The sequence below is a fragment of the Natator depressus genome, chromosome 24, assembly GCF_965152275.1.
Source record: "Natator depressus isolate rNatDep1 chromosome 24, rNatDep2.hap1, whole genome shotgun sequence".
Lineage (NCBI taxonomy): Eukaryota > Metazoa > Chordata > Testudines > Cheloniidae > Natator > Natator depressus.
The window spans coordinates 15,816,975-15,885,761 of record NC_134257.1 but is presented as its reverse complement, the minus strand read 5'-3'; the positions used below and the strand labels follow the sequence as shown (position 1 = coordinate 15,885,761).

At 56.3% G+C, this 68,787-nt stretch overlaps 4 protein-coding genes, 1 long non-coding RNA gene and 1 pseudogene across 5 annotated transcripts; 2 read left to right on the top strand and 4 right to left on the bottom strand.

Annotated features, from left to right (window-relative positions):
* The first annotated feature begins 13,551 nt into the window (after positions 1-13,551).
* LOC141977291 (free fatty acid receptor 2-like) lies at positions 13,552-14,569 on the top strand (annotated as a pseudogene).
* Positions 14,570-20,425: 5,856 nt separating this feature from the next.
* LOC141977115 (uncharacterized) lies at positions 20,426-53,633 on the top strand. The gene is made up of 3 exons (XR_012636173.1): positions 20,426-20,491; positions 51,569-51,627; positions 53,141-53,633. It is a non-coding gene; the product is annotated as an uncharacterized LOC141977115 (long non-coding RNA).
* On the bottom strand, positions 25,654-26,682 carry LOC141977113 (free fatty acid receptor 2-like). The gene has a single exon (XM_074938431.1). It carries the CDS (start codon positions 26,680-26,682, stop codon positions 25,654-25,656), a length of 1,029 nt encoding a protein of 342 aa, XP_074794532.1.
* Positions 33,498-35,531, bottom strand: LOC141977468 (free fatty acid receptor 3-like). The gene is made up of 3 exons (XM_074938988.1): positions 34,581-35,531; positions 34,047-34,142; positions 33,498-33,632 (listed from the first exon to the last, which is right to left on the bottom strand). The coding sequence occupies exons 1-3, from the start codon at positions 35,529-35,531 to the stop codon at positions 33,498-33,500; spliced, it is 1,182 nt and encodes a 393-aa protein (XP_074795089.1).
* LOC141976964 (free fatty acid receptor 2-like) lies at positions 42,384-43,410 on the bottom strand. Its single transcript, XM_074938140.1, has one exon. It carries the CDS (start codon positions 43,408-43,410, stop codon positions 42,424-42,426), a length of 987 nt encoding a protein of 328 aa, XP_074794241.1. The 3' UTR covers positions 42,384-42,423.
* LOC141977112 (B-cell receptor CD22-like) lies at positions 46,739-62,018 on the bottom strand. The gene is made up of 13 exons (XM_074938430.1): positions 61,839-62,018; positions 60,990-61,397; positions 58,958-59,248; positions 58,274-58,540; positions 56,460-56,723; positions 54,451-54,714; positions 52,521-52,784; positions 52,090-52,353; positions 51,821-51,920; positions 51,541-51,604; positions 50,566-50,705; positions 50,261-50,354; positions 46,739-48,669 (listed from the first exon to the last, which is right to left on the bottom strand). The coding sequence occupies exons 1-13, from the start codon at positions 61,954-61,956 to the stop codon at positions 48,499-48,501; spliced, it is 2,709 nt and encodes a 902-aa protein (XP_074794531.1). The 5' UTR covers positions 61,957-62,018; the 3' UTR covers positions 46,739-48,498.
* Positions 62,019-68,787: the final 6,769 nt, after the last annotated feature.

The following is a 68,787-nucleotide window of genomic DNA, read 5'->3' as shown; positions in this document are numbered from 1 at the left end:
ACCCCCAATGCAAGGAGCTTGGGGATGGGGAGTGGGACTTGCATGCAACATCTGCCCCCCCCCCCAACACACACACAAACACACTGCACTGGGCTCACCCCATCCCTCCACAGCTCTGCCGATGCACCCACGTAAGCGAACGATGGGAAGCTCGCTCTGGGCCAGCCCTGCGGCTTGTGGAGGAATCACCCCGACACAGAAGCGAGCGTCTGTCAGTCTTGCTATCGACCCTTAGCCCGCCAGATGGTCCTGGAGATTCAGGGCTTATGTGCCGAAGCACAGGGTAGAAATCCCCAGCTGCAGACTATGACGAAGCGGGACTGTTCTTAATGTTTCCTCTGAATAGTGTGGGGGTGCCTCAGTTTCCCCTATGCAGTTCTTAAGTATCTAGGGGGTGGGATAAGGGTGTATGATCATTGCAGAGCTCTAGATGGCAGGTGTGTGCAGGGGTCTGGACACACAGAATGGCCGACACCCTGTTTCCTGGCAACTGATGGCCTGGGCCCTTCCCCCCTGCAAGGTGAGAGCTAAAGGGTTGGAGAACAAAGGAATCCGGTGACCTCCTGGCCTGGGAAAGGGACAAAGCCCAGAGGAGGAGGGGCTGGAGGGAGTTTCAGTTTGGGGCTGGCTGGGGACATGGAGTGAAGTGCAGACGTGGTTGTCTGGCTCACTGCCCCCAAAATGGACCCAGCTTAGGGGTCCGGTTCTCTGCATGTACAAGCTCTGTTTTAGACCATGTTCGTGTCGTCTAATAAACCTCTGTTTTACTGGCTGGCTGAGAGTCACGTCTGACTGCGGAGTTGGGGGGCAGGACCCTCTGGCTTCCCCAGGAGCCCCGCCTGAGCGGACTCGCTGTGGGAAGCTCACGGAGGGGCAGAGGATGCCGAATGCTCCGAGGTCAGACCCAGGAAGGTGGAAGCCGTGTGAGCTGTGTGTCCTGAAGACAGGCTGCTCACAGGAAGGCGACTGCCCCAGAGTCCTGCCTGGCTTCATGGGGAGCAGTTCCAGAGCATCGCGCAGGGACTCCATGACAACTGGTGGTAGCGGTGGGATCTACTGCACGCCATGGACGGCGCTTCCTGCAGTAAGTGACTGGGGAGCAATAAAACAAAGGGGGATTGACGGGGACCAGGCATGCTGAAGATTCAGAGAGAGACGGTTTCAGGGGGCGGTTAACCCCTGGGTGTGTGACCAGAGAGAAGGACTTTTGCAGTAACAGGGTCCCCCGGGGGATCGCAGCGAGCAGTCCCAGGGGGGAGAAGTCTGCAGCTCGACCCTGGTAAAGAGGCGGTGACCTCGAGAAGGGCTGGCACACTAGGGGTTCTCCCTGGAAACCGTGGGGAGCTGAGAGCACACAGGCCTGTGAGTACACGACAACTTGGGAAGAGCGGAGTGATGGCCTGTCACCGTCTCCTTAAGAAGGACATTGTAACCCTGTGCAGAAAGAGAGGGTGAAGCATTGGAAAGTTTACCAAAGCACAGTTAATCGTGCAGCTGGAGGAGGATGACTGCTCTCAGGAGCAGATTCCTGACCCCAAATGGGGCTATAGCAGGATCTGGGAGCAGCTGGAGTGGGAGCCAGGTATCGCCAAGACTCCTGTCCCCGACCAGACGAGGGTCTTCACGATCGGGTTCCCCATCCGGGGATCGGAGATGGATGGGATTGGAGCTGAGTCCGAGAGAGCAAGAGGACTGTGAGAGACAGCGAGAGCCCGAGAAAGAGCTGCAGAAGCAGCAGCAGCATGAACTGGCGGTGGGGGAGCGGAGAGGCCTAGGGGACCTCCCAGGGGTGAGTGGGGATAGACCCCGGGGGGGCCAGTTCTGCAGGGAACCTTGAGACTAAATTGCTGCCCCTGGTTAAGGAGGGGGGGGATGTGGATGCCACCTCACTGCCTTTGAGCAGGCTGGCGATTTGAACCAGGGGGACCCTGCGGAAAAGCCCCGGTGTCTAGCTCCATTGCTGGGTCCCAAAGCCATAGACTCCGTCAGCCAGGTGGGTGGGGAGGTGGACAGGCTCCCACTCCTGACCCCAACCTATCTGTCTGTGTGGAGTTTCCTGGGGCCAGGCCCCTCGGACCCCCAGTGGGAGCAGAAGGTGATGGTCAATGGGGAAAAAGAAAAGGAGTACTTGTGGCACCTTAGAGACTAACCAATTTATTTGAGCATAAGCTTTCGTGAGCTACAGCTCACTTCATCGGATGCTGTAGCTCACGAAAGCTTATGCTCAAATAAATTGGTTAGTCTCTAAGGTGCCACAAGTCCTCCTTTTCTTTTTGCGAATACAGACTAACACGGCTGTTACTCTGAAACCGGTCAATGGGGAGACATTCAAGCGGTGGCGAGATCCTGGGACAGAGAGAACTGTTGTCAGGCCCCTGGTGGTGCAGCCTCAGATGCTGAGGGGCTGTGTGAGCTGGGTGAGGGTCCCAGGGATGAAGCCCCTCGCCCTGCCTATGGCCAGATCCCTGTGCAGACCCAGGAGAGGTAGGGCTGGCTGGCCGTTGGGGTTCTCCAGAACACCAGCTGCAAGACCCTGTTGTGGGGTGACTGTGTCTCTTTGGGACAGGATCCAGGCCCTGATCCTGTGACTGCCAAGGGTTTGAATTTGAATCCAGGGAACCAATCGGTGGAGAGGGAAATGGTCAGTGAAAATGCAGATGACCTGGCTGGCAGCAGGGAGCTCAGGCTACCTGCCTGCCTGTAACCAGACCCCTGGGGCTCCCCGCCCCCCTTGTACACCGGAGAGGGGGGCTCAGGGGGCTCAGGCTGGCTCTGAAGCTGTGAGGAAAGCAGCGAGCTCGCTGCCTACCCCCACTGGGACAGCAAGGGCAGCGCTGAGCACAGTGGGAGCTGAGACCCCAGCTGAGTGGGGGGAGACACAGGCAGGGCAGGGGATCTGTTGGGAGTGGCAAGGTGCTTGCTAAGGAAAGTCTGGATGAGCCTAGGCAGCCTTGTGAGCTGATGGCTGTGTCTAGTCAGCAGGGTGGGAAGGCCAGGAGAGTGGAAGATGAGTGTCGCTGGACCTTACCTGTTAGCTGGGTGGAGAATTGGGACAGTGAAGGAAACGTGCCTGTGTCTGTCAGGGGTATTGACTTGTCTGTGGAGGGAGCAACCCCGGTCTCCAAGCAGTTGTCTGTGACCAGCCTTGTGTGCTGGGACAAGGGGAAAGAGATCCCAAGCTGTGTGTGTGGTGAAGGAGAAAGTGTGTCCGGCTCTTCTTGTCTGTGGAGCAGACAGAAGGGGCCTTTCAGCCTGTGATGGTTGAGGGTCGTGCAGTTGTCTCAGAGTTTGTTCTGGATTCAACTAAAGCCCAGGAAGGGAAGGGTCCTAAGTTTGTGTCTGCTCGGGAGAATGGCCCTGTAACTAGGTCACATCCAGTTAGCGTCTATGTAAAATCCCAGAGAGCAGACAATTCTGGTGCTTGTATATTGCCTGTTGCTAGTGTGTTGTTGGGAAAGGGTGGAGCAACTCTGTCTGATCAGGGTGAGATCCTAGCCAGGGCACAAGGAGAGCATGAAGGTGATGTGATTGTGTTACCTACTGAGGGTGTGGAAACCTGTAGCAAGAAGGAAAAGATTCCTGAACTTGTGTGTGGCAAAGGGAAGGAGAATGCTTCTGACCTTTTCTCTAGGAAGTCTATCAGTTTGCCTGAAAGGGGACTGTGTAGGAATCCACCGGATGGGCCAGAGGTAATTCTGGATGTAAGGGAGACCCAGAAAGAGTCTGTTGTTGCTTAGGAAAGTGTTCCTCTAGAGCAAGCCCTCGGTGAAGAGGGTAAGAGCAGAATTTCTGTGAGGGGTGAATTGTTGCATAGAAAAGCCCTAGGGAAAGGAATCCTCATGGAGTCTTTGCAAGCAGTTTACTGCAACTGAAGGGTGTGAAAGTGATTTAATCAAGAAAGTTTCAGTTCCTAACGGCCAGAAATTTTCTGTTGTGAATGGATCCACTGACTTTCCTGTTGAAAGATCCAGTGTGGATAGCTTTGAGAAGGTCTCAGATGAAGTGAAAGCTGTTAAGAAAGTTAAAGAGTCCGATAACCAAGTGGCTGTGTTTGGCCAGCTTGTTCAGGAGAAGACCCAATCCCACTTTGACCCCCTGGGATTTTGGGGTGGCCAAAGGGCACGGGCCGCATAAACCTTCCCACATGCGGCCTGCAAGTGCTATTGACCACCCCCGACCTAAGGGAGGGCGTGAAACTGGAAGGGCCTGGTGTAACTCCCACCAAGGAATGAGAGAGATGCTGGGGCATCCATGGGAATGTTGGTGGCTTTGAACTTCCCCAGGTCACTGGCTAAAGTGACCCTGCTCAGTTCGATCTCGAAGGGGGGAGAAATGTGATGAAGCGGGACTGTTCTTAATGTTTCCTCTGAATGCTCCGAGGCCAGACCCAGGAAGGTGGAAGCCGTGTGAGCTATGTGTCCTGAAGACAGGCTGCTCACAGGAAGGAGACTGCCCCAGAGTCCCGCCTGGCTTCATGGGGAGCAGTTCCAGAGCGTCACCCAGGGACTCCGTGACACAGACGCAGGCAGATTATAGCCGATTAACCATGGGGCCAGCCAGCATCAGGGCCAGCCATGACTGCTGGGGAGATCCCCCATCCTTCCCCTACAGCACAGCGCCCCGTGGTCATCAGGGCCAGCCCTGGCTGCCAGAGGAGATCCCACACCCCACCCCTGCAGGACAGCCCCCCGAGTGCCTCCCTGGGGGGCTCACCCCATTGAGCGCACACACTCTGCTCCGTACTGCTCTTGTGAGCTTGTGGTGTGCGAATGTCCTATGGGTGCGTTAGTGTGGTGAGATTTTGTGCAGCTGGGGTGAGCATCAGTGGGGTGACAGCACTTCTGGACGACAGGCCAGGCCCCTAGAGATCTGCGCAGAGCTCACCCCCGAGCTGCAGGGGTGGAATAGCTTCATGAGAGCGCCCCTCAGCACGGAGACGCACGCGGCTGTCGCCATCTGGAAATTCGTCACCCACAATTGCTGCTGGTCAGGACCTGGCCGTTCGGGGTTGGTAGATAAGCCGAAGGGCGGTTGTTGTGGAGGTGTGCACCGCCACCAGCAGGGTGACACTCAGGAGGTTGTGGGTGGATGGGCGCCGAGGGTTCCCGAAATGGGGGCATTGATGGGACCCATCTGCCTGTTTGCTCCCCACGCCAGGCCTCGGAGTTCATCAGCGAGCTGGGATCTCTCCATGGTGCTCCAAGATCTGGCTGATCTCCATGGCTGGCTCACCCATACTGGGGTGGGCTGGACACAGGAGCTTTAGAAACTCAGCCCAGCTTCCTGCAATGAGCAAATGGACCCAGGGCCACCACAACCAGGAAGGGTGGTGTGACTTCTCCTGTCCTTCCAGGAGATCAGCTTCTCCGCTCCCCCGGCTGATGGGACCTCTCACTGGACAGCTGGACGGCAGAAAGGAGTCCACCCCATTCAGCTGCAGCACGCCAGCGGGGTGCGCACCGGGAAGGTGGAGGTGTCTTGAGGCTGCTGAGCAATATCTGCCTCGTGTCACAGCCGCTTGGCCGTGTTTAGCACAACAGCTGAGGGCTTCGCCCGTGGCCCCTGGAACATTATGAGGCCACATAAGGGCCACACCTGAGCAGAGTACGGGGCCAGGGGCCTTGGTCTTGGACTCTCCCCTCCTCTCCCTGGGGCACAGGGTTTAGTCTAGTCCAACTGGAGTCTTTGGGCTTCTCTCGGGCGGACGGGAGGGGACCCTTACAAGGGAGACCAGGCCCAGACCCACCGGCGACATGGCCAATCTGTCTCCCGAGATGTGGAGAGAAACCTCACCGAACGGGGACCTTTGCTCACGAGGAATTTTATGACCTTTGTGCAACGTTCTGAGATTTTTCCCAGACGGCTTGTAAAGAAATAATAAACCCAGATGTCAATAATAAAAAAACCCATTCACGGAACATAACCCCGACTGGCAGATGTCCAACGTGAGGTGCCAGGGGCACCCATGGCTGTGCCAATGAGGCCACCACCCTGCGTGAGGTGGAATCAGTTCTCTGTGTCTTAGGGCGGGGAGGCGGGTGTCTGTTTCTCAGAGCTGGGCAAGGGAAGGGGGGCCATGGCAAGCTCAGCATCGGGGTCCTTGCATGTAGCCCCGCTATGTCCCCCAGCGGGGCTGCCTTGCCTCCCGTCACAGCCAGGAGCTGGGTGCCCACCCCAGCTCCCCGGGGTCATGGCAAAGGTAGGATGAGAAGTGAGAGCCCAGGAGACAGGACTCCTGGGTTCTATTGGGAATGGGGCCAAGTGGGTTAGAGCAGCAGGAGCTGGGAGCCAGAACTCCTGCGTTCTCTCCCTGGGTCTAGGAGGGGAGTAGGGTCTAGTGGTGAGAGCAGGGGGGCTGGGAGCCAGGACTCCTGGGTTCTACACCCAGCTCTGAGAGGAGAGTAGGGTCTAGTGGTGAGAGCAGGGGGGCTGGGAGCCAGGACTCCTGGGCCAAGGGCTATCAAGGCAAAAGAGCACAGGGTGGGTCCATAGATGCCAAGCGCAAACACTGCAGTGATAAACGCCCCCATCTGAAACCCGTCTCCCCTCTGGAAGGACGGGTGAGCCAGCCCGTGGCGCGCCCACATGAACGTCCGTCTGGGCACACGCCAGGTAGCACGGAAGCCGATTGGCCCCACCTGGGATCTGGCCCCATTGACTCCAATGGAGCGACGGCCGATTGGCCCCAGCTGGGATCTGGCCCCATTGACTCCAATGGAGCGACGGCCGATTGGCCCCAGCTGGGATCTGGCCCCATTGACTCCAATGGAGCGGTGGCCGATTGGCCCCAGCTGGGATCTGGCCCCAGTGACTCCAATGGAGCGGTGGCCGATTGGCCCCAGCTGGGATCTGGCCCCATTGTCTCTGTCTTTAGCAGTCCGTCAGGATTCCCTCCCACTCAGCTGTGGCTCCTGTATGCGTCTCGGTGCTCTCTGCAGGGTATTTATGTGCCCCGGAGCCTGAGCGAAGAAATATGAACTCGGATTCGCTTGTTTATTTAATATCGCGCTTCTGAAAGTTGCTACAGCCCTGGAGATCAAAGGAACAACCATAAATCCAGCGCGGCCTCTCGTCCAGTGCCCTGTGGTAGAACCAGTAGACCCCACGCCCCTCCCGGATTAGGGGAGACAACCCACAAGTGCTGGCTCCCAGCCCCCTAGCTCTACCTACTAGACCCTCACCTTGAGTGAGGGGGACACCACACCCTCTCAGGGACGTGCTGGTTCACACCTCCTGCAAGGCCCGAGGAAGTAACGATTGTATCTCTCATCCTTTCTGCTTGGATTTCCAAAGAGCGAGACCGCTGGGGTTTCCTGGGGATCCTCCACAGACACAATTTAACCAGCCACCTGGGCTACAGAAAACTCACTCCCCGGCTGGGACGCAGGAGACCAGCCACCAGCTCGTCCCTGACACATCGCCTGGGGTGGCTCCCAGCCCGGACACCTGGGTTCCAGCCCTTCTGCAGGCTCGCAGCACACTGGCTACTTTGAAAAGAGGTGAGGATGGGCTCTCTAGCTGCCTGGGTCAGGGCTTATCTGGAGGGGAGTGGGGACCAGTGGTTAGGTTGGGACGGGGGGGCTGGGATCCAGGACTTTTGGGTTCTATTACTGGCCCTGGAAGGGGACTGGGTTAGAGCAGAGCAGGACCGGAGAAAGGACTGCTGAATTCCTTTCCCAGGCCTACGAGGTGAATGGCGTCTACTGGTTAAAGCTACATGTCAGAACTCCTGGGTTCTTTTCCCAGCCCTGACCAGTATGCTTTTGTCTTTACCCATCATGCCCAGGCCTCTGTGCAAAACTTAATTTTGTTTTTGCAAATTAAAAAACAAACAAGCAACTAAGTATAAGGGAGATTGCTGGCTCAGCTGACCACGGGATTCTAGCCCCAGCGTGGGAGAGAAGTGGGGTGTATTGCTTAGAATAGAGGGAGCTGGGAGTCAGAGCTCCTGGGCTCTAGCCCTAGCTCTGGCCAGGAGTGGGGTCTAGTCGTTAGAGTAGGGGGCAGTGAGTCAGGACTCCTGGGTTCTATCCCAGACTGGGGGGAGTGCAATCTAATGGTTAGAGCTGAGGGGAGCCAGGACTCCTGGGTGGTCATTACATCCCCCACAGAATGGGTTCCCCCACTCGGAGAAAGAGACTCGAGGGGTCGATTCCCTCCCCCCTCCCGTGGGAGTGGTGCCCTTACCAAGGGGTCTGGGAACGGAACCATCAGGTCCGATCCGCTCGCGGTTCCATGTCCTGCCTCCACATCTGAGCAGCGAGACAGGCTGGGAGGGAAAGTGAGTTTCCCTCCGTTAGGGAGAGCGGAAGGACCGACGGTTTCTAACTGCAGGAGGGCACGAGTCTTGGAGAGATGTGCTGGCTGGTGCATACACCCAGCCCTGTTCCTAGAACCCAGGAACCCTGGCTCCCAGCCCCCTGCTCTGATCACTAGACTTCACTTCCATCCTAGAGCCAAGGATAGAACCTGGGAGTCCTTGGTCCCATCCCCCTCCTGTGATCACTAGTCCCCACTCCCCACCCAGAGTCAGGGATAGAACCCAGGAGTCCTGGCTCCCAGCCCTCCCTCCCCCCCCCCCCCCGCTCTAAGCCACTAGACCGCCCCCTGCAATTGGTGGGGAAGCAAGGGGCTGGTTGGGCTCAGACAATGGTTTATTTTACAGGAGAGGCTTATTAACTTCGCTTTAATGAGGCTATTTAAGGATCGATCCCCACAGCTGTGAGGCGGGGGTAGAGTTACGTGCACCCCGGGGAAGGAGGGGCCCATTGCAGCTTGGCGTGTGGCACCCACAGCCTGTCTGGAGCACGGGTGCAGGACGCCTTGGCCCTGGGAAAGCTGGCAGGCTGCTCTTCAGAGTCACTGGAGTGGCTCAGTGGGTAGAGGAGGGAGCCAGGACTCCTGGGTTCTCTCCCTAGCTCTGGGAGGGGAGTGGGGTCTAGTGGGTTGAGTGGAGCTGAAAGGTCAAGAATCCTGGGTTGTATTTCCTAATTCTGTGCATTGACTCCTTATCCCAGAGGTGGGCAAACTACAGCCCGTCGGCCACATCCAGCCTGGGGGACCGTCCTGCCCGGCCCCTGAGCTCCTGGCCGGGGAGGCTCGCCCCTGGCCCCTCCTCTGCTGTCCCCCCTCCCCCGCAGCCACGCTGCCTGGCGGGCAGCACACCTTGTGCCCGTCCACCTCCCAAGCTTTCCAATAAGCCTGTCCTGCCGCTCTGAGTGGTGTGGTAAGGGGGTGGTGGGGGGGATTGGATAAGGGGCAGGAGGTCCCAGGGGGCAGTCAGGAGACAGGGGGCGGTTGGATGGGGTGGAGGTTCGGGGGGGGGGGTGGTCAGAAGACAGGGAGCAAGGGGGGTTGGATAGGGGGTGGGGTCCCAGGGAGTCAGGGGGTCCTTGGAGGGGTGGTCAGGAGACAAGGAGTGGAGGGGGCGGGTTGGATGGGTCAGCGGTTCCGGGGGGCCTGACAGGTGGCGGGGGTGTGGATAGGGGTCAGGGGACAGGGAGGAGGGGGGGTTGGATAGGGGGTGGGGTCCCGGGGGGCAGTTAGGGAGGAGGGTCCCGGGAGGGAGCGGTCAGGGGACAAGGAGCAGGGGGGGTTGGATGGGTCAGGAGTTCTGAGGGGGGCAGTCAAGGGGTGGGAAGTGGGAGGGGGCGGGGGCCAGGCTGTTTGGGGAGGCACAGCCTTCCCTAACTGGCCTTCCATACCGTTTCGCACCTCTGATGTGGCCCTCTGGCCAAAAAGTTTGCCCACCCCTGCCTTATCCCTTATTTTAACCACAAAATCACCCCCTGAGAATCAGGGACAGAACCCAGGAGTCCTGTCTCCCAGCACCCCCAACTCTAATCCACTAGACCTCACTCCCCTCCCAGAGCTGGGGATAGAACCCAGGAGTCCTGGGTCCCAGAAACCTCCCCACACTCTGACCACTAGACCCCACTCCCCTCCACCGTTGATAATATTTATTAAAATTTCCCTCTGAGTAACAACCGCTTCCATGTTGTCCGAGCTTCCCACTTGGCCCCCACCCCACCCCAGCCCACCCCAGCCATTCCCTGTGTGTTTGCTTACACAATCTCATGCATCTCAGGTCCTCCAATCTCTCTGGCGCTGCCCGCCTTTCCCATCTGCGCCTGCCCCTGGCTAAACAGGAAACTGAGCTAAATAAATACAGGAGCTAGCTACATAAATTCCAGCCATATGTCTAATGTCAGCTAATGGAACGGGAGCCCTGAGCTTGCTCACACGGCTATGGGTAAGGAGGGTTGTAAGCCAGGACCCCTGGGTTCTATCCACATGATTGGGCGGGGAGTGGGATCTAGTGGGTTAGGGCAGGGGGGCTGGAGCCAGTACTCCTGCGGTCTATCCCCAGGCTGGGCAGGGTTTGACGAATGCAACGGGTTCTCCCCCCCGGGATGCCACCTGGAAATGGGGTACCACTAAGCCCCCTGACCCACCAGCCTGGGCTCCCTCTCACACTGTACTGCTGTTGCAAACTACAAAGCCCTCCAGCCTGCACTTTCACCAGCATGTATACAGGTAGGGACACACCCAGCTGCTCAGGCAGGCACCCTCTCTACATAACCCCAAATTATACCATTTTGTGCTGCACGGAGAACTGTACAGTGTAAGCTCATAAAATTCACCCCCTCCCTCAATGTGGAGAGGAATATGCAACAGCCTTTTGCCCCTGAATTATGAGTCCCACACACTGGTTTAGATAAAGCAAAAACAAGTTTATTAACTTCAAAAGATAGACTTTAAGTGATTATAAGGAATAGCAAACAGATCAAAGCAGATTACCTAGCAAATAAACAAAAAAACGCAAACTAAGCTTAATATACTAAATAGATTGGATATGAGTAGCAGATTCTCACCCTAAGAGGTGATACAGGCAGGATGCAGATTCTAAAAGGACAAGCTGTACTTGCTTTACAGCTTGAAATCCCTCGTTTTTTCCTTCACAGGCTAGAAATCCCTTTAGCCTGGGTCCAGCACTTCCCCCAGTTCAGTCTTTGTTCCTCAGGTGTTTCTAGGAGTCTTCTTCTGTGGGGAGTGAAGAACCCCAGATGATGTCACTCCCCGCCTATATTGCTTTTGCATATGGTAGGAACGTTTTGTTTTAAAGCTCGGTTCCCAGACTAGTCTGTGTAAAAAGTAATGACATCCCAAGATGGAGTCTTGAGACATGTGGTCTTATCACGTGGCCTTGTAGAGTCAAAGCAGCCATTACTCGGAGGCTGTTTAGAGGGTCCTCAGGAAGGCTCATCACCAGGTGGGAACTAAGCTTCTCCTAAGGCTATTGTTTTTTCCTAAAGGCCCATTGCCCTGAACAGGCCCTTCCACACCCACTATCTAGACCACGGGTGGCCAACCTGTCGCTCCAGAGCCACATGTGGCTCTTCAGAAGTTAATATGCTGCTCCTTGTTTAGGCACTGACTCTGGGGCCAACTTTCCAGTGTGCCGGGGGGGTGCTCACTGCTCAACCCCTGGCTCTGCCACAGGCTCTGCCCCCACTCCACCCCTTCCCACGCCCTCCCCTGAGCCTGCCGTGCCCTCGCTCCTCCCCCTGCACCCCAGAGCCTCCTGCATGCCACGAAACAGCTGATCGGGAGATGTGGGGAGGGAGACAGAGGCCCTGATCGGCAGGGCTGCCGGTGGGCAGAAGGCGCTTAGAGCAGGGTGGGAGGGAGCTGATGGGGGGCTGCTGACATATTACTGTGGCTCTTTGGCAATGTACATTGGGAAATTCTAACTCCTTCTCAGGCTCAGGTTGGCCACCCCTGCTCTAGACTAAAAGCATGCTGTCTAGTGGGTGCTACATGGGCGTAACTACCTTTGAAATACAGATACATGCATATAAATAGGACAATCATGTTCAGCAAATTATAACTTTTCCAATGACCTCTCACATGACCCAGCTTGAATAAAGTGCATCATAATTATGTCATAATCACATCATAATAATATTACTGTGAAGAGTATGGGGTGCAGTGTCACAACACGATCCCAGGGGTGCAACCTGGAACTCAGGTACCAATAAGACCCCTGTCCCACCAGTCAGGGCTCCCACTCACGCTGTGATTCTGTGGCAAGCTACAAACCTCTTGCAGGTACTGGACTTACACAGGTCGGGACACACCCAGCCGAGTTCCATGAATGCTGCCCTCAGCTACTGGGAGGGGAGGGGCACGACTGGGAGGGGAGGGGCATCTAAGAGTTAGAGCAGAGGATCTGGGATCGAGGACTCCTGGTACTCTCCCAGCTCAGGGAGGGAAGTGGGAGCGAGTGGATTAGGACCAGGGGGCCTGGAGCCAGGACTCCCGAGTTCAATCCCCAGGGATAGGAGGGTGTGACAGGATCCCCGGTGTGCAACCTGGAACTCAGGTACCCCTGAGTCCTCTGCCCCACCAGTCTGGGCTCCCACTCACGCTGTGATGCTGTGACAAGCTACAAACGTCTGGCAGGTACTGGACTTAGCCATCCACAGGTCAGGACAGCCGAGTTACGTGAAAGGCTGCCCTCAGCCACTCAGGAAGCAAAACCAGAGAGGCTCCAGCCAAATCTCCCCAGCCTAGGACCCCGGAGCTGCACCGCCCTGCATTGGGTAGAAGCCTGGGTACGTTCACTACCCAGTCCGCCCCTCCCTCAATGCGGAAAGGACATGCACAAGCCTTTTGTGAACGAGCTACGATTTCCAGGCACTTCAAGCAAAATTCACTGGTTTTCGGTATCATATAAAACAGACGCATTAACTACAGAAAGATAGAGTTTAAGTGATTAGAAGTGGTAGGTATAAAAGTTAGAGATAGTTACCAAAGAAAAGAAAAGAAGCATGAAAACTACATCTTAAACCTCTAAGATACCGGGCAGTATTTAGATCTAGCCGTTTTCTTCTCTCAATGGATGTTACAGTTCAGAATACACAGGTTTCTCCCTTGTCTCCTCTGCTGAAGTTCTCTCTCTTCTCAGCATCCTTGTTGCTTGCAGCGTAGGTGGGGGAGGAGAAAAGGCCAAGCCATGCAGCCTCTGTTTTATATCCTTAGTCCAGGTGCTTAGAAGACACTTACCCAGCCCCGCCCTGATGGGCTTTGCTGAGACACAGTGATCGAGTAAATCCCGCATTGTGTGGTGCTTGTGCAACTGCCATTGAATTGTTAAATCCCTTGATTGCAACTCCCCTGTTGATGCAACTCCCCTGTTGATGAATGGCCAGTGAGTGCCCCCTTGGGCAGAGGTCACCACCCTTATAGGAAGGACTCTCAAACTTATCACATATTTCACTGACAACCATCCAGCAAAATCCTATAATTTCATACACACTAAAGATACACATATTTGGTCAGAACAACGGGTTTCAGCAGATCATGACTTCTAATATGAGATCTTACATGGCATGCTTTGTAAGACACATAGCAATCATATGACATGGGTGAATATGGGGTTCCAGGGTGTTGCTTTGGGATACAGAGTGCCATAGAGGGGAGCGGGATCTAGTGGGTTGGAGAGGGAGGGGGCTGGCTACCAGGACTCCTGGGTTCCTTCAGCAACTGATGAGCCCATTCTCCTCTGTAGGAGCTGAGAAGATGAGTTTGAGCATTTCCATCCCGCTGGTTCTCACTGTCTACATCTTCACCTTCCTGATCGGCCTCCCATCCAACCTTCTGGCCTTCTACACCTTCCTGGTGAAGGTCCGCCAGAAACCCACCCCCGTCGACATCCTTCTCCTCAACCTCACCGTCTCCAACATCTTCCTCCTCATCTTGCTCCCCTTCAAGATGGTGGAGGCTGCCTCAGGCCTGGAGTGGCCCTTGCCCGTTTTCCTCTGCCCACTCACCAACTACTTCTACTATAATAGCATCTACATCAGCTCCCTCTTCCTCATGGCCGTCGGCGTTGATCGTTACCTCGGGGTGGCCTTTCCCATCAAGTACAAGCTCCGACGTCGTCCAGCTTATGCTGTCGCCACCTCCGTGCTCTTCTGGGTGTTTGGCTGTGCCCACTGCAGATTTATCTACATTGTCCAGTACGAGGTCCTGAGCCCCAATGGGACCATGACCTCCAATAACGAGTCCCACTGTTACAAAGTTTTCTCCCCTATGCAGCTCCAAATCCTCCTCCCTGTCCGCCTGGAGTTCTTCATTGTCCTCTTCTGTCTCCCCTTCACCATCACCATCTTCTTCTACGTCAGCCTCGTCCGCATCCTGGTGGCCTTGCCCAACATCACAGGCCGGAGGAAGCAGGGGGCCGTGGGCCTGGCTCTGGCCACCTTGTTCAACTTCATAGTCTGCTTCACCCCCTACAACCTGTCCCATGTGGTGGGCTTTGTCCAGAATGAGAGCCCTTTCTGGAGGGTGTACGCTTTTCTCCTCAGCACCCTCAACGCCGCCTTGGACCCTTGTATTTCTCCTCCACTGCCGTCCAACGGGCCTTCGCCAAGTGCCTGGCCAGCCTGTGGCACAAACTCAGCGCCATCTTGGCCCGGTGCCATCTCCCCTGCTTGACTTGCTGTGGGGAAGGGGGCAGAGAGGTGAAGTGGCCAGTGGGATGGAGGCAGAGTTGACAACTTGATCCCCAGGATGAGACCAACCCTCTGCTTCCTCCGCAGAGCCTTCCTTGTCCCATGCTCCGCAGAAGCAAGAGATCCTGCACTTGAGTTGGGTGTGACGGGTTCCCCGCACCTGGAACTGAGGTACCACTGAGCCCTCTGACGCATCAACCTGGGCTCCTTCTCACACTGTGTTGCTGTGACAAGCTATCAAGCCCTCCAGCCTGCACTTTCACCCCCATACATACTGGGAGACAGTAGGAACACACCCACCTACAGTTACAATCAGCTCTCTGACCAGCCCCTGCATGGGAAAGCTACTCCCAGCTCCTCAGGCGCACACCCCCACTGGAGTGTAGACCCAAAAATTATACTGTTTTGCGCTGCACAGGGAACTGTACAGCATACGCTCATAAAATTTGTACCCTCCCACAATGTGGAGAGGAATATGCAACAGCCTCTTGCCCTGGAATTATGATTCCCACACGCTGGTTTAGATAAAGCAAAAACAAGTTTATTAACTACAAAAGATAGACTCTAAGTCATTATAAGGGATAGCAAACAGATCAAAGCAGATTTCCTAGCAAATACACAAAGAAACACAAACTAAGCTTAATATGAGTAGCAGACTCTCACCCTAAAAGATGACACAAGCAGGCTGCAGATTCTTAAGGGGCAAGCTGCACTCGCTTACAGCTTGGAATCCCCAGGGGTTTCCTTCACAGGCCATAAATCCCTTTAGCGTGGGTCCAGCACTTCCCCCCCTTCAGTCTTTGTTCCTCAGATGTTTTCAGGAGTCTTCGTGTGTGGGGAGTGAAGAACCCCAGATGATGTCAGTCCTCACCTTATATAGCTTTTGCATATGGTGAGAACCCTTTGTTCCCAAAGCTTGGTTCCCATGCCCGGTCAGTGGAAAAACACTGACATCCCAAAATGGAGTCTAGACACATGCGATCACATCCCATGTCTTTGTAGAGTCATAGCAGCCATTATTCAAAGGCTATTTGGAGCGTTCTCAGGAAGGCTTCCCAGGTGGGAGATAAGCTTCTCCTAAGGCCTGTTGTTTTTTCCTAATGACCCATTGCCCTTAATAGGCCCTTCCCCACCCACTATCTGCACTGAAAACATCTTGTCTAGTGGGCATTACCCAGGTGTAACTATATTTGAAATACAGATATATATTCAATATTCATAACTTCAGATGCAAAAATGATACATGCATACGAATAGGATTATCATATTCAGCAAATCATAACCCTTCCAATGACACCTCACATGACTTATCTTGCATAAAATACATTATAATTATGTCATAATTATAACATCGTAACATCACTGCAGAGAATACGGGGTGCAGTGTCACACCGGGGACGGCATCTTGTGTTCTTCCCTGCAACTCCCGAGAGGGCCGTAGGACTTCCATAGACACCATCATGCAGCAGGGCTTGCAGTTAGTGCCCAACTGCCAGAAGGCTTCGGCCTTCTTGAGCTTCAGCGTCGTTGGCCAAACTTGCACAGGGGTTTGGCCATCCTCAGGTTGGGGTCGCCATGGTATCAAGGGCCTTCCTTTGCTGCTGCTGGGCCATGAGCCGTACCAGGTTTGCAAAGGTGTCAATGGTGCCAGGCCCACACTCAGAAGGGTGCCCCCGCCCCCCACACCTGCTAGGCCCCGAGGCTCCACCGCCGCTTGGCCTCTTCTCCCAAAACCCCTGCTCGCTGTTCGCTCCTCTCCATCCCCTATGCCCCGTATGAGCAATGGGCAGGGCCTCAGGGGAAAGCGGCTGAGCAGGGGCGGGGCTTTGGGGCAGAACGAGGGGCGGGGCCATGGTCCGGGTGCCAGGGTCCACATTAGATTAATCTGGCTCTGGCCACCAGCGGTTGGCCAAACTCCCACCAGACTTCGGCCTACTTCAGCTTTGGAGTGGGTGGCCCAACTTCCTCAGGGATCCGGCCTCTCTCGGTGTCAGGGGCGCCATGGCGTCAAGGGCCTTCCCGTGCAGCTGCTGGCTCACAAGTGAAACGTAGACCTGTTTCAGCTGGAGGGTTCCCCTGGTGCCCTCCACCCACTCCGGGTCTTTCCTTCTCCACGGTTGGGCCCACCAGCAAGCCAGCTACTAGGGGCTGTAACTGCAAGTGGGGGTTGCTTGAGGGAGGGCAAACAGGCGGGGCTGAGCTTGTCCCATTTCAGGGGAACCATTTAGTGGCAGATGAACAAGGGCCAGGCTCCGTGAGGGGCCCGAGTTTGCCCTTGTGGAGCTATGGAGAGCTCCTCCTCCTTGGCCACTGGTATCCGTGCGTGCTGGCCTCTGTGGAAATGTGGTTACCGCCTCGGTGGGACTGGAACGCAGGGGGCTGCAGCCCAGCATGCTACTGCTTGAGCTAAAGGAGCAGTGCCATGTGTTGGCGGCAGCAGTAAGGCCGTTATCTGCCATGTGGACGGGAAGGATTTGGGCTCTGGACCTTCACGGTCAATGCGCGGCCCTCTATGCAGGCGGAAGAGCCGGTGCCGCTTGGTAGCAGTGGTGGGAACAGGCTGTTATTGAGCAGGATTTGAACGCAGGACTTCCAGCACCACAGTGAAGGGCTCACGTGATCTAAGAACGGAGTGCTCTTTGCAGCGGTAGTAGGGCTGTTATCCTCCAGGTTGCTGGGGAATGGGTGTTTAGCAAACACTGGTCTCTGCGGGTCTGTTCCAGGTCTGGACATAGAGCTGAGATCTCCCTCACGCAAGGTCCTGCACCTCCTCCCTTTGCTGGTGGATCTGGCGCCCCAGAGGGGCAGTGGCTTTATCTACATATTAAATAAAATTATTGATTTATTATCCAATTGAGATTGTTTTCTTATTATTCTTCAGGGCTGGAGTGGGGTCTATGGGTTAGAGTTGGTGGGGGCTGGGGGCCAGGACTCCTGGGTTCTCTCCGTGGGAGGGGACTATGGCTAGGAAGTAGGACACACACATATTGTCGCTGGCGACTTTTAATTAACTGCAGGGCGTGAATCTAGCACCACAGGTGAGCAAATAGCATCTCCGTGGCACCGATATTAACCAGGGGTTAATGGATAACTGGGCCGAGCAGGGCCTGGGGCAGCTGGGAGATCTCGCATGGGCAGCTGGAGGAACCACGGGCTTCCAGGCCAGGGGACCCTGCCACGGAGATGACACCCCCCTCCCTGGGCTTCCGCAGAGCAGGGGCCCATTCACACCGCTCCCTGTAAACACAAACTGTAAGTGTAACTTTAACAAAGCGGCTTTTGGCGGGACACTACTGAGAATATCCATTCAGGACAAATTGCTTAGAGCAGGGCAGTCACAGCCCAAGGCTGCGGGTCCTTTACTACGAAGGCACACCAAACCAGCCAAACAGAGAGGACTTCGGTTTCACCCCACTGGCTAACCAGAAGTCATACAAGCAATTCCCTCAGACACTCCAGTTTCCCAGCATCACCACCAGCGCCACTCCTTGACAAAGCCCTGGCTGGGATGATTTAATTGGGGATCGGTCCTGCTTTGAGCAGGGGGTTGGACTAGATACCTCCTGAGGTCCCTTCCAACCCTGGTATTCTATGATTCTATGATTCCTTATGGGGATGACTGGTTATGAAAACCAACACCCCAGTGAAAGAAGAAAGGTTCTCCCGATCCCAAACAAACAAGCTCCAGACCCAGGTCAATATACCAGTTAGAACTTACCCACAAATCACGCTGTTACCAGTCTTTTAGAATCTAAAATCTAAAGGTTTATTCATAAAAAGAAAGAAATATAGATGAGAGTTAAAATTGGTTAAATGGAATCAATGACATACAGTCATGGCAACGTTCTTGGTTCAGGCTTGTAACCATGATGGAATAAACTGCTGGCTTAAGTCAAGTCTCTGGAGAACACCCACAGCTGGGATGGGTCATTCAGTCCTTTGTTCAGAGCTTCAGTTTGTAGCAAAGTCCCTGCAGAGGTAAGAAGCAGGATTGAAGACCAGATGGAGGAGATGCAGCTGCCTTTTCTCGTCTCTTGCCATGCGGCCTGTGATCCCTTTGTTTCAAACACAAGCTGCCCAGCACTCGGCGTGGAAGCCTAAGGGCTTGGCTACACTTGCAGATGTAGAGCCCTGGGCGTTCAACCAGCCTTCAGAGACTGCAGCAGGGAAACCGCTGCCGAGTGTTTACACTGTCAGCTGCAAGCGCACTGGCGTGGCCACATTAGCAGCTCTTGAAACGCCACAGAGAGCAGTGCCTTGTGGGAGCTGTCCCCGTGTGCAAGGGGCTGCAGCGTGCTTTTCAAATGGGGGCGGATGCGGGGTGGAGTGTGACAGGGAGTGTGTTGTGTGTATGTGGGGGGAGAGACAGTGTGTTTTGGGGGGCAGAGAGTGTGTCAGCATGCTGTCTTGTAAGTTCAGACAGCAGCAGACCCGCCCTTCCCCCCCACACACACACACACACACTCACAGCAGCAGCATTCCACAACCATGGGTTGCTTTGTCCCGGGGCAGATAAGCAGCCGGCTGTCAGAAACGGCACGTTGAAAGGGGATATCCCCATGCCTGCAGCTGAGTTCAAAACCATGGCAGGAGCGGCCACTTGACGTCAGGGGATTGTGGGACGTTTCCGGAGGCCGATCACAGCGCAGTAATGCACCATGTCGTCCACACAGACACCCGGGCGCGCCAGCGTTATGCTTCTCGTGGAGGTGGAGTACCAGGAGCGCTCCAGCTGCAGAGTCCAGGTGCTCTAAGTGCCTTGCCAATGTGGACATCTTCGGAGTTAAGGCGCCCGGGGCTGATTTAATGCGGGCTAACTTGCAAGTGTCGAGTTGCAAGTTGCAAGTGAGGCGTTCTCTCCATAGGCATGTCCTGCATGCCTTGCTGAGTCATAAGGCATATTTGCCTACTCTCAATGGGTCAGTTGTACAGCTGATGGTGGTTAATGGGCCATCAAGCAGGCTAGGCAGAGCTGGTGCCAAACTGTCTGGGGTGCCACCCAGAAGCATAGCCCGAGTTTGAAATACAGACATACATACATACCTATAACTCATAATACAAACATATAAATGAGATGATCCTATCTGGCAAACAACATTTTTGCAGATATCTTGCATGGCATATCTATCTGGCTGATTACCTCGTGCGCATTACCCCGGGAGCCAAATTTGGAAAGAGGTATAGAGCCAATACTTATAACTTTAAATACGAAAAGGATATGTGCATACAGATAGCATAATCATAACCAGCAAATCATAACCTTTTCATAGACGCCTCACTGGACCGCCTTCGTACAAGACTGGGTGCCACGAAAAGACCTTGGTTGCAACAATGATCTATACGGTCACCGTTCATGTCAATAACCTCAGGGTAACCCACACACCTCCTGGGCCTGGTGTTCTGTCCTGGCTAGTGGCTCCGAGAGCGCTTAGAGAGAGAGAAAATAAGTCTGCTCTACAGTCACTACAGTTGGCTTTCAGCTCCTGCTGTAGAGGCTCATGCGCTAATACTCCAGAGTTCCCCGGTTCGATCCTGCCCACCGAGGTCTGTCGGCATTGCGTAAGCACACTGTAAGCAGTGGCAGAGCTGGGGGAGAGCCCAGGCCTTGCCTAGCAGGGGGCTGCGGCAGGGCCGTCCTTAGGCATACGCAGAATATGCAGCTGCTTCGTAGGGCACCACGTAATTCGGGGCACCAGACTTCATGGTGCCCTAGGCAGCTGTATGCAGCGCTGGCTCCAGCGGCCAGCCCCTTCCCCCAAGCCCCCGCCCCACCTCTTCCCTGCCCTGGTCCACCTCTTCCCCCAAGCCCCCTCCCCCGAGCGACGCGGCATTCGCGGGGGTACTGGAGCCGGCAGAAGGGATCGGGCCCGCGTCTGCACTCGCCGGCGGCAGGAAGCGGAGCAACCCGGTCCCAGCCGGCTCCGCTCCGCCAGCTCCCAGCCGCGTTGCTCCGCTTCCCGCCGCCGCCTCTGGTGAGTGCCCTGGGAAGGGGGGGGGGGGCGCGATCCCTTCCTCCAAGCCCCCTCCCCCAAGTGACAGAGCCGGGGGAGCGGGCTGGGGCCGGGTCGCTCTGCTTCCCGCTGCCACCGGTGAGTGCGGGGGCTGGTGGCCCGACTCCTGCTGCCGGCGCCGGGTCCCCCGCGCTGCCCTGGGCCTCCCTGCCCTGCTGCTACCCCCCCCCCCCCAGCTCCTGCCCCCGCTGCCCTGCAACCCTTAAGCGCAGCCCCCCCCCACCTCCCCAGCAGAGCGGCCGCTCCGGGTGCAGGGGCTCGGGCTGCATAGGGCACCGCCCCAGGTGGGGACGGCCCTGGGCTGCGGGTCGGGAGTGAGGGGCACCGGCTGAATGCGTGCGGGGGAGCCCCAGGCTGGGAGAACAGGGGGGGCTGCAAGCGGCATTGGGCTTGTTTTTGTTGACGTTGCTTTCACTTTGGGAGCCTTGCGGGTTTGTTTGCTTTGGAGGTGGCCGATTTGGCCTGGAAGGCCGGCTAGGCTGGGCTGGGCTGCCCTCCCTCCAAGGTCTCCAGGCTCCGCTTCCACCCTGTGCGGGGTCGGGGCCCCGGGCGGTGCGGGGGGGGGGGGGGGAGTCCCAGCCCAGGTAAGTGTTTCGGGGGGAGGCGGCGAAACCCGACCAGCCAGGGGGTGGCCCAGCCCTGCGACCTGCTGGGGCTTTGCCCAGAGAGGGGTCAGCAGAGGAGGGGGCCAGCGGGTAGGGTTGCCAGATTTTGGACCAGAACGCGGGGTCAAAAAGGGACCCTGGTGGCTCCGGTCAGGACCGCGGAGGCAGCGGGGCTAAGGCAGGGGCGGTCAGTGCCGGTTCTCACACCCTGAGGCTGCTCTCCCAGGTCCTCCCCCTCACTTCGGTTTGCTCAAAGCCCAGAGGAAGTGGCAGCGTCTCTGAGACAAAACTACCCCGGCCGAGGCCCAGCCAGCGGCCCTTGACGCGGGGGAAACAGCTGCTCTGGCGCCCTGCGCTGCTCGGAAATGGAGGAGGGGCATTTTCAGGGGTCTTCAACCCCCATCCCCCAAGTGGGGGATCAAACGTGAGGCGCAGCCGGGGCTTTTCACTCTGGACTGCGCCGTGCCCAGCCTGTGGCGATGCACACAGCCCGACAGCTGCTGCACAAGTGGGGAAACTGAGGCACAAGGGGTGTGAATTGGAGAACCTCATACACAAGTGGGCTCGGAGTTCTGGTCTTCTGCTGCTGTAACCACTCGACCCTACTCCCCACTCAGAGCCAGGGATACAACCCAGGAGTCCTGGCTCCCAGCCCCCGCCCCCTAACCAATTAGAGGCATCCTGTCTGAGCTCGGGGGGGGGGTACGGGTGGGGTTGTACCAAGACCTGTAATAACAGAACCCTGCCCAGTGGGGTGGGTAACAGGTGCCCTGCGTTTATCTGCCTCCCCTATGTAAATGTGACGCCCTGTGCACCTCACCATGCGCGGCAAACCCATCCGGCAGCTATTTCTTCTGCCTTTTGGCAGGGGCTCGGGGGGCGGGGCCTCGGGAAAGGGGCGGGGCAAGGGTGTTCAGTTTTGTGCAAGTAGAAAGTCGGCAACCCTGCTGGCAGAGTGAGGTGCTGAGTGCGAGTCCCGGCGCCCCAGACCCAGAGCGGGGGGCCGCTGCAGACACCTCCCCCGTGGTGAGCTCTGTCAGCAGTGGGATCCTGCAGTGCTGGCAGGGAAATAGTGCGGGGAAGCCCCCCTCCCCCTCCAGCTCCTTGCAGTGTGGGAGGGGACAAAAGCTGCATGAAAGCCCCACTCCCCTCCCCCAAGCTCCTTGTGGTGGGGTTGGGGGCAAATTCATGAACTTTCTGCCCCCCCCCCCGACACGGCCTATAATGCAAGTACACCCACATTTCTTATTGTAGTAGTTTTACTGGGTCACTGGATGTTGTAGGCAGCTAATCAAACAACTAATCAAACAAAATTAGAGAATTTGTACAACCCCCCTCCCCCCCCCGCCCCTCCCCCTCCCTCTGAAACGGGCTGGACTCGGCTTGAAAGGCAGTGCCGCGTTTTCTTCTTGTGAGGCTCGCCAACACTCCCCCCACTCCGCCCCCCCGGAAGCACAGCGCCCCCTAGCGGCACCCTGGGACATCGGGGCCAGCCCTGACGGCCAGGGGAGAGCCCCCACCCCACCCCCTGCAGCACAGCGCCCCCTGGCGCCGCCCTGGCGTCTGCAGTGAGGTCACCCCACTGAGAGCGCACACGCTGTCCCATACTGCTCTTGTGAGCACTCAGCGGGTTTGTTTATCTGCTAACAGCTGCTCTGGGGAGCTCGCTGTGCAATGAGGTTTGGTGGGTCTCAGCCCCATTCGGAGCAGGAGCCGACCTGCGCCCAGCTTCGCCCCCTCCCCCCGAGGAGTTGGACAGTGACTGCCATGTAAGATATCTCACGGTGACTGAGCCCAGGAGAGGAGGCTGCATGTGTGATACGGGGGGCTGTGTGTGGGTGGTAGGCTGGCCAGGCGTCTGGTTTTTGACCAGAACGCCCAGTCGAAAAGGGATCCTGGCGGCTCCGGTCAGCACCACTCACCGCGCCGCTAAAAGTCCAGTTGGCCGCAGCACCAGCAGGGCAGGCATGCTCCGTGCCTGGCTCCACACGGCTTCCGGGAAGTGGCTGGCATGTCCCTCCAGCTCCTAGGTGGAGGGGCAGCTGGGGGGTCTCCACGCACTGCACCCACCCTGAGTGTTGGCTCCACAGCTCCCATTGGATGGGAACTGAGGCCAATGGGAGCTGCAGCTGAGGCAGCGTGCGGAGCCCCCTTGGCCGCCCCTCCACCTAGGAGCCGGACGGACATGCTGGCTGCTTACCAGAAGCCACGCGGACTTCCTCTGTCCCCGGGAAATGCCGGGGCTGCCTGAGGTCACCGCCGCCTGGTGCCTGCACCCCGAACCCTCTCCCATGCCCCAACCCCCAGCCCTGAGCCCCCTCCCACACTCCAAACCCCCAGCCCGGTGAAAATAAGCGAGTGAGTGAAGGTGGGGGGGATGGAGTGATTGGGGGCAGGGCAGGGCACCAAGCAGGGGTGTTCAGTTTTCTGCAGTTAGACATATGGCAACCCTAGTGGGTGGGCTCCTGCTCTGGGGAAGCCCCGGGGGTGGGGGGCGTCAGGCCGGTGGCAGGGTCCCATGGCCTGGGACCTGGTGGTTCCTTGTGAAATCCCCTGGCTGCCCCAGGCTCCTCCCAGCCCAGTTATCCATTAACCCCTTTTAATATCAGCACTACAGAGACACTATTTGCTCACCTGCTGTGCCAGATTCACGCCCTGCAGTTAATTAAAAGTTGCCAGAGACAATATGTGTGAGGCCCACTTCCTAGCCCTGGTCCCTTCCCATGGATAGAATCCAGGAGTCCTACCCGCAAACCTCCCTCCCCTGACTCTAACCAATAGACCCCACTCCCCTTCCAGAACTGGGGATAGAATTCAGAAGTCCTGGCTCCCAGCCAGCCCCCGGACACTAACCCACTAGACCTCACCCCAGACCTGAAGAATAAGAAGAAAATAATCTCAATTGGATAATAAATCAATAATTTTATTTAATACATAGATAAAGCCACTGCTCCTGGGGGGCGCCAGATCCACCAGCAAATGGAGGAGGTGCAGGACCTTGCGAGAGGGAGATCTCAGTTCTACGTCCGGACCTGGAACAGACCCACAGGGACCAGTGTCCATTGTACATGTGCCTGCTAAATGCCCATCCCCCACCAACCGGGAGGATAACAGCCCTACTACCGCTGCAAAAGGCACTCTGCCTTTAGATCACGTGAGCCCTTCACTGTGGTGTTGGAAGTCCTGCATTCAAATCCTAGTGAATAACAGCCTGTTCCCACCGCTGCTACCAAGCGGCGCTGGCCCTTCCGCTTGCGCTGTGCATTGATGGTGGAGGTCCAGAGTCCAAATCCTTCCCGTCCACATGGCAGATAACGGCCTTACTACTGCCGCCAGCACATGGCACTGCTCCTTTAGCTCAAGCAGTAGCATGCTGGGTTGCAGCCCCCTGCGTTCCAGTCCCACCGAGGCGGTAACCACATTTCCACAGAGGCCAACACGCACGGATGCCAGTGGCCAAGGAGGAGGAGCTCTCCATAGCTCCACAAGGGCAAACTCGGGCCCCACGGGCCCCTCACGGAGCCTGGCCCTTGTTCATCTGCCACTAAATGGTTCCCCTGAAACGGGACAAGCTCAGCCCCACCTGTTTGCCCTCCCTCAAGCAACCCCCACTTGCAGTTGCAGCCCCTAGTAGCTTCTTTGCCCGTGGGCCCAACCATGGAGAAGGAAAGACCCAGAGTGGGTGGAGGGCGATGAAATAGGCCTATGTTCAGCCAACCTCTCATATGCCAGCAGCAGCAAAGGAAGGCCCTTGACGCCATGGCGACCCTGACACTGAGAGAGGCCAGACCCTTGAGGAACTTGGGCCACCCACTCCGAAACTGAGGGAGTCCAGTGGGAGTTTGGCCAACCGCTCATGGCCAGGGCCGGATTAATCTTTTGTGGGCCCTGGTGTCCGGACCATGGCCCCACCTCTTGCTCTGCCCCAAGGCCTCGACCCTGCTCAGCCTCTTCTCTCTTGAGGTCTTGGTCCCACTTGGCCTCTTCCCCCCGAGTCCCTGCCCACCACTCACATGGGGCGTAAGGGGAGGAGAGGACTGAATGGGGGGCAGCTGGGGAGGGGGTGGAGAGGAGCGAACAGCGAGCGGAGGATCGGGAGGAAGAGGCTGAATGAGGGTGGCGCCTCAGGGTGCAGCGGGGGGGTGGGGCCACAGTCCCGGCACCATGGCCCCTTCTAAGTGTGGGCCTGCTCCCGTTGGCGCCATTGAAAACCCACTACTGCTCGTGGCCCGGCAGCGGCAAAGGAAGGACCTTGACCCCAACCTGAGGTGGGCCAAACCCTTGTGAAAGTTTGGCCAACCACACTGAAGCTCAAGTAGGCCAAAGCCTTGTGGAAGTTGGGCACTAACTCCAAGCCCTGCCGCACGCTGCTGTCTAAGGAAGGACGGCCCTCTCGGGAGGTGCAGGGAAGGACAGAAGATGCAGTCCCTGGCTCAAGTGCAGGATCTCTTGCTCTTGCGGAGCATGGGACAAGGAAGGTTCTGCGGAGGAAACAGAGAGTCGGTATCATCCTGGGGGTCAGGTTGTCAACTCCTCAGCGTCCATCCCACTTGTTGCCTCCACCTCTCTGCCTCCTTCTGCACAGCAAGTCAAGCAGGGAAGATGGCACCAGGCCAAGATGGCCCTGAGTTTGTGCCACAGGGCAGCCAGGTACTTGGCGAAGGCTCGTTGGGCGGCAGTGGAGGAGAAGTAGAAGATGGCAGGGTCCAAGGCGGCATTGAGGGTGCTGAGGAGAAGAGCGTACACCCTCCATTTGGGGCTCTCGTTCTGAACAAAGCCCACTACATGGGACAGGTTGTAGGGGGCAAAGCAGACTATGAAGTTGAACAAGGTGACCAGAGCCAGGCCCACGGCCCGCTGCTTCCTCCAGGCTGTGATGTTGGGCAAGGCCAGCAGGATGCGGACGAGGTTGACGTAGCAGAAGATGGTGATGGTGAAGGGAAGACAGAAGAGGACAATGAAGAACTCCAGGCGGACAGGGAGGAGGATCTGGAGCTGCACAGGGGAGAAAACTTCGTAGCAGTTGGACTCGTTATTGGCAGTCACGGTCCCATTGGGGCTCAGGATCTCGTATTGGACAATGTACACGATGCTGCAGTGGGCACAGCCCAACACCCAGAAGACCACGGAGGCGGCGACAGCATAAGCTGGATGACGTCGGAGCTTGTACTTGATGGGAAAGGCCACCCCGAGGTAGCGATCAACACTGACGGCCATGAGGAAGAGGGAGCTGATGTAGATGCTATTATAGTAGAAGTAGTTGGTGAGTGGGCAGAGGAAAACGGGCAAGGGCCACTCCAGGCCTGAGGCAGCCTCCACCATCTTGAAGGGGAGGAAGATGAGGAGGAAGATGTCGGAGACGGTGAGGTTGAGGAGAAGGATGTCGACGGGGGTGGGTTTCTGGCGGACCTTCACCAGGAAGGTGTAGAAGGCCAGGAGGTTGGACGGGACGCCGATCAGGAAGGTGAAGATGTAGACAGTGAGAACCAGCGGGATGTAAACATTTGAATGCATCTCCTTGGCTCCTTCAAAGGAGAACAGGCTCATCAGCTGCCGAAGGAACCCAAGAGTCCTGGTAGCCAGCCCCCTCCTCCTCCAACCCACTAGATCCCACTCCCCTCCCAGGACTGGGGATAGAACCCATGAGTCCCGGCTCCAGCCCCTCCTGCTCCAAACCACTAGATCCCACTCCCCTCTGTGGCACTCTGTACCCCAAAGCAACACCCTGGAACCCCATATTCACCCATGTCATATGATTGCTATGTGTCTTACAAAGCATGCCATGTAAGATCTCATATTAGAGGTCATGATCTGCTGAAACCCGTTGTTCTGTCCAAATATGTGTATCTTTAGTGTGTATGAAATTATAGGATTTTGCTGGATGGTTGTCAGTGAAATATGTGATAAGTTTGAGAGTCCTTCCTACAAGGGTGGTGACCTCTGCCCAAGGGGGCACTCACTGGCCATTCATCAACAGGGGAGTTGCATCAACAGGGGAGTTGCAATCAAGGGATTTAACAATTCAATGACAGTTGCACAAGCACCACACAATGCGGGATTTACTCGATCACTGTGTCTCAGCAAAGCCCATCAGGGCGGGGCTGGGTAAGTGTCTTCTAAGCACCTGGACTAAGGATATAAAACAGAGGCTGCATGGCTTGGCCTTTTCTCCCCCCCCTCACCTACGCTGCAAGCAACAAGGACGCTGAGAAGAGAGAGAACTTCAGCAGAGGAGACAAGGGAGAAACCTGTGTATTCTGAACTGTAACATCCATTGAGCGAAGAAAACGGCTAGATCTAAATACTGCCCGGTATCTTAGAGGTTTAAGATGTAGTTTTCGTGGTTCTTTTCTTTTCTTTGGTAACTATCTCTAACTTTTATACCTACCACTTCTAATCACTTAAACTCTATCTTTCTGTAGTTAATGCGTCTGTTTTATATGATACCGAAAACCAGTGAATTTTGCTTGAAGTGCCTGGAAATCGTAGCTCGTTCACAAAAGGCTTGTGCATGTCCTTTCCGCATTGAGGGAGGGGTGGACTGGGTAGTGAACGTACCCAGGCTTCTACCCAATGCAGGGCGGTGCAGCTCCGGGGTCCTAGGCTGGGGAGATTTGGCTGGAGCCTCTCTGGTTTTGCTTCCTGAGTGGCTGAGGGCAGCCTTTCATGTAACTCGGCTGGGTGTGTCCTTACCTGTGGATGGCTAAGTCCAGTATCTGCCAGACGTTTGTAGCTTGTCACAGCATCACAGCGTGAGTGGGAGCCCAGACTGGTGGGGCAGAGGACTCAGGGGTACCTGAGTTCCAGGTTGCACACCAGGGATCCTGTCACACCCTCCTATCCCTGGGGATTGAACCCAGGAGTCCTGGCTCCAGTCCCCCTGGTCCTAATCCACTCGATCCCACTTCCCTCCCTGAGCTGGGAGAGTACCAGGAGTCCTCGCTCCCAGACCCTCTGCTCTAACTCTTAGATGCTCCTCCCCTCCCAGTCGTGCAGAAAGAACCCAGGAGTCCTGGCTCCCACCCCTCCTTACCAGTAGCCATGCGAGCAAGCTCAGGGCTCCCGTTCCATAAGCTGACACTAGACATAAGGCTGGAATTTATGTAGCCAGCTGCCGTATTTATTTAGCTCAGTTTCCTGTTTAGCCAGTGGCAGGCGCAGCGGGGCCAGCCCCAGAGAGAGAACGGAGAGCCTGGGATGAATGAGATCCTGTGAGCAAACACACAGGGATGGGCTGCAGGTGGTGGGGCGAGTGAGCACCTTGGACAACAGGGAAGTGGTTGTTATTCAGAGGGAAATTTTCATATATATCATCAAGGATGGAAGGAAGTGTGGTCTAGTGGTTAGAGGGTGGGGGATTGGGAGCCAGAACTCCTGGGTTCAATCCATGATTCTAAGGGGGTGATTTTTGTGGTTAAAATAGGAAATAAGGAGTCAATGCACAGAACTCAGAAACACAACCCAGGATTCTTGATCTTTCAGCTGCACTAGACTCTACTCTTCTCCCAGGACTGGGGAGAGAATCCAGGAGTCCTGGCTCCCAGCCCCTGAGTGCTCTAACCACTAGCCCACACCTCCATCCTCGAGCTGGAAATAGAACCCAGGAATCCTGCCTCTCAGGCCCCCTGCTCTAACCAACTAGTTCCCACTCCCCTCCCAGATCTGGGGAGAGAACCCAGGAGTCCTGACTGTCAGTTCCCCCTGTTCTAATCACTAGACCCTTCTCCCCTCCCGGAGCAAGGGAGAGAACCCAGGAGTCCTGGCTCCCACCTTTAGCCACTGAGCCATTCCAGTGACTCTGAAGAGCAGCCCTCCAGCTTTCCCAGGGCCAGGGCATCCTGCGCCCGTGCTCCAGACAGGCTCTGGGCGCCACACGCCAAGCTGGAATGGGCCCCTCCTTCCCCGGGGTGCACATAGCTCTACCCCTGCCTCACAGTTGTGGGGATCGATCGTTAAATAGCCTCATTAAGCAGAAGTTAATAAGTCTCTCCTGTAAAGTAAACCATTGGCTGAGCCCAACCTGTCCCTTGCTCCCCTACCAATCATGGCGGGGGTTGGGGGGGGCGAGTGGGTTAGAGCAGGGGGCTGAGAACCAGGACTCCTGGGTTCTATCCCTGACTCTGGGAAGGAGAGTGGGGTCTAATGATCAGAGCAGAAGGGGGGGATCAAGGACTCCTGGGTTCTAGCCTTGGCTCTAGGAGCGAAGTGGGGTCTAGTGATCAGAGCAGGGGGCTGGGAGCCAGGGTTCCTGGGTTCTAGGAACAGGGCTGGGTGTATGTTCCGTTCCCAGAACCTTTGGTAATGGAGCTGCTGCTGGGGGCGGGGGGAAGGAATTGACCCCTCGAGTCTCTTTCTCCGAGTGGGGGAACCCATTCTGTGGGAGATGTAATGACCACGCCCCACATCCTCACTGGCAGTGCTGAGTGCCCCTTGTACGAGGACTGTTGTGTTCTCCTGTCTCGGGGTTCCCCTCTCCCTTTCCCCACCATGCCCTCACTTAGCTGAGCTAGACAAATTTCCATCTCCCCACTCCCTTCCCCTGGTCAGCTTCACTCTGCCCTGATCACCCAGCGATGGGCAAGCATCTTGAAAAAGTAGGTCACAAACCTTTACCCCCATTTTACAGGTGGAAGAACAGAGAGTCAGAGCAGGGAAAGGAGATGGCCATGCTGGGGAAAGGACCTAGGAATCCTGGCTCTCCCCAGCCCCCTGCTCTAACCATTAGACTGCACTCCCCCCAATCTGGGATAGAACCCAGGAGTCCTGACTCCCTGCCCCCACTGTTCTAACCACTACACCCCACTCCTCTCCCACGCTGGGCCTAGAATCCCGTGGTCAGCTGAGCCAGCAATCTTCCTTTTACTTTGTTGCTTGTTTGTTTTTTTAATTTTGCAAAAACAAAACTAAACTTTGCACAAAGGCCTGATACACACCCATGAGGGCTGGGAGCAGAACCCTGGAATCCTGACTCACACCCCCCCCGGCTTTAACCAGTAGATCCCACTCACCTCCCAGAGCTGGGAAAGGAATCCAGCAGTCCTTTCTCCGATCTCTCTACTCTAACCCAGTCTTCTTCCAGGGGTCCTGAATCCCAGCTACAACCCCTGCTCTAACCTCTAGACCCCACTCCCCTCCTTACAAGCCTTGAACTAGGCAGCTAGAGAGCCCATCCTCACCTCCTCTCCAGCAGGCAGTGCCCTGGGAGCCTGCAGAAGGGCTGGAACCCAGGTGTCCAGGCTGGGAGCCACCCCAGGCGATGTGTCAGGGACGAGCTGGTAGCTGGTCTCCTGCGTCCCGGCTGGGGAGTGAGTTTTCTGTAGCCCAAGCAGCTGGTTATGTTGTGTCTGTGTCTTCGCCCCAGGAAACCCCACTGGTCCCTTTCCTCAGAAATCCACACAGAAAGGATGAGAGATGCAACCAATATTTCCTCGTGGGAGGTGTGACTTGGCCTGGCCTTTAGAGGGTGTGGTGTTGTCTGTCCATCCCCCCCCCCCCGCCAGGCTACTGCATCCTGCTGTGGGCAGTGACTCCTGGGTTCTAGTCCTGGGAAGGGGAGTGGAATCTAGCAGTTAGAACAGGGCGGGCTAGGAGCCAGGACTCCTGGGTTGTATCCTCAGCTCAGGTAGGGGAGGGAGGTCTAATGGTTAGAGCTAGGGGGCTGGGAGCCAGGACTTCTGGGTTGTATCCTCAGCTCAGGTAGGGGAGGGAGGTCTAATGGTTAGAGCTAGGGAGCTGGGAGCCAGGACTTCTGGGTTGTATCCTCAGCTCAGGTAGGGGAGGGAGGTCTAATGGTTAGAGCTAGGGGGCTGGGAGCCAGGACTTCTGGGTTGTATCCTCAGCTCAGGTAGGGGAGGGAGGTCTAATGGTTAGAGCTAGGGGGCTGGGAGCCAGGACTTCTGGGTTGTCTCCCCTCTTCCGGGAGGGGCGTGGGGTCTAATTGTTCTACCACAGGGCACTGGAGGAGAAGCCGCGCTGGATTTATGGTTGTTCCTTTGATCTCCAGGGCTGTAGCAACTTTCAGAAGCGCGATATTAAATAAACAAGCAAATCCGAGTTCATATTTCTTTGCTCAGGCTCTGGGGCGCATAAAAACCCTGCATAGAGCACCGAGACACGCACAGGAGCCACAGCTGAGTGGGAGGGAATCCTGACAGACTGCTAAAGACAGAGACAATGGGGCCAGATCCCAGCTGGGGCCAATTGGCCACCGCTCCATTGGAGTCACTGGGGCCAGATCCCAGCTGGGGCCAATCGGCCATCGCTCCACCGGAGTCACTGGGGCCAGATCCCAGCTGGGGCCAATCGGCCATCGCTCCATTGGAGTCAATGGGGCCAGATCCCAGCTGGGGCCAATCGGCCATCGTTCCATTGGAGTCAATGGGGCCAGATCCCCACTGGTGAAAATCACTCCATTGAAGCTGTAGCCAGGATACCAGGGGAGATGGGTCCCCAGGTTGCTGGGGGAGGGGACACTGGCATTGATGAGCCAGTGCCATGAAAACAATGACACATCCCAAGGCTTTGCAAGCCACCCCAAGGCATCCTGCCCAAGGATGAATGAGCCCCAGGAATGCAGACCCTCCCCCCCCCAGGCCTCGTGCAGGGCTCTGGGTCCAGTGTCCTGTCCCTCCTCCTGGGTGTAGCCGCATCAGTTACGATTTGCATAGTTCTGATAGCATCCGTGCTGTGCAACAAAGGTGACGCCCCAGGCGTCCGTGCTACCTGGCGTGTGCCCAGACGGACGTTCATGTGGGAGTGCCACGGGCTGGCTCACCCGTCCTTCCAGAGGGGAGATGGGTTTCCGATGGGGGCGTTTATCACTGCAGGGTTTGCGCTTGGCATCTATGGACCCACCCTGTGCTCTTTTGCCAAGATAGCCCTTGGCCCAGGAGTCCTGGCTCCCAGCCCCCCTGCTCTCACCACTAGACCCTACTCCCCTCCCAGAGCTGGGGAGAGGACCCAGGAGTCCTGGCTCCCAGCCCCATCCCCCCCGCCCCACCCGCAGCTCCAACCAGTAGACCCCAAGCAGAGGAGCTGAATGCTGCCTTCCCCATGGTGGTAGGTTGCCCCATTAGCTGCCTATGAAACTTCCACAGATTTCCTCTAGGGGGCGCTGGGCCCAATCCGGCCCCATAGTGAGGACTGGCTGGCTTGGGGGAGTGGGACACGGGGAGGGGGAATCCTGAGGGATGGAGTGGGAAGCATTTAGCCAGCTGGTGCCAGAGGGAGGGGCTAGCCCTGAGAGCCCCCTCCTTTCCCCTTGCCTATCCCGACTCCCAGCCCCACCTGTTCTAACGCACTAGTCCTCCCTCTTCTCCTGGAGCTGGGGATAGAACCCAGGAGTCCTGGCTCTCAGCCCCTCCACTCCAACTCACTAGGCCCCACCCCCAGTAGAACCCAGCAGTCCTGACTCCTGGGCTCTCAGGTCTCACCCCACCTTCGCCATGACCCCGGGGAGCTGGGGTGGGCACCCAGCTCCTGGCTGTGACGGGAGGCAAGGCAGCCCCGCTGGGGGACATAGCGGGGGCTACACGCAAGGACCCCAATGCTGAGGTCACCATGGCCCCCCCTTCCCTTGCCCAGCTCTGAGAAACAGACACCCCCCTCCCCGCCTTAAAACACAGAGAACCAATTCCACCTCACGCAGGGCGGTGGCCCATCGGCACGGCCACAGGCGCCCCTAGTACCTCACGTTGGATGTCCGCCCGGTCAGGGTTATGTTCCACGAATGTTTTTTTTTATTATTGACACCTGGGTTTATTATTTCTTTATGAGCCGGCTGGGAAAAATCTCAGAACACTGCACAAAAGTCATAAAATTCCTCATGAGCAAAGGTCCCCGTTCGGTGAGGTTTCTCTCCACATCTCGGGAGGCAGATTGGCCATGTCGCCGGTGGGGCTGGACCTGGTCTCCCTTGTAAGGGTCCCCTCCCGTCCGCCCGAGAGAAGCCCAAAGACTCCAGTTGGACTAGACTAAACCCTGTGCCCCAGGGAGAGGAGGGGAGAGACCAAGACCAAGGCCCCTGGCCCCGTACTCTGCTCGTGTGTGGCCCTGAGCAGAGGGTGTCTCTGGGGCCACTCATAACGTTCCACGGGCCATGAGCAAAGCCCTCAGCTGTTGTGCTAAACACGGCCAAGCGGCTGTGACACGAGGCAGATATTGCTCAGCAGCTTCGAGACACCTCCACCTTCCCGGTACGCACCCCGCTGGCGTGCTGCAGCTAAACGAGGTGGACTCCTTTCTGCCGTCCAACTGTCAAGTGAGAGGTCCCATCAGCCGGGGGAGTACAGAAGCTGGTCTCCTGGAAGAACAGGAGAAGTCACACCACCCTTCCTGGTTGTGGTGGCCCTGGGTCCATTTGCTCATTGCAGGAAGCTGGGCTGAGTTTCTAAAGCTCCTGTGTCCAGCCCACCCCAGTACGGGTGAGCCGGCCATGGAGATAAGCCAGGTCTTGGAGCACCATGGAGAAACCCCATCTTGTTGATGAACTCCGAGGCCTGGCGTGGGGAGCAAAGAATAGGGAGATGGGTCCCATCAATGCCCCCATTTCGGAAGCCCTCAGCGTGCCCATCCACCAACAACCTCCTGAGCACCACCCTCCTAGTAGCAGCACGTGGCTCCATGACAACAGTCCGGTGATTCATCTACCAACCCCGAACGGCCAGGTCCTGACCAGCAGCAATTGTGGGTGACAAATTTCCAGATGGCGACAGCCGCGCGCTTCTCCGTGCTGAGGGGCGCTCTCATGAAGCTATTCCACCCCTGCAGCTCGGGGGTGAGCTCTGCGCAGATCTCCAGGGGCCTGGCCTGTCATCCAGAAGTACTACCACCCCACTGCTGCTCACCCCAGGATGGGTGGTCCTGTCCCACCAGTCGGCGCTGGTTGACTGAGCCCAGAAGTGGTGCCCTACCAAGCGAAGTCGCTCCCCGGAGTCCATGGACACAACCAGGTGCTTGATTTCCTCTCCTATCAGTATCGTTGTGGCTGTCTCCAGCGCCATCTGGCTCTGTGATGGGCAAGAAGCGTGCATCAGCCTCTATCACTGCCCGATAGCCAGCGGTGTGGAAGTGGGGCTGGCTTGCCAAAGCCAAGCCAGAGGACCCATCAGTCCCAGAATTCCAGGGGCTTCCCACAATGCGCGAAATCCCAGGATGCATAGAGGCAAGCGGCGGGAGGTTGCAGCAAGAGGCGCTTTCCTGGAAGGCTGTGTGGTTATTTGGTAAGCATGCAGCCTGCGGGGCAGTGTGGATGCAATGATTCAAAAGGGAAGCCAGTGTTCACGCATAGCTTTGGGAGAGTTATCCCTGATTAAAGTGGAAACACCAAATCTGAAATAACTTGCAAGCGTAGATAAACACTTATTCGGGAATATTCCTTCCCAGCCTTCAGTCCTAGACCTGGGGGAGGTAGAACTGTGGTCCCCACTCCATCCATTTCACTGCACCATCTGCGACTCCGCCATGGCCACGTTCTCCGGGGCCTCCGGCCAGACCCCAGGGCAGAGCCAGCCGAGCTGCAGCTTCTCCCAGGCAGCCTGCAGACACTCCAGGCAGATCTTCTGGAAAGACGAGGAGGAGAAGTAGAAGATGATGGGGTCGAAGCTGGCGTTGAAAGTGCTGAGGAGCAGGACGTAGACTCTCCATTCTGGGCTCTTATTCTCCACAAAGCCCACCACGTGGGAGATGTTGAAGGGGGTGAAGCAGACCAGGAAGTGGAGAAACGTGGCTGCCACCAGCCCGATGGCCCGGCGCTTCCTCCCGGGGCTCACCAGTGGCAGGGAGCGTATGATGGCGATGAATCTGGCATAGCAGAAGGCGGTGATTCCCAGCGGAAGGCAGAAGAGGACCAGGAATATCTCCAGGCGGACGGGCAGCAGGACAGCCAGCTGGTGGTCAGTGAAGGTGGCGTAGCAGCGGGTGAGGTTGCCCACTGTGTCGTTGCCCTTGGCCTGGTACTGGACCACGTAGATCACACTGCAGTGGGAGAAAGCAGCCACCCAGAACAAGGCCACGGCCGCCACGGCATAGGCCGGCCGGCGCCCTGCCTTGTAACGGAGGGGGAAGGCCATGCTGAGGTAGCGGTCAACGCTGACGCCTGTGAGCGAGAGGGTGGTCAGGTAGATGCTGCTGAAGAAGAGGAGGCCGGAGAGGGGGCAGAGGAAATCCGGCATCTTCCACTTCATCTCCCAGGAGGCCTCAGTGATGCGGATGGGCAGGAAGGCCAGCAGCACAAGGTCAGACACTGTCAGGTTGAGGAGCAGGACATCGGCGGGCAGCAGGCGCCGGCGGGCCTTCACCACGAAGGCGCAGAAGGCCAGCAGGTTGAGGGGCAGGCCTGTCACAAAGGTCACTGTGTAGACGGCCAGGGAGAGCTGGTAGCTGCCAATGGGAGGCATGGTGGGAAGAAGGGAGTGGCAGGGGCTGGGTTGACAATAGCAACCAGGGATCCACTAGGCTTTGGGATAGGAATGGAGATGGGTTGCCAATAGCAACGGGGGACCCACTAAGCCTTGGGATGGGGATGGAGGTGGGTTGGGGTCGCCAATAGCTACAGGGGACCCACTAAGTCTTGGGATGGGGATGGAGGTGGGTTGGGGTCGCCAATAGCAACGGGGGACACACTGGGCCTTGGGACGGGGATGGAGATGGATATGGGTTGCCAACAGCAACAGGGGACACACTAGGCCTTGGGATGGGGATGGAGATGGATCTGGGTTGCAATAGCAACGGGGGACACACTACTCATTGGGCTGGGGCTGGAGGTAGGGCTGGAGCCAGGGCCAGGTTGCCAGTAGCCACCAGGGACCTAGTAGGCCTTGGGGTAGGGCTGGAGGCAGGGTCCCAGCAAGGCTCATTAACTGCAGAGAGAGGAGAGACAGGTGGGATTAGTGAGCCCCCTTCGAGATCAGTCCTTAGACAAACACCCTAGAGCCGGAGGGGCAGCTCTTTCTGTCTGTGCAGCTCCTGGTGCAGCGGGGTCCTGGGGCACCTGGGTGATACAATAATGCATCTAAATAGCACTAGTAACGTACAGCGCCTGGCACCCTCGGGTCCTGGGTCAGAACTGGGGCTCCTAGGTGATAGTGAAACACACCTAATAAATAGCAATAATGAAGTACAGCGCCTGGCACATGGGGGTCCTGGGCCAGGGCTGGGGTGCCTGGGTGCTAACGTAATGCACCTAATAAATAGCACTAATATAACATACAGCGCCTAGCGCAATAGGGTCCTGTGCCATGCCTGGCGGCCCCTCAATCCTACCACAGTACAGATAAGAATATTATTTCTCTTTCCATTCCATGGGAAACTTTCGAAAGCACTGACCCCGCCCCCCTTACACTCGAAACTTTGTTTTCTGAGTGATCATGTTGAAAGTTTTTTCCAAGAATTTGGGGGCAAAAAACTCCAAACTGTCCCCACACTTTGTCTCAGTCTCTGCCCCCTCCCCTTTTTTTTTATTCCCCCACCTCAAAAAAGAGGGTGGGAAAATGAAAACAGTGAGTGAAAGTGGGGAAATAAAAAAACTTTCACTCCCCCCCGCCCTTTATCTCACTGGGAAAAAAATCGCAGATTTGTAGATTCCAAGACGTGAAGGGACCATTACGGTCATCCAGTCCCACTCTGAGCAGCGCCCAATCCGGGACCCCACGCTGGGGGTCCGGCCATTGGTCACGGATCACTCCCTCTCTGAGGCAGCAAGCCCCTGGGCCCAGCACCCACGGTGCCTCATCCGGTCTTGACCCCGCCTTCCATCTCTGCTCCAGCACTCTATGATATTTACATCGTTCCCGGCCTGAAGCGAAACTTAGTGTTCCCCAAGAACTGCTATAAATCCTCCCGGCCCACAGCTTGACATCTCTTCCCACCGCGGTAACGCCAAGTGTTTCACCCTCCTACGTCTGGCTTCTAGGGGGCTCTGGTAACTCAGGATCCTGGGGGTCTATCCCCAGCTCTCTGAGGGGAATGGAGTCTAGTGGTTAGAGCAGGGGAGGCTGGGAGCCAGGACTCCTGGGTTCTCTCCCCAGCTGTTGGAGGGGAGTGGTGTCCAGTGGCTAGAGTGGTGGGGTGGGGGCTGAGAGCCTGGGTTCTCTCCCCAGCTCTGGAAGGGGAGGGAGTCTAGTGGTTAGAGCGAGGAGACTGGGAACCAGGACTCCTGGGTTCTCTCCATAGCTCTGGGAGAGGAGTGGGGTTTAGTGGTTAAAGCAGAGGGCCTGGGAGCCTGGACTCCTGGGTTCTCTCCCCAGCTCTGGGAGGGGAGGGAGGTCTAGTGCTTAGAGCAGGGGTGGCCAACCTGAGCCTGAGAAGGAGCCAGAATTTACCAATGTACATTGCCAAAGAGCCACAGTAATACGTCAGCAGCCCCCCATCAGCTCCAGCCCGCAGCGCCTCCTGCCCGCCTGCAGCCCCTCCAGTCAGCGCCTCCTGCCTGCTGCAATCAGAGGGAGGAGCGAGGGCACAGGGCAGGCACCTTGGGGGAAGGGGTGGCGTGGGGGCAGGGCCTGTGGCAGAGCCAGGGGTTGAGCAGTGAGCCCGCCAGCACACTGGAAAGTTAGCATCGGTAGCTCCAGCCCCAGAGTCAGCGCCGATGCAAGGAGACACATATTAACCTCTGAAGAGCCACAGGTCGGCCACCCCTGGGTTACAGCGAGAAGGCTGGGAGCCAGGACTCCTGGGTTCTCTCCCCAGCTCTGGGGGGAGTGGGGTTTAGTGGTTAAAGCAGAGGGGCTGGGAGCCAGGACTCCACCACAGCCACACCTGTCCCTGGGGTAATGGCCCTGCCAGACAAAGAGCAATGGGCAGAGGCTCCCAACCTTTCATGTGTGCCAAGGGAGCACCATGCTCCCAGGGCGGTGGCTGGGGAGCCCCGTGGGGCTGTGGGGCTTAGTGGTTGAGTCCAGACACAGGAATAAGGGCAGACAGATGCTCTGTGACCAGAAGCTGTCACTCAGATGGATTGAGAAACGAAAGCTCCTGAGCTCTCAGAGAAACCACAACACTGAGTCATAACCCCCTGGGTTATGAAGAATAGAGCCCTGCGGTGGAGAACATGCCCGGAGCCAGCTCATCCCCAACCCTGGGGTCAGATCGGGGCTGGTGCCCGGTAGAGGGGGAAAGACTCCATGTCTCATGTCCCACCCATCTCACCTCGGAGCATTCACAGCTCTCTCCCTGATCTAAAAACCTACCAGGGCCCAGCTCCTCAGGAGAGATAGATAGATAGGGTGTATGGGGATGGATAGGCAGAGGGGGTGTATGGGAATAGATGGATGGATGGGGATGAATGGATAGATAGGGGGTGTATGGAAAGAAAGCGAGAGTGAGAGATAGGGTGTAAGAGGATGGATGGATAGATAGAGGTGGCTGTATGGGGATGCATGGATGGATGGATAGAGGGGGGTGTTTGGGGACAGACAAACAGATAAATAACCTCAGTGCAGTCTCTTACTCCATGTCCATCTCCGATTCTCTACCGGACCACTTCTCGAGGCAGAGCTGATCTCTCCTCTGGCCCTGGCTGGGTAAATCAGTCTCCTGTGCGGGGCGGGATCGATGTGACAGCTGATAGGGATAACACTTTGGAGCCCAAAATAAACCTAGGTGTGGATGCTTCAGGCAGCATAGGTGGGGAGGAAGAGGTGACCAGAGCACCAAAATAGACACCCTGTTCTCTGTAGCTGCCACTGACATCTGCACTGGGAAACTCCCTCCCTGAGAGGGGAGAATCTGCCTGTTCAACCACTAGACCCCACTCCCCTCCCAAAACTGGGGATAGGACCCAGGAGTCCAGGCATGCAGCCCCCACTGCTCTAACCCTTAGACCCCCATCTCCTGCCAGTGCCAGGGATAGGACCCAGGAGTCCTGACTCCCAGCCTCCCTGCTCTAACCGCTAGACCCCACTAACCTGCCAGAGTTGGAGATAGAATCCAGGAGTCCTGTCGCCCAGTCCCCACTCCCTTCTAACAAAAAGCACTTCCCCTGAGCTGTAGGAACTGAAGTCAGGTCTCCTTTTCCTGGTTCCTTTTCCTACTCACTGGAGCACAGTCTCTTGCACCCTCAGCTGTCCTGATCCGGATCAGCCCCTAGACCAGTATCCCTGCCTGGCCAACCAGTGGGCACAGGATGGGTGGCTGGGAGCCAAGCTCTGGACACCGCATGGACCCCCTCCCCAACCAGAATTGGGGCCCACGGCCAGGCACTACGCAGACACGCAGCAAGCATCTAGGAGATGAGCACCCCAAACTTGGAAGGCATAGAGGTGGTGGGGTATGGGGCACAGGGCCTTTCCCCTCTAGGGGGTGCTGGCTCCCATTCGGCCCCACGCTGGTGGACTGGCAGGTTTGCGGGGGCAGGCAATGGGGAACGAGGCTTTTCCCCTCTAGTTTTGCTCTAGTGGCTCAGAGACCAACTCTCCCTTCCCCCTGCCAGTGTCCCGGGCCACGAAGCATCACTGGGCCCTGGGGACCCACCCTCCACGCTCGCTGGCTGAACTAGAGCGATAGGAATGGGTGGGGCCGCTAGGCAAGACCTGAGCAACCAGGCCAGAGTTGGGGTTGCTGGCCCTGGAGTCCCCAGTTCAGGGCTCCCCTCCCCAAACACCCATCCCCCTTCCCTCCTCCCCAAACTCTGACCCCAGGTCAACTGCAGCTGGCTACAAAGCTTAGGCGGAGAGGGAAATTGGGGGTGGGGCAAGCCGGTAGATCCTGGGGAGCTGTGACAGTTTCAAGGAGCCCAGAGCCCACCCACAATAGTTTCAAGGGAGCTCTGAGCTCCCTTGACAATTTCTAGAAACCCTAGAGATAACCCTGATGTTTGTAGGAAGCCTAGAACCGATAGTTTTGAAGGAGCCCAGAGCCCCCCATGATTGTTTTGAGGGAGCCCAATCATCATCTGTGGTGATTTTGGGGAAGCCCAGGGCTCAGCCACATAGTTTCTAGGAACCCAGCCCTGCTTCCTCTCCTAGAAGCTCCTAGGAACCGCAGCTCCTGCTCTGGACAGTTTCCAGTTGCCCAACCACCTCCTTCCGTGGGCAATTTCTAAAGAGCCCGCATCGAATTTCCAGCCTCGCCTCCAAACCACAGGGTCACCTGGCAGTTTCAAGCAACTTCTGCTTTTACCGAGCCCTAAAGTGGAACCAGAGGGAGGGAGGGAGGGAGGGGGGTGAAGGGGGCTGGATTGGTCCAGATCCTCTAGCTCCCAGCAGCCAGAATGCGGTCTAGGCCCAAGGGGTTGGGCAATATAGTTTTCATGTGCTGACACCTAGTGGGCAAGGGGCAAACTGGAGAGTGCCCGGTCATTGATTCTCCCCTGCCCAGGCGTGTTGGACGGGCAGCGCTAAACCCAGGCCGAGGGGCAGCTGGGTCAGGGTCAGAGACCGAACAGGGCAATCAGAACTAGGACGGGAGAGGCTGCATCGGCTGCACCTCCCGCTGGGCCCTTCTCCCCATTTAGACAGAGGGAACCTGAGGCACAGAGCGAGGCAGGGACTCGCCCAGGGTCACACTGGCAGCTGGGAATAGGACCCAGGAGTCCTGGCTTCCAGCCCCCCTGCTCTAACCACTAGACCCCACTCCCCTCCCACATTTGGGAATAGAACCCAGGAGTCCCGGCTTCCAGCCCCATTGTGCTAGGAGTGCAGAGCACCCATTTCAATGGGGGCCTGATCTCAGTCAAATGATGACTGGGAGTGGATGGGTCATTACACAAAGTAAAACTATTTCCCCATGTTTATCCACCCCACCCCACCCCCGCTGTTCCTCAGACGTTCTTGTCAGCTGCTGGAAATGGCCCACCTTGATTATCACTATAAAAGGTTTTCTTCCCCCCCTCCCTGCCCCCCTCCCCGCTCTCCTGCTGGTATTAGCTCATCTTAAGTGATCACTCTCCTTACAGTGTGTAGGGTAACACCCATTGTTTCATGTTCTCTGTGCAGATAAATCTCCCTACTGTATTTTCCACTGAATGCATCCGATGAAGTGAGCTGTAGCTCACGAAAGCTTATGCTCAAATAAATTGGTTAGTCTCTAGGGTGCCACAAGTCCTCCTTTTCTTTTGGCGGATACAGACTAACACGGCTGCTACTCTGAAACCTACAATAATAATATTAATAATAACGACCCCACTAGAGCTGGGAAAACTTTATTTATTACATCAACACGGATCCGTTAGTGGAATGCAATTTACAACTACTGGGCAAAAGAGTCAGCGGTAAGGTTTAGTGGTGAGACCCCGGGATGATCCCAACTGGCCCCAGCTAGAGGGTCTGGCCCCATTGACTCCCATGGAGCTACAGCCCATTGGCACCAGCTGGGATCTGGCCCCATTGCCTCTGTTCCTACTAACTCATTGATCGGTCCTGGGACATTCTTGCAGGAGTTGGGATTTCATTGACAGGAGATTTAGGATTCCCATTGAATTGTGGTTTGGAATATTTCTACGTCCAAGTTACAAAGACCTCCCAGTTACCTCAGACATTTCTCTAGCACCTTCCATCCCCCAAGGGTAGGAATCATGGCCTCAGTGCCAAAATGCAGCCACCTCTGGGGCAGGGCAGCTGGGGAATAACTGCACAGTGACACCTCATAGAATGGCTCACCCAATGCAGACCCACAAGACGGAGTTTAGTCTATTCCCCCAGTAGCGGAGTTAGCCGAACAGTCTATTTCGCCCTAGTGGGGTGAAGGGGTCTGGATCATCCTCTATATCCAATTCTCCCATGGCAGGATCCGTCCCATGGGGGTACGTAATGACCACGAGAAATCTGGGCTCTGCCGTCACTCCCCGCCTGGCATCTCCCCACCCCCTCTCCCAGCCCAGTCCAGGATGTCCCCATCCTAAGGGGTCTTTCAAGACCACCAGTGGTCAAGGTCATGACCATGCATTCATGTCTCAGTGGAAAATGGCTACCTCAACCCCTAGTCCCGTCAAAACCAGACACCTCCTTGTCCTAAGGGGGATATGTACTGACCCATGGATAGGCCAGGTTCTTGGGCTCACGTGCCATCCAAGGTCAGAGACTACTAGTCCCATGGGGAATCTGTAATGGCCATGAATTTCCTGGTCCTTGGTCTTACGTCCTATCCAAGATCGGAGGTTCCGGGTGCCATGGGGAGTCTGTAATGGTCATGAATTTCCTGGTCCTTGGTCCTGCATCCTATCCAAGATTGGAGGCTCCCAGCCCCATGGGGAATTTTTAAAGGCTCATGAGCAGCCAGGCCCCCAGCCCATCCAAGATTGCCAATCTCCCCAACTCCTGTCCCAACAGAGTTTGGTGTCTCCTTGTCCCATGGTCATTTGGAGCTCCCCACCCCGGGGCCTGTACTCCCCTGCAATGCAGCCCCCTTCTGAGGCTGCCTCTTGCCTGACTCCCTGTGACCCATGGTCATCTTCTGCCGGAAGGAGCTGCAACGCTGCCTCACCGAGTGCCACACCCAGGCCAGGCCATAGTCCTTGGCCGAGGAGAGGAAGTAGAAGATGAGCGGGTCCAGGAAGGCGTTGCAGGCACCGGGCAGCAGTGCCACCCTGCGCCACCAGACGTCTTCGCTGCGGGCGTAGCCCACCACGTGGGACAGGTTGTAGGGCCCGAAGCAGAGCACGAAGATGGAAAGAGTGGCCATGGCCAGCCGCACCGCCCGGCGCTTCTTCTGCTCATGGAGACGGGACTTGACGAGGACATGGATGCAGCTGGCGTAACAGAAGACCGTGATCGCCAAGGGCAGGAAAAACAGGGCCACGGAGAGCTCCAACCGGACAGGAGCCAGCAGGGCCAGCTGCTCCGGGCTGAACTCCTGGTAGCAGGTGGAGCCGTTGCCCGTAAAGAGGGTGGCGTTGGCACCCAGCGAAGTCTCCAGGATGAGCAGCAGGACGCCGTGAAAGCCCACCAGGATCCAGATGGCCACGCAGACCAGGCAGGAGTAAAGGGGCTTCTTGTAGAGCTGGTAGCGGATGGGGAAGGCGGTGCCCAGGTAGCGCCCGGCGCTGACCGCCGTCAGGAAGCAGGTGCTGGCGTAGAACGTGCCGAAGTGGGCCAGGCTGTAGAGGGAACAGAGGAAGTTTGCTGGGGACCAGCCTGGGGGAACCAACTCCAGGATCTTCAGCGGCAGGATGAGGACGAAGGCCAGGTCCGAGAGGCAGAGGTTGATCATGTAGATGAGGTTGGGGGTGAGGCGGGCGCGGGCGCGGCGGTAGAAGATGTACAGCGCCAAGGTGTTGGCGGGCAAGCCCAGCAGGATGGTGACGAAGTAGACGGCCAGAGCCAGGGTGTCCAGCGGGTCCATGGTGCCGGCTCAGCGGGGGGTGGAGGGTGGCAGCATCTCAGCTGGGGCTGGAATGATACCAGGGATGAGCCCCCTCCGCCGCGTCCCCTCAATCCACCCCCAGATCCTTGCCCCATCGTCATGTCCCCTAGATCCACCCCCCATCCTTGCCCCACGGCCGCATCCCCTGGATCCACCCCCCAACCCTGCCTCATAACCACATCCCCTTGATCCACCCCCAGATCCCTGCCCCACGGCTGCACCCCCTGGATCAACCTCCAGATCCCTGCCCCACGGCCGCGTCCCCTAGATCCACCCCCCATCCCTGCCCCATGGCTGCGTCCCCTAGATCCACCCCCCAACCCTGCCTGATGGCCACATCCCCTCGATCCACCCCCCAATCCCTGCCCCATGGCCGTGTCCCCTAGATCCACCCCCCGATCCCTGCCCCACGGCTGCACCCCCTGGATCCACCTCCAGATCCCTGCCCCAAGGCCGCATCCCCTAGATCCACCCCCCCATCCCTGCCCCATGGCCACGTCCCCTAGATCCACCCCCCAACCCTGCCTGATGGCCACATCCCCTCGATCCACCCCCCGATCCCTGCCCCATGGCCGCGTCCCCTAGATCCACCCCCCAATCTCTGCCCCATGGCCATGTCCCCTAGATGCACCCCCAGATCCCTGCCCCACAACCACCTCCCCTGGATCCTCCCCGCATCTCTTCCCCATTGCTGCATCCCCTAGATCTACCCCCTATCCCTGCCCCCTGGATCTACCTCCAGTCCCTGCCCCTGGATCCACCCTCCAACCCTGCCCCACGGCTACACCCTCTAGATCCACCCTCCATCCCTGCCCCACTGCCGTGTCTCCTAGATCCAGCCCCAGATTCCTGCCCCATGGCCGGGTCCCCTCAATCCACCCCTATCACTGCCCCATGGCCATGTTCCCTAGATCCACCCTCCAACTCTGCCCCATCACCACGTCCCCTAAATCCACTCCCCCCATCCCTGTCCCCCTAGATCCACCTCCATGTCCCCACCCCACGGCCATGTCCCCTAAATCCACCCCCAGATTTCTGCCCCACGTTCCTTAGATCCACCTCCTCATCCCTGCCCCACAGCCGCGTCTCCTAGATCCACCCCCCAGATTCCTGCCCCACGGCCGCGTCTCCTAGATCCTCCCCCCACCCCTGCCCCATGGCCACATCCCCTAGCTCCTACCTCTCTGGCTCAGCTCCCCACACCTGCACTCCCGCCTGCTCTGGCCCCGGGGACATGGCAAGCAGCTATGCCGGCGGTCGCGGGGGATGTGGATCTGCCTGCTCCCAGGTGGGATGAAATTGCCCAGAAGGAATTGCTCAGCCAGGGTAGCTTGATCCCCCAGCTACGTGGCTGGGCCATAAAGCCATAAAAACCCGCGACAGCGCAGGGGGCTGCCCTGCTTCCCGGGCCCTTCTGCCTTGTGTCCCCCCAACAGGCAGGACTGAGAGGGAGAGAACAGCCGCCGAGGCAGGGGGCACGACTGGATTATCCCCCGTGGGGAGTGGGTCCCTCTGTGTGGACCCGGAGCTGGGACCCCGAAATAGGCCAGAGACCCAGCCCCGCCACGGGCCCCGATAACTGGGACTCGCCCCCTCTTCCTGGGAGGAGATTTCCCCCACTTCAGAGGCAGCTGCCGCTCATCAATCCCTGTGTGGCGGTTTCCTGGCTGCCCCGCACCAGAGGTGGCTGCATCTCGGTGCTGGGTGAGCCATCGCCGTGCGGCTCTTCCCCAGCTATGCTGCCCCAGAGAGAGACGCATTTCTTGGGGACTCCTTTAAAAGCAGCTGGATCCACCCCTTGTTAGTGAAAAGCAGCATAGCGCGGCATTCATGTGTGCTACCAGCGCTTTCCACCCAACTGCCAACGTAGAGCCAGAGCCAAGGCTAGAACCCAGGAGTCCTGGCTCCCAGCCCCCCTGCTGTCAGCCCATCAGTTGTCAGGGCCTGTTATTTCGATGGCTGATACAAAGCTCAACGAGTGAACTCCCCCCAGATCCATATCGCTCTGCTTGGTTCCCTGACTCTGTACAATTTCCACTGGGAGAGATAACGTGGTTTTAGAGACTCACAGGAGTGCAGCGTCAACTCACTAGAGCAATTCACTCCCTCTGAAGTATTGCTGCAGGAAACCCCCAGCAGGATCTCATGACAGAGCCGGCTGCATCTCAGCCCCGGCGAGCTGAACCCATGTGGCGTTATGTGCGGCTGTTCCCCAGCTGCCTTGCCCCTGAAGTGGCTGCATCTCAGCACCAGGCTAGGCCTCCCCAAGCAGTGTGCTGTGCAGCTGTTCCCCAGCTGCCCTGCCCCAGTGGTGGCTGCATCTTGGAGTCGGTCAAGTTGTCCGCATGTGGCGTTATGTGTGGATGTTCCCCAGCTGCCCTGCCCCAGAAGTGGCTGCATCTCAGCAGCAAGCTCGGCCTCCCCATGCAGTGTGGTGCGCAGCTGTTCCCCAACTGCCCCATCTGCACCTCAGAGTCCGTCAAGGCATTTCCCCCTGCCCCCACCCCTTACAGGCATTAAGTCACTCACGCCAACACCGTAGCAGGAAACTGAGGCACAGGTTAGGGAAGGACAGAATGGAGGAGAACCCAAGAGTCCGGATTCCCAGCCTCCCCTGCTTTAAACCCAGCAAGCTGGCATTGTGCTGGGGCATCAGGGCCAGCCCTGACTGCCAGGGGAGAGACACTGCCCCCTTCCTGCAGCACAGCATCCCCTAGCGCCACGCTGAGGCCTTGGGGCCAGCCCTGACTGCCAGGGAAGACTCCCCCCCACACACACACACACCCCCTGCAGCACAGCGCCCCCTGTGCCACGCTGAGGCATTGCCTCCCCTCGTACAGGACACGCAGATCTCCCAGATAAATACAACTCCTGGCCAATGCTCATGGATCAATTTATTTCTTTTCCTGCAGTGGCAGCTGTGCCCAGGGCAGCGGGGGCCCAAACGCTCTGGTGCTTTCGAGCGGAGAGCTGTTTACAGAACAAGCTATTTGACCAGTTCCTGCTGCAGTTAATAGCCTGTAAAGTACTTTTATTGCTGAGCCTACGGCGGGAAGAGATGCCAATTACATCCCTGATTCCTCGTGCCAGGCGCGTGCTAGCCCAGCTGCGGGCGGGGGGAGGCACTCGCTAATTAGAAAGGAAAGCACTGAGTGACTGCATGCGGCTGTCCCCTGGCTGCCCCACCCCAGAGCTGGCATCCCAGCACCGGAGGAGCCATCCCCGCGCAGCCTCGCTGCGAGGCTGTTAAACAGACACTACACATAAACATTTCAGTGAGCATTGCAACTCCTCCCCCCATTAGATCCCACTCCCCTCCCAGAGCTGGGGCTGGAACCCAGGAGTCCTGGCTCCCAGCCCCCCACTCCATCCTATAGCGCACTAGAAAAGCTACAGCAGGTTGATCTGGCTCTTGAGCGATAGTTGTGGGGTCCCCTGCCCCAGGGGTCCCCTATCACCTGTGGGGGGGCGGTAGGGGAGTGGGACTTGGCCAAACCAGGCTCAGCTGGTAGGAGAATCACCCACAGCCTGTGGGCCTCGGGGGGTCGCCGTGTTGGGGGGCTAAACCTCAGGGGGCAGCACCTGGAGAGTCATGGGCATAGCTGGGGGTGGGGGTGGGGTAAAGAGGGAAAGCGCCCCCTGCTGCAGACAGGTGTGTCCTACAGCCAGTTGGGGAAGTGTGTGTGCGTGTGTGTGTGTGTGTGTGTGTGTCCCTGCTGCCCCCTGCTGGCTGGCACACCCCATCCCTTGCTGTGTGTGCGTGTGTGTGTGTGTGTGTGTGTGTGTGTGTCCCTGCTGCCCCCTGCTGGCTGGCACACCCCATCCCTTGCTGTGTGTGCGTGTGTGTGTGTGTGTGTGTGTGTCCCTGCTGGCTGGCACACCCCATCCCTTGCTGTGTGTGCGTGTGTGTGTGTGTGTGTGTGTCCTTGCTGCCCCCTGCTGGCTGGCACACCCCATCCCTTGCTGTGTGTGCGTGTGTGTGTGTGTGTGTGTGTGTGTCCCTGCTGCCCCCTGCTGGCTGGCACACCCCATCCCTTGCTGTGTGTGCGTGTGTGTGTGTGTGTGTGTGTGTGTGTCCCTGCTGCCCCCTGCTGGCTGGCACACCCCATCCCTTGCTGTGTGTGCGTGTGTGTGTGTGTGTGTGTGTGTCCCTGCTGCCCCCTGCTGGCTGGCACACCCCATCCCTTGGCCCTGCATCACATCTCGTGTGTTTATCTCTAGGTGCACAGACTCTGCCCGCCCCACCCCCGCTCTGCTCCCCTGTCCAGATCCAGCGCTAGAGCCACTGACCCCGCCCCCTCGCCCAGGGTCTGGGTCTCTAGATGGGGCCCAGTGTCCAGAGCTCAACTGGCGCTGAGAGTCCAGAGTGGCTGGGGCCAGGCTCCATCCGGTGAGTCCGTGGCTGGGTTCCATGGGTCCATGGTGCAGCCCTGTGGGTCCATAGCCAGGCTTCGTGGGTCCATGGCTGGGCTCCATGGGTCTGTGGCCAGGCTCCGTGGGTCCATGGCTGGGCTCCGTGGGTCTATGGCCAGTCTCCGTGGGTCTGTGGCCAGGCTCTGTGGGTCTGTGGGTCCATGGCCAGGCTCCGTGGGTCCATGGCCGGGCTCCGTGGGTCTATGGCCAGTCTCCGTGAGTCCGTGGCCGGGCTCTGTGGGTCTGTGGCCAGGCTCCGTGGGTCCATGGGTCCATGGCTGGGCTCCATGGGTCTATGGCCAGGCTCTGTGGGTCTGTGGCCAGGCTCTGTGGGTCTGTGGGTCCATGGCCAGGCTCCGTGGGTCCATGGCCGGGCTCCGTGGGTCTATGGCCAGTCTCTGTGAGTCCGTGGCCGGGCTCCGTGGGTCTGTGGCCGGGCTCTGTGGGTCTGTGGCCAGGCTCCGTGAGTCCATGGGTCCAAGGCTGGGCTCCATGGGTCTATGGCCAGGCTCTGTGGGTCCGTGGCCGGGCCCCGTGGGTCTGTGGCCAGGCTCTATGGGTCCATAGCCGGGCTCCATGGGTCCGTGGCCGGGCTCCATGGGTCCACGGCCGGACTCCATGGCCAGTCGGGAGCTGGCCCCATCCGGGGAAGGCTCAGTGCCTCAGGGCCGCGTACTGGACACTCTCCTCCGACTCTGAGTCCGACTCGGACTCCCAGCGGCCGTGTGGGGCCCGGGGGCGCGGCAGCACCAGGGTGCAGTAGTTCAGCTCCTCCTCCTCCTCCGGCCGGGTCCCCACATTCTCATAGTCGCCCTTCGCTTCACCCTGGGGAGGCAGGCGGGGGTCAGACAGGGACAGCTACAGATGCCAGCCCCAAGCACCACCTGCTGGGGACCCCCCGCCCCCAGCTCCCAGCCCGCAGCCCCCTGCTAGCCCGGCCCCGGGCTCTCCCCACACCCAGCTCAGCCGGTGCCCCTCACTCCAGACCCACAGCCCCCTGCTAGCCCAGCCCTGCCCTCTACCCCCACCCCCCCACCCCATGCCCTGCCAGAGGAGGTCTGATGTTAAATGAAGATGCATCAAGGCGTAATAGGTATGTTGCAGGCTCCCCGAGGTGTTCATGGTTGGTTTAGATTCTAGCTGCTCGGGGGAAGGGCAGTGTATTTTTATCTTATCTCGACAATTGTCTTGATCTTATTTCAAGAGCAAAAGTTTATTTTAAGTCATGTGAGAGGCACGGAAAGGGGAACTAGAGGCAGAAAAACAACCTGCCCGGCCTCCTATGCCTGGGTGTCTTAGCCGCACCATAGAACCGTAGACTCAGAGAAGATCAGGGTTGGAAGGGATCTCAGGAGGTCACCGAGTCCCACCCCCTGCTCAAAGCAGGACCAACCCCAACTAAATCATCCCAGCCAGGGCTTTGTCAAGCCGGGCCTTGAAAACCTCTAAGGAAGGAGATTCCACCACCTCCCTAGGTAACGCATTCCAGTGTTTCACCACCCCCCTAGTGAAATAGTGTTTCCTAATATCCAGCCTCGACCTCCCCCACTGCAACTTGAGACCATTCCTCCTTGTCCTGTCATCTGCCACCACTGAGAACAGTCTAGATCCATCCTCTTTGGAGCCCCCCTTTCAGGTAGTTGAAAGCAGCTATCAAATCCCCCCTCATTCTTCTCTTCCGCAGACTAAACAATCCCAGTTCCCTCAGCCTCTCCTCATAAGTCATGTGTTCCAGTCCCCTAATCATTTTCATTGCCCCCCGCTGGACTCTCTCCAATTTTTCCACATCCTTCTTGTAGTGTGGGGCCCAAATCCGGACACAGTACTCCAGATGAGGCCTCACCAATGCCAAATAGAGGGGAACGATCACGTCCCTCGATCTGCTGGCAATGCCCCTACTTATATAGCCCAAAATGCTGTTAGCCTTCTTGGCAACAAGGGCACACTCATATCCAGCTTCTCATCCACTGTAATCCCCAGGTCCTTTTCTGCAGAACTGCTGCTTAGCCGTTCGGTCCCTAGTCTGTAGCGGTGCCTGGGATTCTTCCGTCCTAAGTGCAGGACTCTGCACTTGTCCCTGTTGAACCTCATCAGATTTCTTCTGGCCCAATCTTCCAACTTGTACATCTAGTATGATCCAGTCCCATAACCCCTGCGATCCCAGCCCTGGGCTCCTCCCCAGCCCTGTCAGTGCCCCTCACTCCCAACCCACAGTCCCTGCGATCCCAGCCCTGGACTCCTCTCCCACCCTGCCGGTGCCCCTCACTCATGACCCACAGCCCCTGCTAGCCCTGCCAGTGCCCCTCACTCAGAGACAGACGGACATTGCCCAAGCATCACAATTAAAGGGCCTGGGGGACACAGGCTCTGAAGTGACAGGGCTCTGTGGGGACCCAGGGTGACCCCAGGCTGGTACCTTGGGCAGCAGGTTGGGTTTCTTCACCACACTGTAAATTACAGTTTCATCCGGGCCCCCTGGCTTCACTCGCTGCTTCGAGTTTCCTGGCACCCTGGGAGGAAATCCACAGCTCTGATGAGAAGCAGCCAGGACTCCTGGGTTCCCTCCCCGGCTCTGGGAGGAGCCAGGACTTCTGGGTTTTCTCCCCAGCTCTGGGAGGAGCCAGGACGCCTGGGTTCTCTCCTCGTCTCTGGGAGGAGCCAGGGCTCCATACTGGGGGCAGGGGAACTCATTTCCACTCCCCCAGTTCCTTTCCTTTGTACCTGGCAGGGACGGTCGACCCCTGGGGGTGGCTGGGTGGGAACTGGAGTGTAGCATAATTGATGGCATCTACGGAAATTCCATTCAGGCACCCCACTGAGCTGGCGGGCCGCTGGGTTTTCAAAGGTTCCCGTCTCCTAGGCTGAGAGAGACAAAACATTCATTGAGTGTACGGGGATGGCTCGCCCAGAACTGAGATGCAGCCACCTCTGGGGTAGGGCATCTGGGGAACAGCTGCACATAACACCACATGGGGATGGCTTGGCCAGCGCTGAGATGCAGCCACCTCTGGGGCAGGGCAGCTAAGCCGCACGGTGATGCCACAAGTTTAGGATGGGAAGTGAAGAAAAATCCTCTTTCTTCTTGTAACTTCTGAGAGGGATTGGTGGAGGCAGAACAGAATTTCCCACATCGGGTTTCGCCCACGCACTGGGTTTGATGTCCTGAAGTTTAGGGAATGGTCTCAGGAATCTTTAATGACCCCAAGGGCTCAGGACTAGAAATTCAACTCTGATCTGCTATCGGACAATGCCCTGCAGCACAGCGCCCCCTAGCACCGCCCTGGGGCACCGGGACTAGCCCTGCCTGCCAGGGGAGAGCCCCCACCCCGCCCCCATGCAGCACAGCGCCCCCTAGTGCCACCCTGGGGCACCGGAGCCAGCCCTGCCTGCCAGGGGAGAGCCCCCGCCCCGCCCCCATGCAGCACAGCGCCCCCTAGTGCCGCCCTGGGGCATCGGCACCAGCCCTGACTGCCAGGGGAGAGCCCCCGCCCCACCCCCATGCAGCACAGCGCCCCCTAGCACCGCCCTGGGGCACCGGGGCTAGCCCTGCCTGCCAGGGGAGAGCCCCCGCCCCGCCCCCATGCAGCACAGCGCCCCCTAGTGCCACCCTGGGGCACCGGAGCCAGCCCTGACTGCCAGGGGAGAGCCCCCGCCCCGCCCCCTGCGGCACAGCACCCCCTATCAAAAATATCTCACAAAGAACGATCTCCTTTGCCTGCCCAAGGGCTCCACAACCAGCTCGGGAAGACGCCGCTTCCTCCTGCAATGACAACGTGGAGCAAGGTAAAGATCCGGACTCCTGGGTTCTACCTCTGGCTCTGGGAGGGAAGTGGGGTCTAGTGGTTAGGGCGGGTTGTGGGGGAGTTCCCTGGCTGCCTGAGCCTGTCACAGAGGTCAGGCTACCCGGGCTCCATGGGTGCTGATCCCTGGGGATTGGGGATGGCCAGGTTGAGGGTGAAGAGAGGATTCTGCTTACCATCGCCTAAGGGCCAAGACCAGCACCACCAGCAGGACGATAAACACTACCACCACGCCGACCCCTAGAGCTGAGTTCTTGGCTATAGTCATGGAGCTGGCTGCAAAACAACACAGAGCAAGGAGTGGGAGGCACAGGAGTGGGGGCCAATGGTTAGAGCTGCTCAGGATTGAGGGGCACCAGCAGAGCTGGGGGTGGGGTGATCCCAGGGCTGGGATAGCAGGGGCTGCGGGTTGGGATTGAGGGGCACCGGCACACAAGGCCCTTACAGTAGACGGTGAGGGGGATGGACGAGGAGTCCCCGTAGGAGATCTGGTTTCTGGCCCGACAGTGGTAGTGCCCGGACGCGCTGACCTTCACAGCCAGGATGATCAGCACGGCCTGGCTCTGGCGCTCCTGCAGTTGGCCATCCCGGTACCAGTCGTAGCCCAGGATGGGTGGGCGGGCGTCGGCCCAGCACCGCAGTATCACCTCCATCCCCTCCACAATCTGCCCCTGCGGGGTCACGGACAGCTGTACATCCCGGGGGCCATCTGGGGAGAAAGCCAGTGCCAGTGGTTAGAGTGGAGGGCTGGGAGCCAGGACTCCTGGGTTCGCCCCAGCTCTAGGAGGGGAGTCGGGTCTAGCATTTAGAGCAGGGGGCGGTCTCAGAGCCAGGATTCCTGGGTTCTCTCCCTAGTTCTGGGGGTTCGTTACTTACACCAGACATCCAGCGGGATGGGCTCGGCAGGGGTGGTGCCCAAGTCATTCCGAGCCTCACAGTGGTACTGGCCCGAATCAGCCGACACCACGGCCACCAGCTTCAGCCTGGTAGACTTCTCGCCCTGCCGCTTCTTGTCCTTGTACCAGGTGTAGTGCAGGTCGGAGGGGTTGGCGCTGCCCACGTAGCACTCCAGGGTCACGGCCTCGCCCTCCTCAATGATCCCCGATGGCTGCCGCACCACGGAAACATGCTTGGGGGCATCTACAGAGGGACACGCAGCACCCTGAGAGCCCCAGGCAGCTGGCCCATTGACCCCAGCTGGAATCTGGCCCATTGACCCCAATTGAGCGACAGCCCATTGATCCCGGCTGGGATCTGGCCCATTGACCACGGCTGGGGTCTGACACTACCTAGATTTTAAAGGCCAGACCATTACAGCCTCCCATACCGCTCCTCTGGTCACTCTATTTCAATAGAAGGCAGGTTTTTTCCCTCCTGGGTTCCCTTCCAGCCACTGGCCCCATCTGATCCTGCTGAGCTTCAGAGGTAGAACAGGAGCCTAGTGACCCAGAGATCACACGGCTTCTTGACCAGCCTCTCCCTGCTTATCTTTACAGGTGGGACAAAATTCCAGAGCTCTGCTCCTTCAGTTCTCTGTCTCCATCACCCAGGAAGGTCTCGTATCCATGCACTGTGCGACCCTAAGGCCGACGGGACGAGAGTCCAGTCCAGCTGGGCTCCTTCTGGCACTCTGCTTCCCGCAGCGGTCTCCCCTCCGTGACCCAGGCGTGTCTAGCCCAACTTAGATTCAGGGGTGCCCCCAAAGCCCCTGAGATGACAACCAGACCGGCCTGAGGTTTTTTTCAGCAGATCTATTTTCGCCAGAAAACTGGGGGTTCATCCCCAAAAGATTGGTCTCACAGGGAACAACAGTCATTTCTGACAACAAAAAATTGGTTGGAAAAAGATATTCTCAATGTAACATTTTGGGGGGCGAGGGGAATCATTTCTTTTATGATTTTGGACTAATTTTTGTTGTGAGATTGTGGTGAAGTTCTCACCATTGTTGAGTTCTTTACTAGACAAAGCTGAGAAGGGGTAAAAGAGGGGGAGAAATTATGGAGGAAACACTGTCTGGTCATTTCTAAACATTAAATAACACTTTTTCCCCTATTTTTTCAGTGGAACAAAGTCCAAAAAGTCACTTTCCTCCACTGGAAAGTATGAAAAGGGTTTGTTTTTTTAATAAAACCCACTATATAGTGAGACAAAATTACACTTTTAAAAACTTGTCTGATATTGTTCCAGTGAAAAATAAAGTGAGTTAAGCCATGAAAAAGATATTTTTTTAAATAAAAGGCTAAATCATGAACATAAATAACACTTTTAAAAACTTCTTTGCGCACTTTTCAGTGACAGTAAAATGGGAAAAGCCATGAAAAAGCATGAAAACCTGTTTTTCTGCTTTTGTAAAGCCTGGGTGGTGAGAGAAACACACCGCTTGTCAAAGATTTTTTCTCACTTTTCCAGTGGAGAATCAAGCAGAAATGTTTTTAAAAAGTCACTTTCCCATTGGAAAATGTGAAAAAGACTTTTTAATAATAATAATGAGAAAAGGCTACACAATACAACCAAAGCACAATTTGTATTGCTTTTCACCCCTACTCCTCGGTTAGAAAATAGAAGGGGAGGGGAGTTAAGTCACTTTTCTCATTAGAAAAGCATGAACAAAATGTTAAAGGCTAAATAATGAGACACAAAGACCGTTTTTTCTAAGGGGAGAAAACTGAATTTTTTTGCTCTTCGAAAAGCACCAATGGAATAAAAATATCGAGCCAGAGGAACAAAATGATTTTTTTTCATTAAAATTTTGCAGTGGAAAATTCCAAGAGGAAAGTGACTGGGAAGCCAGGAAGCGATTACTTACACTGCACATCCACAGAGACAGGCAGAGACTGTCCATAGCTGATCGCGTTCTGAGCTGCACAGCTGTAGCTACCAGACCGCTCTTTTGTAGCAGGGAAGGTCAGGATGCTCTCTTCAGTCTCCTGATACTGGCTGTTATCCTTGTACCATGTATACTTGGTCACTGGGGGGTTACTGCTGCCCACGGAGCAGTTCAGCGTCACTGTGTTGCCTTCCCGGATGTACAGGGGGTTTTCAAGGGTGATTCGTACCTCCTTGGGGGCATCTGGAAAAGAATCGAGATCAGGGTGTGTCTCAGTGTTCAGGGGGGAGGGTTATAGGCAGGAAATAAAAAGGAGGGAGCTGCCCGAGTGTAGCTGACACCTGCCTGAGTCTGCAGAGAGCTGAGCTCCTTGCTGGGAGAGGAGAGTGTGACAACCTGACATCCCAATAGTCACCACTGTCATATAATCAGGATATGTTTTGTACAAAGTATTCCTTGTGAGGTATCATGCTAAAAGTCTTGATCTGCTCGACATTAATATTTCGTTGGATTGCGTGTGCCACCGTCATAGGTGAAGTTACAAAGTTTGGCTCTGTGTGTGTTACTGAAACATGTTCTGAGGTTGAACACACCCACAAGCAGCCTTTCAGGTACAACAGTAAAAAGGCCAAACAATGTTAACGGTTTGCTGAGGAGATGCACACAAGCACAAGGATTACCCCAGGAACTGTGTGCAATAGAAACCTCTTAGAGATAGTGCTACACAATGGGAACTGTTCCACCCAGGTCACAGCAAAAGAGCTTTCCAGCAAGTTGGAAGAAGATATAAAAGTGGGGAAATGATGGTACCTCACTCTCCCTACAACAATACACCTGGAAACACCTGAGGGGCAAGGACTGAACTGTGGGAAGTGATGGTCCCAGGCTAGAGGGATTTTTAGCCAGTGTATGAAAACTTGGGAAAGCAAAGGCAGCTTGTACCTTAAGAATCTGCCAGCCTGCTTATCACTCAGGGTGAGAATTTGCTCATTCATATCCTACTTATCTAGTGTATTAAGCTCAGTTTGCGGTTTTGTTTATTTACTAGGTAATCGGCTTTGATCTGTTTGCTATCACTTATAATCACTTAAAATCTATCTTTTGTAGTTAACAAACTTGTTTTGGTTTTGTCTAAAACCAGTGTGTGGAAATTATAACTGGGGGCAGAAAGCTGTTGCATATCTCTCTCCACATTGAGAGAGAGGGTGACTTTTATGAGTTTATGCTGTACAGTTCCCTGTGCAGCGCAAGACGGCATAATTTTGGGTTTACACTCCAGAGGGGGGTGCGTGCCTTAGCAACTGAGGGGTGCCTTAACTGAGCCTTCCCATGCAAAGCTGATCTCAGCATCTGTGTGTGAAGCTGCAGCTCAGTGTGTCCCTATCTGTGTGTAGGCTGGTGAAAGAGCAAGCTTGGAGAGCTTGGCAACTTATCACAGCACCACAGTATAAAGGGAGCCCAGGCCGGTGGGTCAGATAGGCTCAGTGGTAACCCAGTTCCAAGTGGCACCCCAGGGGGAACGCATCACAGAGGGAGCTGCCCGAAGTGCGACTGGCAGAGCAACACCGCTTGGGTCTGCAGAGAGTCTGAGCCTGTGGCTTGGAGACGAGGGAGCTGCCCTGAGTGTGACTGACACTGCCTGAGTCTGAAGAGAGCCTGAGCCCATCGCTCTGAGACGGGGGGAACCATCCCAAAGGGGTGTTAACTCTCAGCCCTTCTGCGCTGAAGCCCTGTGCCCAATCGGGGGCTCTGTGAAGCAGGAGGAGGAGAGCACCCCACCCGGGCACAGATACCCTGAATGCTGAGGTACATACCGGGATCCCAGCTCTCACAGCCATGCCTCCTCAGAGGGAGGAAGGAGGTCCTAGGGGGAGGCTACGGCTCCTGCCCCTCCAGGATTCATGCAGGCTCTGCCATACCAAGCTGGAGTGCAGATCCTGGATACCCCACGTAGCTGCAGCGCCCCTGCTGGTCCCCTGACTACTCACACTGTACGTCGACTGTAATGGCAGGCGATTCCGACATCCCGACTCTGTTCTGAGGCTTGCAGTGGTAGGAACCGGACTGGTCAGCATGGATCTTGTCGAAGCGCAGCTCCTGCTGGGTTTGTGCTGGGATGTGCTGGCCGTTTCTGTACCATGTGTAGCTGCTGACGACTGGATGAGCCCTACAGGAGCAGCTGAGCACAACCATGGTCCCTTCCTGCATCGGAGAGCCCACAAGCAGTTCAACACGAGCATCCTTTGGGGCATCTGGGGAATAAAAAGGCCCTGATTTAAATGGACTATTCCGTGGGAAACCCTAAGTGACTTGACCAAGGTCACTCTGGGAGTCCAGTGGCAGAGAACGAACTGAACTTAGTTCCCCAATGAATACCTGTTGCACAGGCCAATCCTCTCTCTAGAGGTAGGGTGAGGAAACAGAGGCAGGGTCACTGCAGAGCCCCCCCTGATTTGGGGAAATAGCCATTATTTCTCTCGGGAAGTTTTGGAGGGTTCCATCTGAAATGTTTGTGTTTTCAATGAAAAATTCCCAGACATTTCCTGTGAAAAAAATAATTTTCTGGTCTGTGATGGGGTGTTCACCCCACACGCAGGGAGCAGCCAGTCAGAGAGCAGCTGAACGGAGCAGCCAACCAGGACCCAGAGGGCTCGCATAAAAGGAGCTGCAGGGGCAGACACAGAGGCAGCCAGGTGCTGCCAGGTGCCCAAGGAGAGAGGACGGGGTTGCTGGGAGGCCCTGAGACGAGGGCGAAGGAGATGCTGGGGCCACGGGGAAGTGGCCCAGTGAACTCAAGCAGCAGAGACTGAGATTAAAGAGATGCAGCAGCTCTGCAGGTGGTGACGATGACGGGCGACACACCACCAGGAGGGGGCTAATCCCCCGGACAGCCAGGAGGAGGCACCGCTCGGGTGACTGAACCCCGTCCCACGGTCTCAGGGAAAGTTCTAAAGCCTGGATATATTTGGGGGATTTTTATCAAAAACCAAAACCTAAAAATATGTTTGGATTTTCAACGGGCCAAGCCCCCACCTCCACCCCACAAAACCAAACCAATTGTCCAGTGAAGCGAATTATCTGTCTGTGGAAAAACCTCCACAAGTTGTAGGGGTGGGAGGAGGGAAAGTGCGTTTTGGTCTCTGGGTTTTTTAGCAAAATCCAGGACATTTCACCCCAGAAGTGAATGTTCCTCTTGCATCACACGTTGTTTTCTGCATATGCCATGGACCAAGCGTGACCCGCTGGATTCATTCAGGTGCAAGACGCTCTCTGGCTCTCCCGAGAGGTGACGGGATGAAAAAACTTTCAAATGTTTGAAACAGCCAAGTTGCTTCTGCTTCAAAATGGGCTGATTTGGGGGTGTGGAAAATGTCACATTTTTTGAAATGACAAATTTTCTGTTTTTCTCCTTTTCTCCCTGCTACCCCCTGCTGGAGAGGTTGAATCCTGCTCTGTGCATGTAAGCACTTCTCCTGCTGGAAGGAACAGGTCAGATCCGCCTCTGTGTGTGTGAGACTAGGCACATTACCCTCTGCTGGCTGGAACCAGAACTGCCATGCTGTGTGTCAGAGGCCATGTACTGCTAAGAACTAATGGAGATTCCCCTTTAACTTTAGTTCCTGTCTTTCCCAATGCCACAAGCCCTGCCTATTTCACCCTTTCTGATGACCACATCACAAGTGTCTAGGGAAGCACAATAACACCCTCTCTTAGTCTCTCCCCTTGTGCTCAGCAGAGGTATCTAGTCTCGGGCAGTTCCACAGACCCTGCCTTCCCGTCTGGCCCCAGCCCCCATACTCACACTGGACGTCTATCCTCAGCTCTGGGGATCGGATCAGGCTTATTTCATTGATGGCTTCACAGAGATAGAAGCCGGAATGCTCGTCCCCCTTGGCTTCAAACTCCCACTTCTGCTCCTGCCCCTGGTGCAGGTACTCTGTGTCCTTACGCCACTTGTACGTGAAGATGGGGGGGTTACTGCCATTGGTCATGCACATCAGCACGAGTCTGTCTCCCTCTCGGATGGTCTGTCCGGGTGTCACGTTCAACTGGACTCCCTTAGGGGCATCTGGAGCAAACAAACACATGGGTGAACAGCTGAGATATGGACACTGTCCAGATGTGGGGTAGGGAATGGGGCACTTGGCCTTTCTCCTCTAGGGGGCGCCAGCTCCCATCCAGGGCAGGGGACTGGCTGGCTCAGGGGGATGGGGAATGGGGCATTGGGCCTTTCCCCTCTAGGGGGCGCTGGCTCTGACCCTCGTGCCCATCCCTGCTCAGTGGGACGGCCCCACTCTTCCTTGAAAATACTGCCGGCTTCCGCCCCATTGGCCAATCTGCTTCCACCCACCTGGACCCCAGTCCACCTCCCTGGTGCCCCCCAGGAACTGCAGCCCGTACAGTGCTTTATGGGTCAGCACCAGAGCTGCTGGTGGGGCTGGTGCTGTCAGACCTGGGGTGCCCAGTTCAAATCCCCCCCACTCACATTTCACATCCAGCACCACGCTGCTCTCAGAGCTCAGTGTCCCAGCCGGGGTGCTGAGCCGGCAGGTTAAATTTGTCCCATGGTCCTGCCAGGTGGGTGTGAAAGTCAGTGTGTTCTTGGTGCTTCCGCTCTCCGTCCTCATGGTGGGCTCAGGGGTCCCATGCCCCAAACCAATCCACGTCAGCGTTATGGGGTAGTCGGGGCAGTGATAGGCTACGGAGCAAACCACATGGGCCAGGGTTGACTCCCTGAGCTCACTGGGTGGTTGGATTTGAGGAGCTGGAGGCGAATCTGTGTCAGGGAGACAAAGGGGAAAGTTATTAAGGAGAACACTTTATTATTAAGTGGTATTAGATGTTCGGTTGCATGTGTGTTCCCTCTGTGTGCTGCCCCAGCTCTGCGCAGACAGCCGGCACAGCAGACCTCGAGCGAACCGCCCAATGACCACAAGATCCGTTAAGGGACGAAGGCGCCAGGCCAGGTTTATTGTTGACGAAGCACGGTAGTACCAACTGGAAGACTCTCCGAGGATACTAAGTCATGGATGCCCATGACAATGGACGCAGCTCAGTCCATGGCGGGACTTTCCACTGCCCCCTTAGCTGGCCAAAGATTCTCCCTCTGAGGCTGTGCCTACACTGGAACTTCGTCGGCAAAACTTTTGTCATTCAGGGGTGTTAAAAAACTCACACACCCCGAACGACCAAAGTTTTACCAACGAAAAGTGGTGGTGTGACCAGTGCTTTGTGGGCAGGAGTGGCATCCCGCCGACAAAGCTGCTGCCGCTCGTTGGGGGTGGAATTTTTTTGTCGGCGGGAGAGCTCTCTCCCACCGACAAACAGGGGCTACCCTGCACGCCTTTGAGTGGCAGGGCTGTCGCCCCACAGCTGTGTCATTGAAAGGTGCTTAGTGTAGACAAAGCCTTGGATACATCTTTATACCCTGCTCTAAACAAGTTACATACTGTCAGCCTGATCTTATCTGCTAGGAGGGGTCACTGTGTTCCCGGTGTCCTGGGGGAAGGTTTTTGTACCTTCCTTGGTACCACTTAATATCGGGCTGTGGTTGCGTGAGTGCTCTGTGCCCAGCACTTCTGCAAGATCAGCCCTGTTCTTGCCACATTCTGTGAGCAGGGCCTGCCTCATACCAGGCCTCTGATACACGGGCTCACGTCTCAGGCTCTCTTCCTACTGCATTAGGTGCATTATGGTAGAGTCCCTGCCCCAGGTGAGATCGGGGCCCTGTCGGGCCAGGCGCTGCCCAGACACAGCAAGAGACAAGCCCTGCCCCAGGTGAGATCGGGGCCCTGTCGGGCCGGGCGCTGTCCAGACACAGCGAGAGACAGGCCCTGCCCCAAAGAGACCACAGTGGAAATAGGCAAAGGATTATTCTCCCTGATTTTCAAGTGGGGAAACTGAGGCACAGAGAGCTGAAACGACTTCCCCTGGGGCATCCTGGGGGAAAGGGAAAACATGAAATAACAAAACCCAACCCCCGACATCCCTCCTTGTGCTGCACTTGGGGTGAAAAGGGAATAAAAAGCAAGTGGAAAAATGAAATTCAGAATCTGTGGGTAAAATATTTCAGGAGAAATGTGGAAAAACACCGTAAAATGGAAACAACTTTGAAGTTTTCCACCCAAACCGTTGTTCCGTTTTGCTAGAGGTTCTGCTGAGCAGCACGGAGGATAACAACCTACTGCTTCCGCTAGGTACAGACCCATCTCCTTTAGCTTGACTGGCAGAGGTCGGTGCTGTTCTCATGCAGACAGGGAGCTCGAGGCTGGGTGTAGTCGTAGATTTTAGTGAGATTAAATGGGTGGGACAGAGGTGGAGAAAATAGGAACAACCAGCCTAGATGTGCCCAGTAACAGCTGCTACCAGAGCGGGGTCTAGTGTCTTGGGGGGGCCGGGAGCCAGGACTCCTGGGTTCTCTCCCCAGCTCTGGGAGTGGAGTGGGGTCTCGTGGCTAGAGCGGGGACTACAAGTCTTTAGTCTGTTCCTTCAAGGAAGCCCAGGACTTTCCCTCTTACCCATCACGTTCACACTGATTTCAGTCATCCACTTCTCCTCCTCTTGCTTCTTCCTGGGGTTCAAGAGGATCAGTCTCAGCCCATACGTGCCGTTCTCGCTGGCCCGCAGGTCAGACAGCTGCAGGCTGCAATCTGTCTCCAGGTTCCCCAGGAACTTCACACGCTCTGCGAAGGCCGGGCTGGTGGAGGCGTTGTGTTTATAGAGGACGGTGCCACTGAAATCTTTCTTCTCAGTGTCATACCCAGGGTTCAGGTACCACGTCAGGGAGTTAATGGTCAGTTTGTTTGACCTTCTGGGGTTCAGGAGGCAGGATTTATAGCGGCACGGGATGGACAGACAGGCCCCCGTCCAAGCACTCACAGACTCAGGAACCTCGACAGGTTGCAGGACACATTGACACAGGAAGCCTGGAAACAGCAGAGTGACAGAAATGGCAGCGAGGGGCAGGCTGGCCGGACACTTCCAGTGCCAAACTGGGGTTCAGATCAAGGTCTGATTCCCAGCGCTAACTGTTCAGTTCATGGTGTGGCTCTGTGCCTCAGTTTCCCCATTGGCACTCTGGGAAGAACCCAGGAGTCCTGATTCCCAGCCCCCCTGCTCCAAACCACTAGACCCTACTCCCCTCCCAGAACTAGGGATAGAACCCAGGAGTCCTGATTCCCAGCCCACCACCCACCGCCAATCACTAGGTCACATCAGTCTGATGCAAAGGGAGTAAATCTCACAGAGGAAAACCTCCCTCTGAGCTTGTGACCCCCTGGCCAGGTCTCCCCTCCCTTCTCCCCTGCCCCCAGGGCTCTGTGGGTCTGAAACACCCAGACCTTCAGGGCGAGGCGAAGGGGCCTTACCCGGGAGGAACAGCAGCCAGACGAGATGTTTCATGGTGACCCCTGGGCAGCCGCGGCGCTGGGGAGCAGAGGAAAGAGCGAAGGGCTGGTCGGTGCCTGCGATGACCCAGAGCAACATCAACCACCCGGAGTGGAGAGAGACCAGCTAGAGGGGAGACTGCAGGGAACCCGCTACCTGCTCTAACCGCTAGACCCCACTCCCCTCCCAGAGCTGGGGATAGACCCCAGGCATCCTGGCTGCCAGACCTCACCACCACCCGCTCGAACCACTAGACCCCTCTCCCCTTCCAGGGCTGGAGAGAGAACCCAGGCGTCCTGGCTCTCAGTCCCCCTGCTCTAACGCACTCGCCCCTGCCAAAGGCAGAAGAAATAGCTGCCGGATGGGTTTGTCACGCATGGCGCGGAGCAAAGGGCGTCACATTTCCATAGGGGAGGCTGCTAAACGCAGGGGAACCGCTACACACCCCGCTGGGCAGGGTTCTGTTATTGCAGGTCTTGGTACATCCCCGCCCACACCCCCTGGGAGCTCAGACCAGATGCCTCTAATCGGTTAGGGGGCGGGGGCTGGAAGCCAGAACTCCTGGGTTCTATCCCTGGCTCTGGGTGGGAAGCGGAGTCTAGTGGTTAGAGCAGCAGACGTGCCCAGAACTCTGAGCCCACTCGTGTGTAAGTTCTCCAATTCACCCCCCCGTGCCTCAGTTTCTCCAGCTGTGCAGCAGCTGTCAGGCTGTGTGCATCGCCACAGGCTGGGCACGGCACAGTCCAGAGTGAAAAGCCCCGGCTGCGCCTCACGTTTGATCCCCCACTTGGGGGACGGGGGACGAAGAGCCCTGAGAACGCCCCTCCCCCACTTCCCAGCAGCGCAGGGAGCCAGAGCAGCTGTTTCCCCATGTCAAGGGCCACTGGCTGGGCCTCGGCCGGGGTATTTTTTTCTCAGAGACGCTGCCACTTCCTCTGGGCTTTGAGCAAACCAAAGTGAGGGGGAGGACCTGGGAGAGCAGCCTCAGGGTGTGAGAATCGACACTGACCGCCCCTGCCCCGCCCCCTGCTGCACAGCGCCCCCTAGCGTCCCCACCCCACCCCCCAAGAGCCATACTGGGGCGTGGGGGTCAGCCTACACTGTCCAGGGAGAATGTGTCTCACCCTGCTCACTTCAGCACAGCGCCCCCTAGCACCCCCATCCTGCCCCTTGAAGCACTGTGTGTGTTTCCTTGTAGGTCTCCCCTCCAAGCATTAAACAGGCCCCCTTCTTCCCCCTTAGCACTGGAGAGCCAGCCTGCACCAGCTCCAGCTCCCAGCCCCCCACTGTAACCACTAGACCGCAGTTCCCTCCCAAAGTGTGGCTAGAACCCAGGGGTCCTGGCTTCCAGCCCCAGCTCTTACCACTAGCCCTCACTCCGATCAGCAGGAGAAGGTGCAATTACCTTATCACGCGTCCTGCAGCCCCTGCTCCGGCAGCCGATCTGGCCGTGGGGGAGCTGAGCGATCAGTCTGGTGGCTTTGGAAGGCGAAAGGGGAAGTGGCACCGGGCAGGGCGGGGCTGAGATTTCTGTGGGTCCCCTTGGGGGGAAACTGGGGCGGGGGGGGGTTGGGCCCCAGAGCACCTCAAAGGGCAGCTCCAAACTTCCCCCTTTCACTGCAGGTGCAGGGGGTTGCTTAGCAACATCTGAGTCCTTTCACTTTCCTGTCTCTGGCTAAGCAGGGGCGGGCACGATCTGGGCATGGATGGGAGACAAGCAGGGAGAAGGGTGGGGGGCTCTCCCCGGGCATTCAGGGCTGGCCCCAATGTCTCAGTCTGGTATTAGGGGGCCCTGTGCTGCAGGGGGTGGGGGCTCTCCTCAGGCAGTCAGGGCTGGCCCTAATGCCTTAGGGCGGCACTAGGGGGCGCTATGCCATGGGGGTAAAGAAAGGTCACTAATTGCACAGGATATCTCAGTCCAGACCTGCGATCGGCCTGGGGCACAGACAGTAGGGGGCGATCACGCCCTGGGCATGGCGGTGGGGTGGAATATATGATCACACCTCTAACTGCAGTGCCCTCGACCCGGTCCTTCTCCGGCCCTGCGCCTATGTCCTCCCATATGAGCAGAGATAGAATCACAGCCAGGGTCTGCAGAATTCAGTATTTGTTTCTTGATCATTTCAACAGACAAGATCAATGTTCATTTTCCAGCATTTTTTTTTCAATTCTTATCCTTGGAAATTTTCACCCTTTTTTCCTGATTTTTATTGATTTCCTTGGGAGGAGCCGAGAACAGCGGGGTCGGCCAAAAATGACTTCATGGCAGCAGCGGGGTTGAGATACTAAAAGCTGATGCTTTCTAACCCTTAAAACACAAATGTGTTCGCCGGTGCACGTATGCAAAGTCAATATCCTGAAATCAAATGCCGAGACGTTCTCAAGCGGCGTTCTTCTTCCTCTGTAAATGTCGGTTAGTATCAAGGGAGATATTTTTCCGCCCCTTGAAATCGATGTTTACCGATAAAAATGTCTCTCGGCCAAGCCTAGATATAAGTGTGTTCGGCAGAACTCCATGTTTACTTTTTTTTAAATTTCATCAGAAAATTTTACAGTGTTTCTCTTTAAGCGTTTTTTACAATGTCTTTCTCTCTGTAAGCGTGCAGGCGCGTGACTTTGCAGGGCGGTTAGTCGGTGGTTTTAGTTGAAGGCAGTCAATCTTGGGGCTCAAGAATCTACAGCTTTATAACTCTTTACAACACCCATTGTCAACATCACATGGCAAAATACACAAAGGACACAACCGTCAAGCAACATATCAGACCCACCTGTTCCACTTCTAACAGGCCTCGTCCAAAAGTCCAGATCACCGGATTTGGACTCAAAGAAATTCTTCGTCAGCATTTTTCTTCCTTTGCCTCGCTGTAAACTTTGACTGTTACCAATGAGGAAATACTTTCTTGTCTGTTTGAGTGTGAACAGTGAAACTGGCCTTAAAACCCTGTTGTTGAAAGCAGCTTACAGAGGGCGTGAAAGGAGTAGATAAAACTTCACCGACATTTACCAGTAAAAATCTAATCCTTCCCTGCTTAGCTCTAAGCTGCTCCACGGCAGGGGTTTCCAAGTGGAATCTCTGCTCCCGTTCACATTCACCAATTGCTAGCAGTTACTGATCTCCAAATATTAATTTTTTTGCCAGCCTGTCGCCTTTTTCCACCCCTGTGAAATCTCTGCTGTGAATCTGGGAACGACTGAAATTTTAGAAAGGCTAAATGTGGATGATTTCAGAGATGGATCAAGATGTAAAAGCAAGAATTTGGGGGGATATTTTCCACAACATTTCAAAAACTAGCATCTAAGGAAGGAAAAAACCCTCTGTTTACTCAGTCCCTGATTTACCCTGGCTACCCGCCCATCTCTTTCCCTGGCCTGCCCCGTTTGAGTCACCCCCCTGCCCACCCCTTCCGTCTCTGACATTGCAGATGTCAGCGGCCTAGCGGCCTCAGCCCGCTGGAGCCTGGTGAGGGTCAGTGACGAAGCAACTTTGGGCAGGGAGCGTTTTATAGCACTGCAGCCCCGACACCCCAGAAACACCATCTAACTCGCCTCTCACTTCCCCTTCTTTAAACTCACAGACTAGGCTCCTCTCCTGCCCCACAGCTGCCAATCCCCACGGCAGGATAAGCCAACGCCCTGCTACGGACACACACTACGCAATGCAAAGCGTTCGGTTTCCATCCGCTGTCGATCGACGTCGATTTTCCCGTACCCACCAGGGCACTGCATACCTCGAAACAGCACCCGGGAACCCCCAGGTTCAGCGCGGTTATGATGTGTTTTATACAATGCATGCCACATGAGATATTGTTTAAAAAGTCTTGCTCTGTTGAACATTAATACCGTGTTGGATTGTACGTGCTAGCCTTGTATGAGGAGCTATGAAGTTTTGCTACGTGTGTGTTATTGAAATAAGTTGTGACGTTGGGAGCCTACAGCTGGCCTTTCAGTGGCAACAAAGGAGCAGCAATCACTGGCCAGACAGGCAATCGTGGCCGATCAAGAAGAATCCACACTCCTCAGAGGGGACACATATGCAGTGGGGGGCTGCCTGACCTCTATGTCATAGCAAGGATCTTTCTAGCCGCTGGAGGGAAGGATAAATGAGGGTCGGTGACATCACCACTTGGCATCTCCGCTCCCCCATCTCAACACCTGGAAGATCGTCTGGAAAACAAAGACTTGGAACTGAGGAGATTGGTCCCAGGCTGAGAGGGAATCCAGCCTGTGTATCAAGAACTGTGAGCTGCCTGTAACATCTATTAGGGTGAGAAACTGCTTGATCCAAATCTTGCTTAGTCTGCAGAATTTAGACAGCAAATTTATTTTTATTTCTACATAACCAACTCTGACCTCTAGGCCTGCTACTTCTGATCACTTAAAATCCAGCTCTCTGTAGTTAATAAATCTGTTTTATATTTTACCTAAAACAGTGTGTTTTGGTGGAACTGCTCGGGGAATCTTAACTCAGGTTAACAAGGGCTGCTGCACGTCCCCTACCCTTTGACAAAGTGGTAAACTAATTAGTGAGCTTTCACTGTCCAAGGTAGTCATGAGCTGTGTCAGACAGCATATTCTGGGGTGCAAGGCTTGGGGCTGGGGTGAATGGCTGGTGCCTCTCTCTGTGTGATTCGTGAGTGGCTCAGGGAGCCTTCGTGCAATTTAACTGCGTGTGGGGCTCCATCTGCTGGTGGCTGAGTGATCGCAGTGCATGGAGGGGATTGCTGCTTGTGACTGGCACAGCTTTGTGAAAGACAGCCCAGGCTGGAGAGTTAAGTGGGCACAGTTCCCGGTTGTACCCTGAGGATCACGTCACACCCACCGAACCGTGAACCGACATTTCCATCTATAATGATCAAAATTGACCAATAGACAAAGTAAGAGGAAAGCTGCCCCGGGCACAATTGGAGTTTGATTTCTAGGTATTTGCTGGATGTATGTTGACATGCAAAGCTGCAAGTTTGAGTTTTAAGGGTGGGGATGTTTCACTTTTTGAATCGCAGCATCTACTGTCATAAGAACATAACAGCTGCCATCCCGGGGCAGACCAATGGTCCATCTAGCCCAGTATCCTGTCTCCAACAATGACCAGCATGAGGGCTTCCAGGGTGTGTGTACAGAACAGGGTAATTTTGGAGAGATCCACCCCTACTTCCCCTCCCAGCTTCTGGCAGTCAGAGATTTAGAGGCTCCATCCCTGACCATCTTGGCTAATAGCCATCAATGGACCTATCCTCCAGGAACTTATCCAGTTCTTTTTTTTAACTCAGTTACACTTTACAACGTCCCCTGGCAATGAGTTCCACAGGTTAACAGAGCCTTGCTGTGTGAAAAAGTACTTCCTCTTGTGTACACTAACCCTGCTGCCTGTTCATTTCACCGGGTGACCCCTGCTTTTTTCTATTGTGGGAAAGGATAAATAATGCTTCTCTAGTCACTTACTCCACCCCCTTCCTGATTTTATAGCCCTCAATCATATCTCCCCTCAGTCACCTCTTTTCTAAGCTGAACCACCCTAATCTTTTTAGTTTCTCCTTGTCTGCAAACTGTTCCAGACTCCTGCGCATCTTTGTTGCCCTTGTCTGAACTTTTCCCAGATCCACTGTCTCCTTTCTGAGATAGGGTGACAAGAACTGGAAGTATATAGTGGAACTGACATTAAATAATTACTGTCCGACCCTCCCCTATTGTCTGATCCCACCCCTGCTATAACTTCCCACAACTATGAACATTTAAGTAAATAAAAAGTGGGGAAAAAAGGCTTAAACCCCATAATTGTGTGCAATGGGGAACATTTAAATTTATGAAAGCAGGGGGAAATGCTTAAAAATAAACATGGATATTGTCTATCAAAAGTATTAAAAAAATAGAAATCGAATTCTGCCAAGATTGGACATACTGGGTCTCTCAAGGTATGTGTTCCCCTCTTTCCTTGGATCACATGCGTGGGGGGTGGGGGCAGTGAGAGGGGCCCATATACACCCCCAGATTACCCCAGACCACCCCACATCAAAACCACAGCTCTGTCAAGATGCTCCGTCTAATCCCTCCACCCTGCAATGCAGCTGGGCTGCATACCGATAATTCCCCATGGCTACCGATAGCCCCAGAGGCAAAGATAAGGCTGTCTGGGCATTTACCTTCCCTCTGCATTTGCTGGCTTGCAGAGGACTGAGTTTGGCTGAACTTGATGCTCTGCAAGGGCACGAGATACCCCTGGGCATCCTTAACCCTGCATTAACCAACGTTTTTTCCATTCAATATGAAAAGATCTCAAAGAGCCTGGCAGAAGTGCCCATCAAGCGGACTGAATCCAGTGCAAGGAGCTCACTGAGGACCTGCCACCTGCCAGGAGCGAGGCCAAAAGCAAATCCAGCAAATCCCTGCTCTCTGAAGCCGCTGACGATCCTCCACGGCCATCTTCGGGGTGAGGATGTATGAGTTTTAGACTGGAAGCAGAGTCATGAAACAGAGCCAGGCACAGCTTAACAAGGAGAAAGGTTAAGGGGTGACTTGATCCCAGTCTACCAGCACCAACATAGGGAACAATGTTTAATAATGGGGCTCTTCAATGCAGCAGACAAAGGATTAGCAAGAGCCAATGACTGGAAGTTGAAGCAAGACCAATTCGGACTGGAAATAAGGCGTCAACTTTTAAAAGGGAGGGTACAACCACTGGAGCAATTTACCAAGACTCATGGTGGATTCTCTATTGCTGACAATTTCTAAATCAAGATGGGATATTTTTCTAAAAGATTTCCTCCAGGAATTATTTTGGGGGCAGTTCTCAGGTCTGTGTTATCTAGGAGGCCTGATTAGATTATCACAATGGTCCCTTGGCCTCTATCATACAGATGGGTAAACTGAGGCACATAGTTGGGTAGTGACTTGGCCTGGTCACCCAGAAGGCATGTGGCAGTTGGGAATATAGGC

Excerpts from the sequence above, each read along its gene's own strand:
- LOC141977113 (XM_074938431.1), bottom strand. The coding sequence starts at position 26,682 with ATGAGCCTGTTCTCCTTTGAAGGAGCCAAGGAGATGCATTCAAATGTT.
- LOC141977468 (XM_074938988.1), bottom strand. The coding sequence starts at position 35,531 with ATGCCTCCCATTGGCAGCTACCAGCTCTCCCTGGCCGTCTACACAGTG. Across the intron at positions 34,143-34,580 it reads CCATGGCGGAGTCGCAGATG|AGCCAGATGGCGCTGGAGAC; the intron begins GTGCAGTGAAAT and ends TGCCCATCACAG. Across the intron at positions 33,633-34,046 it reads CCGGGGAGCGACTTCGCTTG|GCCTCGGAGTTCATCAACAA; the intron begins GTAGGGCACCAC and ends TCCCCACGCCAG.
- LOC141976964 (XM_074938140.1), bottom strand. The coding sequence starts at position 43,410 with ATGGACCCGCTGGACACCCTGGCTCTGGCCGTCTACTTCGTCACCATC.
- LOC141977112 (XM_074938430.1), bottom strand. The coding sequence starts at position 61,956 with ATGTTGCTCTGGGTCATCGCAGGCACCGACCAGCCCTTCGCTCTTTCC. Across the intron at positions 56,724-58,273 it reads GCTGAGGATAGACGTCCAGT|ATGCCCCAAAGGATGCTCGT; the intron begins GTGAGTATGGGG and ends TTTATTCCCCAG. Across the intron at positions 50,706-51,540 it reads GGCAAAGGAGATCGTTCTTT|CCTAGGAGACGGGAACCTTT; the intron begins GTGAGATATTTT and ends TGTCTCTCTCAG.